Source organism: Alexandromys fortis, unplaced genomic scaffold (assembly GCF_014885135.2).
Source record: "Alexandromys fortis isolate MF-2015 unplaced genomic scaffold, M_Fortis_MF-2015_v1.1 scaffold_50, whole genome shotgun sequence".
NCBI lineage: Eukaryota > Metazoa > Chordata > Mammalia > Rodentia > Cricetidae > Alexandromys > Alexandromys fortis.
In genome coordinates, this window is record NW_026067932.1 from 6782594 (window position 1) to 6854682 (window position 72089).

Genomic DNA, 72089 nt, shown 5'->3' on the forward strand with positions numbered 1-72089 from the left:
GGGAAAAAGAAGAAGTCACTAAACATAAAGCTGCAGTAGGGCGATTGCTATGGTGTGTGTGGAGAGTTTGTAGCACAGCCTTGACTACAAGAGCTTGGTAGGCACTAGTTCTACAGAGCCTACTAAGAGCCAGTGCTAATTTAACTCAGTTCAGATCTGGAGAAGGGTTTGGACTGCCCTGTGTAGAGAACACAACTAGCCTTGTGGAAATAGTTTCTGGGATCCTGAAGGTCTAGATATGAACAGGATATCTCACAGCAATCTTGGGCTTGGAGTCTCAGGCTGCCAAGACAACGCTGTCTCCTCAGGGCAGCTTTAGTCACGGAGACATCATCTTGAAGCCTGTAACGTGGAAGCAGCTGGCTCTTTTCACAAAGGTCCAGCAGGTGCCTAGGTCACAGTCATTATCATCCAGGTCCAGGCAATTTGGTGGCATGGAAAAGGGCCAGCTTGCCCAGTCTAAAGGCTTTGGAGTGATGCCTTCGTGAGACCGGAGCCTCTGGAAGCTGTGGAGATGAAGGGACAAGGAAAACTACCCAGGCAAGGAGTATCTCTTGAGGAAAGTCCCAGAAGCAACAGGGAACTTGCTGAGTTGAGCTAGTGTTGCCGTGGAGAACAGAGGGAAAGGAAACAAGGGGCAGCGTCCCCGGAGAAGTTTCGGGTGCAGCACAGGTGGTAGGAAAAGCTCAGGTGCCCTTGCTTAGTCCTAAAGGTGCCAGGGTGTCATCCCTCCTGGATGCGGTTGCCTGGAGTATGCATTCAACCAAAAGTGCACAACATCCAGGCTTGTGCCCGCTGAAAAACTGCCTCCCTGCTACTCAGAAGGGAATAAAAGGCACGAAGCAGTGGCCAAGCCTGTGCATGGGGCTGGACCTCAGGAAAGGAGAGGGCTTGTAAATGTTTCATAAACTTCCCTCTGGGCTTCTGCCCTGGCTGGGAGCCCATTAATAAGTCCAGTCTGCAGAGGGGCAGGTGCTGTCTTGGTTTCTATAGCATCACCCGGGGAAAAAGCTGCCAGCACCATCACCTGCCAGCTGAGGGAGGCAGGAGGGGCTGGGGCTGGCCTCCAATGCCGCCGCTGCTGCTCTCAGGACCCCCGGTGCACTGGAGCACACTTTAACTTCTCCAGCAGCTGCCAGAGAGACGGGCTGTGCTCAGTCTGAGCGTGGCTGCCAGAGACAGCGGCCACAGGCTGCTTGCTGTTCAGCTGGTAGCCGGTGCAAGGGGCTGGATTCCTAACCAGCAGCCCCTCAGCCTTGTTTATTCTGGAGCAAGAAGAGAGGGGTTTCTCTTCTCAGAACACCTGGACTGGCCTTCGCCTTATTTTTGATTTTTAGGTAGTTTCTCCCTCCATGAGAACTGAATTTCGAGTGTTCCTCAAGGGCAAACACAGTGCCCCCGAGCTGGAGATGAGAAAGGACGAGAGCTCCTGAGGCCACCTGCCAAGGGCTCAGAGGTGCCCCCCACCATTCAAAATGCCGTTTAAAGCATTTGATACCTTCAAAGAAAAAATTCTGAAACCTGGGAAGGAAGGAGTGAAGAATGCCGTGGGAGATTCGCTGGGGATCTTACAAAGGTAAACTCTAAACTCAAACTTGAGCTTTATTTCTGAGTACCAATGCCTAACATATTTTGAATCATGTTGATAAAACCTCGTTTTAATGGGAAGGGGGGTGAGTTAGGTTAGATGGTTTCTGGAGTTTCTTCTAGAACCAAGTCTGTGCCTCGAGACAAAAAGATGTATCGAAAAGCCCCAGGTCTTGCCTAGCATGCGCAAGTCCCGGGGTTCAGTCCTCAACTCCGGGATGCAGGTGGGAGTGTTAACAAGTGAGAGAAAGGCTCTGTTTATCTGCACTCTGTGTGTCCGTTAAGACAAGCACTCACAGCTGGTGGTATTATGCACAGTGTGCATGTCGTCGAACCAAACAGAAACTTTGGAGGCAGTATTTCATGTTGATTCGTAGTAATGAGACAGTTTGCCTGGAGCTGAGATACCCTGAGATGTTCACTATTGTAGTCAAATACTTTCAGTAATGTTTCTCTTTCTTCTAGGCTTAAATACAAATTACACAATACAGAGTCTGTAAAATGGCTCTTTGTCAAAAAAGAGAGGGGTTGAGACGGCAACTTAAAACATTAGGCAGAAAACTGTAGGTAGGGGCAGCGGGAAAATTCAAAGGCTGTCAGTGAATTCAAAGAGGTTTTAGTCTGTGCCCCCAATAAATATTTTAATGTAAGTTATACTCCTAATAGCAGGAGAGTTTGCTGTGTATGAAAGAACGGGTGTCACGTTTTAATCTGTCCAGGCTTCAGACAACAGGGAAAGTCTTCTCAGGTTTATCAGTAGTCCGTGTGTGTGCAGTAAAATTATTTTATTTCCCGATATAGGAAATGGGAATAATAGCCTTGATATACATTGTGTGTGTTTGAATAATTACTTCTAACCCTAGCATGAAAAATGTGATTTGGCTTCTTCCTTGAACATAAATGTTAAAGTTTTAGTGCTTAAAAAGACCGCATCTAGGTAACCTGGGTGAGCTCTCAGATTCTTCCCCTCTCTCGTATGTTATACCGTATCTTCCTCTTGGTGCTGAGTTTGTCGCTCCTGATCAGGGTTCATCCCAGAAGAGGATGGAGTTAGCAACCTTCTTGCTTTTGTAACTAAAAACAGAAAGGCTTCCCTCTGCGATGCCGGGCCACCATGTGCAGATGGAAATGCATCCCCGTGATAGCCCGGGAACCAGCCAAACATGCAAAATGATTATAATATTTTCTAAATGAGTGTTTCATCCCCTTGCTTGCTCTCTCTCCAGGTAGCATCTTATTGGGGTGTCAGTCACTTGATTATAAACATGAAAAGAAAGCCATTACACATTACACATCACACATTACACAGTGTCCTGGGCTTATCCAAGGGACAACAAAGAAATCTGGCAATGTCAGGAACGGAAACCCTGGCTTCGGGCCAGGGCCACCACTGGGGCCACACCCTCTACTGAGTTTGTGAAGACTTGACAAGTACTTAGTCATCAGAAATGGTACCTTTGAACCCCACTGAGGCTGTTATCAGCCTGTTTCTCCCATGGTTCCATTCGTCCTATGAGTGACGTAGAGTCCGATTTTGTGCTCAATTATTATACGTTGGATCTCATCAATAAGAAGAAAGGGTGTTTTTTTTCCATCTTATTATAAGCATATTTAATCTGAAGCAACTTTCCACTGATTGCTTTGTTTTTGAAAATTTATCATTTATTTAGAGATAGGAAATGTCTATCTTTTTTTTTTTTTTGAGACAGGGTTTCTCTGTGGCTTTGGAGCCTATCCTGGAACTACCTCTTGTAGCCCAGGCTGGCCTTGAACTCACAGAGATCCACCTGCCTCTGCCTCCTGAGTGCTGGAATTAAAGGCGTGGCCAGAAATGTCTGTCTTAAGAGCTGTTTCTACCCTTTGGCTGGATGATGCATGTGGGGAGAACTCTGTGTACCAAGTCGGCTGGCCCAGGTTCAGAACTGAGTTAGTAACTCCCAAGTTACACAGCCTTAACTTGAAAAGGAACTGTGCATCCGAGGCTCTTTGGCCAGCGCCTGGAGCAGTGGTTCTCAACCTTCCTAAGGCTGTGACCCGTTAGTGCAGTTCGGTATGTTGTGGTGACCCCCAAGCATAAAATTACTTTTGTTGTAGCTTCACAACTGTAATTTGCTACTGCTATGACTCAAAATGTAAATATCTGATATGCGACCCCCCCAAAGGGTCACGACCCACAGGTTGAGAACTGTTGGTCTAGAGACTGGTACCCTAGAACAGCTAGCACAAGGCTAGGTGGAGAGTCCCTTAGACGTATGCTGGACATTGTCATTGCTGACATAATATGAGATGGCTTTAGAATAGACAAACCAAACCCAAGATTCAGAGTGTTCATCGGTGGGCCTTAGTAGCAGTTGCTGGGGGGTGGGGGTGGACACAGAATACTTGATAATAATAATACTTGAGCAGCAACCTAGCGGACCCTCAGCTTTGTGATCTTTGCATCAGAACTATCCAGACCAGCTCTGCCACAAGACTATAAGATGATTATATGCAAAGTGTCCCGCCGAGAGTTTGCCATACAGGGGACATTTCCCCCTTTCCTCGTGGCTGCTCGCATAAAACCGGGTGCTATCCTCCAAGCTTAGCAATTAAACCCAGTGTGGGCTGTCTTCTGTGTGCAAGGGCATAGGGAAGGTAGAGCCCCGCTGTTCACTCCAAGGGGAAGGGAGTTACGGGCACAGTCTTTCCTAATATTTAAGACCCAGAGTGGAATTCTTGAGATGTTTTTTAAATCATGGATTGTTCCTCCTGGCTAGGGGAGTGGCCGCCAGGCAGGGAAGCCTTTGAGAGTTCACGCACGGGGTTGATTGCAGGCAAGCATCATCAGCCCTTCCTGGAGGAGAAGCGGCAGAACAATTGCTCAGCTGAGGGCACAATGATAGTTCTGAAGTGGGGAGTGAACCAAGAAGCCTGCTCTTAGAGTGGAGCCTTGCACTGATCTAGGGATGTGTGCCCTGAAACAAGCAAGCAAATTTGTTCAGCTTTGAGTAACGATGATTGTTCATCTGTGAAAATACAATGATTATGGCAAGTGCATAGCATGTTCCAGACATTGTAATTTATTTAATACTGTTTAAAAACCCATGAAGAGGAGACTATGACCTTTGGAGTTTCATAGGTGAAGAAATCAAGGTACAGAGAAGTTGAGTAAGCTGTCTGAGGGCACACAGCTTAAAGTGCAGGTTGGGCTTTAAACCAGAAGTTCTATGAGAGAGGAGGGGGGCCTGGTGTGAGTTTTTGAAACCTCAAAACCGGTGATGTACCTCCTCCAACAGGGCCCTACCTCCTCAAACAAGGCCACACCTCCTCTAACAAAAGTACACATCCTCCAACAGGGCCACACCTCCTCCAACAAGGCCCCACCTCCTCAAACAAGGCCACACTACCTCTAACAAGGTCACACCTCCTCTAACAAGGTCACACCTCCTCCAACAAAAGTACACATCCTCCAACAGGGCCACACCTCTTCAAACAAGGCCACACCTCCTCTAACAAGGCCACACCTCCTCTAACAAGGTCACACCTCCTCAAACAAGGCCACACCTCCTCTAACAAGGCCACACCTCCTCTAACAAGGCCACACCTCCTTCAACAAGGTCACAACTCCTCCAACAAGGCCACACCTCCTAATCCTTCCCAAACAGTTCACCAACTGGGGGCTAAGCATGCAAATATTTGAGCTTTTCTCATCCAAATACCACACCATCTCTCCAGCCCTACACATTCTGTTTTCATAGTTTTGATTGTGCCAGCTCCTGAGAAGTATTTTTGGCCACATGATCTATTGATATTCTGTGTTGGGGTGCTCCATCTTCCCCCAGCATGCCAGGAGCTGGGTCTAACCCACTTGGGAGGCATGGCTTCATTCTAGAATGCATGTTGCCTTTCTTTTTAGGAAGCTCATCTGACGCTTCCCTTCACATAGTATTATGGGTATGTTAGATAATGGGCTCTAGCAGTTAGATGGCCCTTCTTGTATCCTGGGTAAGTTGTGGGCCATGTTCTTGCCTTTGGATCTTATTTAAAGTGGGGTTTTCAGTATATTGTTTGTATCATGGAAGAAATATGTCAGAACAATACTTTCTAATGTGGAACACAAAGCTCAAAGAGGGTCGCTAGGCTCTGTATGTCCTTAAATAGTAGCAAATGCCAAGTGAAGTAGTTTTTCCTTTACTTGGGAGGGAATGTTCTGGAATGCTCCAAATCAAGCTTGTGTGTGTGTGTGCGCGCACGTGTGTGTATGTGTGAGTATGTGTGTGTATGTGTGTGAGTATATGTGTGTGTATGTGTGAGTGTATGTGTGTGTGTGTATACAGTGCACCTATAAATCTTAGAAGCATTTATTTGTCATACATGTGTTTTATGAGGCATTCAGAGTAATTGTCATTTTCTGCTAATAAGCTCTAAAAACATGTTATCTATTAGTTGTACTAGATCCCTGCGACACTCCACAGATGTCTCTGACTAGAAATCATCATTCATCTCATAAGATCTCACCACTGAGCTTCCTTCTAAGGATGTGTCTCAGGAAGCAGGGCCCTGATTTGAACCTTTAAGATTTGAACACTCAGGTCTCTTTTCTAACCATAGGCAGAAACCTCTTCCTCCCTCCATTTCTCTCCCTCCTCCTGTCTCTCCCTTCCTCTCTCTCTCATCTGTTTTCCCTCCTCCTGTATTTTTTCTCTTGTCTTCCCCTCCTCCATTTCTTTTTTTCTTTCCTTCCTTTTTCTTTTCTTCCTCCTCCACCCTCCTCTCCTCCTTCCTTTTCCCTCATCTCCCCAACCCTCTCCCATCCCCCCTTCCTCCTCCATTCTTCTCCACTTTTTTCCTCCCCGTACTTCCTCTCTAGCTACCCTCTTTCCTCTCTTTTCCTCCAACTGCCCCCTTTTCCTTCCTCGTTCTTCCCATTGGCTTTCCTTCCTCCTCATTCCTTCCTAGCAAGCAAACTCAGGGCCTTGTTCCTGGGAAACCCGTGCTCTATGCTAGGGCTATGCAACAGTCCTGGAGGTTCGTTGTTACTCTGCTTCTGAGACAAGGTTAACAGCCCAGGCTGGCTTTCAACCCAGCCTTCTGAGTATCTGGGAAACAGGCTCATACGACAGGACCTACACACAGATCCCCCTGTACGTGGCCAAGTCCTAACCTCCTGGGCTCAGTTCTCCTTATCGGTCTTTTGAGCAGCTTCTTATTGGGAGTGTAGGCCACTGTTCCTGGCTTTATTTTCTGGTCTCAGGATTCTCTTTTATATTTTTCCAAATCCCCCAAAACATACATCTAATAGCTAAATCCTGTAAATTCTTTTCCTAAGTGTAATGCCTTCTTCCTTCCCTCCTCCTCCTCCTTCATATCACTCAAGTGTTTCTGATAACAAAGAACTTACCTGGAACTATGCAGGTCGCTCCCGAGACTCTAGAAAAAGCAGTTTCTTTGCAAGATCAGAATCTTAAGAGGCAGTTAAGATACTGGGTGCCTATTTGTTTGCTGAATTTATTTCCTCCTAGATATGATTTTTTTTTTAAAATTTTTGTACTTTTGGTAGGGAAGTGGCTTAAAATCACTAAATATATTTTCTTCTTTTGAGTTTCAGCTGTAGGTATTCTGCAAGTCTATGGAGTGGCAATAGGGATTGGTGGGGACTGTCACAAAAGGGGAGACTCATTTGCAGTCAGGAGAAAGTGTGGACTTCATAATTCTAGGTCTTCAAAATTTGACCAAAACTCCATTTATTTCCAGACCAACTTCAGATTTTTAACCTCTGGAGATTAATCCAGATTGCCCCAAATACCCTCTCCGTGAACATACCACGCCAAGGCCAAATGTGGCCGCAGATCTGCTGGTGTGTTACCAGTGGCCTCGAGGTCTTAGGATGGAAATCAGTGATGACTGCACTGAGACTCAGTTTAAAAAAAAAAAAAAAAAAAAAACTCACTGGAGCAGGAAAGGGGAAACCACAGAACAGCATGGACCTCCAAACCTCTGAAATTGCGGGACGTTATGGTGGATCCTAACTCCAGTAGGACTGGTATCCTTGTAAGGAGACATTTAGAAAGACTTAAGAGACCTCGACCTCGAGGGTGTAGAGGAAAGGCCGTGTGAGGACACCAGGGGTAGCAGTCCATCTGCAAGTCAAGATCAGAGGCTGCAGAAGAGACCAAACTGGCCAAACGCTCAACCTTGAACTTGCAGCTTCAAGACCTGTTACAAGATACACTTGCTTACATTCCTCCCTCTGTGGAATTATGTCATGGACGTCCTACCAAACAGTGTTCTTGCTTGCAGAGTCACATTTACTTCAGAACGGGTGTTGTTTGCTTGTTTGTTTTGCCCGTATGTTCAGTGAGGGCTGGCTGGTCGCTGAAATGGAAGGAAGTTAAAGGCACGGACCACGACTTCACTAGAGGCACCTAAAGAAGCTTCCTTTTCATGTCTTGCTAATTGAATTATTGCTGTAGCCAAATACCTTTTGGCAACAATTCGAACGGAGGTGAGGTCAACGTTGGCTCCTCGCCTGAAGGGACATAGCGGTGAAGGCACGGTGCCTAGAATGGAAGGTGGCTGCGGAGGTCCAAGTGTGAGGCTGGCGGTGGCTCACATCTGGGTAGACCAGGAAGCAGCAGTGGGTCGGGAAGCAGGGCTGGGTTATAGACTGCAAGGCTTAGCCCACTTGGTGAGCCTTCTACTCCACTGGGTCTTCTAAAGGTTCCTCAACTTCCCTAAATGGCACTAACATTCAGGGACAGAGTGTTTGAACATATGAGCCTGTGGAGAACATTTTACATCTAAACAATGTGTGTGTGTGTGTGTGTGTGTGTGTGTGTTCACGCACGCACACTCCTTTAGTTCACAGCACAGTCACGAGACGACTTACCCTCATCTTACTTGGGACCTCACCATACCTGCTTGCTCAAAGCTGGCACGAGAGTGGAATTTAAACACTCATTACGTGATCTCTGTGTTCTGCTCGCAGCGTGTGAGCCATATTGAGCGATTTCCTCCCACGTGAAAACCCTTCTCCGTGGTCCGTGGAGCCCTTGGCGTTACTGACACGTTAACTGCTCTGAATAGAAGGCTGGACGGAGGTTCCTGAGCTTAGATGCTTACTAGACAATCAATCATCCGTGAGAACAAGGGAAGGAGCCTCCCTAGTGTGGAAAGGGTCCCAGCCCAGTCTGCAGTTTTCTATATTTGGAGAAACAACAATGCTGGCTGTCACCCTGGGAAGAAAGAGGATTCTCTCATCAAAAAGAGGAACCGTAGGCAAACATGGCGAGAAACCCCAGGGGTATAAACACCTATTATGGGTAATTAGCGTCCTCTGTTTCTTAAGAAAGGAATTCTTTTTTCTTGACCAAGTGTACCCCTTCTCCTTTTTAGAGAGATTATTTTGAGGCAGGAATGGATAGATTCTCACCCTGTCTCTAAGGGCTGAGAGTGTGGAGTGATATGGGCTAACCCCCAATTCCACTCAGCAAGCACTGGCGATAAAGACAAGGCCATGGCGCTTGTCCTCTGTATGTGCAGAGCCACCAGGTGAGCCGCGCTCCATCCATTCACGCACGCATGATGTGGAACACTTACACTTCACCCCCTATACTGAAGAAGGAAAAAACCCTCTCTAATTCAATGTGATAAGCATCCAGACAGAGGAGTAGAAAATCTTACAGTGGCAGGGGCTACAGAGAACGTGCTTCACACAAAACAAATGAAACAAAAGCCAAAGCAACACATGGCATACCAGAACGGCAGAGTCCCTCACTGAGTCAATGCTCACTCCTGTACTGACCGTGGTGTCTTAATCTTGGTAGCAGAAAATCTTAACAGCGCTGTAACATCTGATATTTATTGTGCAGACAAAGAAATGAGAGATTCTTAATCGTCAAGGTACCTGCCTAAAGTCACAGCCAGTCCCCACATATTGGCTGTCTGGTTATCGGCAGTGTGATTTGTCTCTCGGTCTTCCTCTTTGAGCTTGCCTGTATAAAAACACCAAACCAAACCAACAACAAAACACAGCAAAACCCCAGGAATTTATTTTATTTCTGAGACAGGGTTACGCTATGTAGCCCTTGCTGTCGAGGAACTATGTAGACCCAAGCTGGCTCGAACTCACTAAGACCTACTAGACACGTGGGACGTGTGCTGAGAGACACTGAGGAGGAAGTAGAAGGTGTTTGGGGATCATGCAGACCACAAGGTGTCCATGGGCAGAGAAGGAGGGTAGCCAGGTGAGGGGGAAGACTTTCAGGCCACACTGCAGTGGGTCATCTGGTGACTGTGGCTGCGTATGTGTGTGTCTTTCTTCGCTACCAGCGTAATTGCTGAGGGAAAGCTCCATGTGGGGAACGTGCCACCTTCATTGCCGTTCTTCGCCAGTGGCACAGTGCCTGGCACGCAGTAGGTGCTTAGTAAATGTCTGCTGTGCTTATAGGAGTCCAAGGACTGTTTTTCTTCTGTCTCTGCGCTTCAAATCTTATCAAAAATCGCCATGCAAATCATCTTCCATATACATTAGCGGAGAAAAGGAACTTGTTTTCGAAAGCAGCTGTTTTGTTCATAATTGTGCTACTTATATCAATTTAATATTTATGAAAACCGAAAATCATACTCAGGATTATGGCCTCACAGGCTATAAATGGTTCTTCTTTTGTGTTATACTTGTATACATATTTGTGCGTGTGTGCACATGCATGTGCATGCATGTGTGTATGTGGGCATGCATGCCAGAGTGGAGGTCGGGTTGATTTTGAGTGTACTCTTCAATTTCTATCCACTTTATTCTTTGCTTGTTTGCTTATAAATATCACTGAGAGAGAGAGAGAGAGAGAGAGAGAGAGAGAGAGAGAGAGAGGGAGGGAGAGAGAGAGAGAGAGNGAGAGAGAGAGAGAGAGAGAGAGAGAGAGAGAGAGAGAGAGAGGGAGGGAGAGAGAGAGAGAGAGCGAGCCCACACACGTGTGTGCTTGCCACTGTGTACGTGTGAAGTCAGGAGGGCAATCTTTAGGACTTGGTTCTCTTCTTCCACCATGGGACTTGGGGTTTGAACTCAAGTCTTCAGGCTTGCCTGGCAAGGACTTTTCCCTTCTGAGGCTCCTTGTCTGCCTTATTTTTGAGGCAGAGTCTTCAATGAACCTGGAGCTCACCAATTTGTCTAGGTCGCCTTTACCTCCTACCTCAGCATTGGGTTACAGACATGTACTCCAGGGCTTAGATTTTTATATGGGTGCTGGGAACCCACATTTGTCTCCTCATGCTTGTATGGCAAACACTTTACTGACTGAGCCATCTTGTCAGCTCTCCAAAAACCTCTTTTCATAATTGACAGTGCTGTTTGCTCAATTACTTTTGTTGCTTTAGAACAGTGGTGCTCAGCCTTCCTGATGCTGTGACCCTTTAATACAGTTCCTCATGTTGTGGTGACCCCAACCATAAAATTATCTTCATTGCCGCTTCATATCTATAATTTTGTTACTGTTATGAATCATAATATAAATATAATATTCATGATATCTGATATGCAACCCCATGAGAGGGTCATGACCCACAGGTTGAGAAGGTAATTATGAGGACACACCATCCCTCGAACCTACAAAAGTCAGTGAAAATTATCTGCAGTGGATTTAAAATAAAGGTTTTGTGACCCAAATGATCGGGTCATGCCATGTGGTGGTCCCATTTTTCTTTCAGCAGGAACACAGTACAGCGTATTTATTGTTGAGGACACAGAATCAGAATCTGGGCTTGCAAACCTTCTCATATGAAACTTTCTCCTCTATAAAGGGCATGAGGGCAACATCGTGTTTGTATGAATTTTTTAAAATATTTATTTATTATGTATATAGTGTTTATTTATTTATTACACATACAGTGTCCTGCCTGCACACCAGAAGAGGACACCAGATCTCATTACAGATGGTTGTGAGCCACCATGTAGATGCTGGGAATTGAACTCAGGACCTCTGAAAGAGCAGTCAGTGCTCTTAACCACTGAGCCATCTCTCCAGCACTGTATTTATACTAAATTTAAAGCCTGGCCATGGTGGTACACACCTTTAATCCCAGTACTTGGGAGGCAGAGGCAGACAGATTTCTATGAGTTCGAAGCCAGCCTGGTCTACAAGAGCGAGTTCCAGGACAGGTTCCAAAGCTACAGTGAAACAGTCTCGAAAAAGCACAAAATAAATTTTTTTAAAAAAAAAAAGAGAGAAAGAAAGAAAAAAATTTAAGAGACCTTTCCCCTTTTGCCTATAAGGTCTCACTCTGCAGTCCAGGCTGCAATCACACTTGCTATGTTCATCGGGTTTGCACTTGAGACGATCCTGTCCCCGTGCCCCATGCTGGAGTGACTGACAGGTGTTTACCGCCAACTCCAGAAGGTCTGAATGACTTGGTGCTATGGAAACCCGACACAATATCAGAACCTTAGTCATTTCAGCCACTATTGTCTCCTTTAATAATGATGATGATGATAGTAACTTTTAAAATACAAGATGCGCCCTTCTGTAGGTTTTCTTCCTCTTGTTCCTTGGCAACTTCTTTTTCTTTCTTTTACTTTGTGCATTTTCCCGCACCTTGAATACTGGCTTTTATTCTTCATTTATTCTTTTTTTGATGCAGAAAAATCGATGGGACCAATGAAGAAGAAGAAGATACCATTGAGCTGAATGAAGACGGAAGGCCCGTGCAGACACCAAGGCCACGCCTCCCAGTCTGTGACTGCGGCTGCTGTGGCATCCCCAAGCGGTACATCATCGCCATCATGAGTGGCCTGGGATTCTGTATTTCCTTTGGCATTCGGTGCAACCTTGGAGTGGCCATTGTGGAAATGGTCAACAACAGCACCGTGTACGTGGATGGGAAACCGGAAATTCAGGTTGGTACGGAGCTAAAGCGAAAGGGTATACGTGTGTGCGCGCTTGCGTGCGGGCATGTGTACGTACGTACATGTGTGCGTGCGTACATGCGTGAGTGCATGCATGCGTGTATGTGTGTGACAGTTGTGTAAAGGTGAAGAGGACAATTCATTGGTGTAACAAACACGTGGAGTGACAGCCTCATACTGGGTCCTGGACATGGCAATAGAGATAGAACGCTGAATAACGCCGAGAGGGACCTTGAGCTCCAGGAGATGGACAGTCTAAGTGACAACGTGGTGTGCCAGTTGCTGGGTCAGTATGGCTTCATTAGACTCTTGGGCTCCTGTAGGAGTGAGCATACCACGATTTTGGTGTTGTGACTTTTCAGAGAAAGTGATGGCTGAACCTGACAGAGATTTGGTGGGGTAGAAAGAATATTGGAAGAAGAATGACCACTGTCTGTAAAGGTCTGCAAGGGAGACAGATAAGACAGATCATGGTATGCTGGGAAGCGAGACATGAGGCTTTTCTGTGCTATAAACCCCTTTGAACTCTGTGAACAACCTGGTGAACCATTGATCAAAGCTAATGTCTGAAATTCTTAGCGTAATAGACAAAGGATTCTAAAGACAGGAAATTATATTGAAGTGTAGAAGAACATATTTAAAAATCAAATTTATGGTATAGATGCATGGGCTTCCTTACTAGTACATCAGATAGCAGAACCTAGCAAAGCTCCTGAAGTCGCTATAATTTTAATGGACATATAAGCAACAGTTTATGATCCTGATAACAACTATAATATAATTTGAACATGTTTCTGGCTGTCACTCACGTCACAATAGTAGGACTGATTTTACCATGTTTTTACACCGTGTTTATAGTTGCAGAAACTGAATTGCAGTCAGCAGACAGTGAAGATAAAAACACTAACTTTTCTGTGGTTTATTAGACCCCGTGACTGCGACTTCACCACTGACATGGAATTCCAGGGGAAAGGCCTGTTCTAGAGATGCAAACCAAAGCAACTCACCCCAGAATATTCTATTCCAAAGTTTTACCCTAGATATCATACAAATCAAGAAATTGTTTTGCAAAGTATTTTCATGAATGCAAACTCTTATTAAAAATATTATATATTAAAATAAAAAACCCTCACTTTCCCCCCATCTAAGTTTATAGAAACACTGGATTCTTCCGCATATCCCAGAATCATTTCTGCCTGATGGAAAGAGGCCTGGTGAACACTCTCAGGCTGGTTGTGTCGTGGGAAGCATTGATGTTATTCCATAAACTGTTTTATGCACACTGGAAACATAAACCTAGTTTTATTTAACCTAGGTAGGTAGAAGAGATGGCTCAGTGGTTAAGAGCACTGCCTGCTCTTCTAAAGGTCCTGAGTTCAATTCCCAGCAACCACATGATGGCTCACAACCATCTGTAATGAGATCTGGTGCCCTCTAGAGGAAGAGACCTGATCAGTTGTCCTCATCCACTTAGACCATGAAACCCAATATGGACAAGTTCGAGTTCAACAGAACCACCATATATGGGCTGCCCATGCATGCTTCAGCATTGCCAGGGCATAAATTTCACTTTTGAAAAAAAAAAGACCTCATAAATGATGCTCATAAATTATGTGATGAATAATTGAAAATGTGTCCCTGGAGACAGCCCCATAACTGTCTGCCTCACTGATCTGAATGTGGGTACAAGTGACTGTGGGAGAGAATGGTCCTCCTCAGAGAGGCCCCTGGTGGTTCTCTGGATGTCTGTGTTTGGATTCTATGTTACACCTGAGTTTCCATGTTGGGGTCTGGGAAACCATGATGTTGCTTGGCATCACTGTGTATGCGAAGCCTGGACTGTTTCTGAGTGCTGTGTGACCCCGAGGCAGGGTCATGGAGGTACTATTTCCTTAGCTGACAGCCTGGCAGTCTTATTTTTGATGCCACATCCGTTAGCATCACCTGGAACAGTCTTTTGCTGAGGACTGGCTTGGTTCACGGAAAAGAGGTCTTCAGCCGGCACGCAGGCTTTCCCCTTTCTTCCTAAGAGATTGTTCTGCCGGAGCAGAGCAACACCATGGAGATGTATTAGCTGGATTTATGCCCCGGCTGAGTCTGTCTGAGAAAGATATTCTGTTCACTGGGGGAATGGTGGTCGAGGGGGAGGTGAGACAGAGGGAGAGAAGCCTTCGATGCTTTCAGAAAGGAACACCGGTGGGGCTTCAGATGTGTGTCACTTGTGTCTCCTCAGTCTTTTGTGAGCAAGGCTAGCTGATTAGAACTTGCCTACTGAGGCACAAATCAAAATGAGATGCTGTTAGCGTTTGTCACCTGCAAAGCCAATCGGTCAATAGAGCCCGAGAAATTAGGGCAGAGAAGAGACTCTTTGATAAAAATGAAGGAGCAATGTTCCGTGGGCTCGCCAGTTTCTACGATGTTGCTTAGAAGATCTGATTAGGATATAAACCCTGCTCTGTATCATTCTGCCTGGCATCAAGAGCAGGAGTTGAGGAACTAGGCATGGTGGCTTATGCCTATAATCAGCAGAAGACCAAGGCAGAGGCGCAGGATTGAGTTCAAGGCCATCTTGAGCTAAGTAGTGAGTTCAAAGACCAACTAGGTTACAGAACAAGACCCTGTCTCAAACTAACCAAAGAAGAAGGAGGGGGGGGGGGAGGAAAAATCGAATCCTCCAATAGGACCTCATACAATAATAATCCACTTGATAACAAAAATAAAAGCCTCACCCGAAACAGAACAGTGAATGAACATGCTCTAGTGAGCAAAGCTGATTTATGGCAAGCTGTTCTCCCCACACAGAACAAGTTAGGTATCAGCTGGGTGTGACCAGCACAGTGACAATGCACTGAACGGTTGGCATTGCTGTCTCTGTGTTTTGCTTCATGGGAAAGCATGAGTATTTTGCACAGATATTTTTGGAAACCTCAATTGTGGGGCAGGGTAAATGCCACGGGCAGGTTAAGTCTTTCGAATACCCGTGTGACGTGCTATCTACAAGTGACATAAAGGACGATTTAGCTGACGTGTGGACAGTCACATGTTAGTTAGTTCAGCATCATGAGTTGCTGTTAAGTTGCCGCTCAGTGGAAGAGCATGCACTTAGCGTAGGTGAAGCCCCGGATTCAACCCTTGGAACATCTCCCCGGCAAACTTAGAAGTTAGAGCGTTCATAGCCCTTAGTATCTGGCATATGGTAAGGAAAAAAAAAACAACTGAAGGCTGAGAAATTCTCAGCAACTGTTTCTCAGGACTCACGAGGCTCGCAAGGTTTCAATGATGGACTTCAGGATTGACTGATCCTTAATAAATTGATAAATCAAAGCCGCTTTTATACTTAATTGATTATTAGCTCTTGGGTCTTGGAAAAGATGTCCTGTGTCCTTCCTGGTCAGGGATCGCTGGTTGCAAACAGCAGAAGTTCAGTGAGAACAATTCATATTAACAAGGGGATGACAGACGACTCAAGTGGAATTCCATGAAAGCGAAGTACATTGGCTGGGGAAGTCCCTGTAGACGCGCCACTTTGGGATTAGGAATCTGAGGTCCAGGATGTCCTCTCCCAAGGGAGCAAAGACATCTCAGGTAATTCTTGAGACAAGGATACAGTCACTATGGGACATAGACTATTTTACCCCAAGGGAACTGGAAAGGTCTCCAGCTTGTGGGCCTCAGAGGCTCTCACCTGCTTCTCCCAACCTGCCTCAGTTTCCCATATTTCCCGACAGACTACCTTCTGTCTTTTACCATGGCTTCGCCCTGTCCTCACAACTGAATCCTGTGGTCCCATGGTGTGGTTCTCTTTTTTGGTGTTTATTAGCCGTGATAGACAGAGGGATGTATTCTGTGATGAGGGAGACAGAATGCTCCCGGAAGGAGGGTAACAGGGAGACACAAGGCAGCATTTCTAGCAACCTTTTGCTGACCCTCGTGGACCTTATTAAAATGGGATATATATATGGTTAGAAGTTGCAGTCTGCTTTGGCCTGGTAGCTCTCTCCCAGCTTGCCTGGCAACATGGTTGACTGCCTTCCCCTTCTCCCCCAGAATGCACCCTGCTCTCTACCTGACCTTATTTGGAGACTGTCCTAGGCCCAGATACCTGGCTTATCTCTAGCGTGACTCTGGACGCAGTTCTCTGCAGAAGCTTTTCCCCACTGCTGCCCATATGGTAATTAGACACTGTGCTAGGAACGTTCCAATAGGACCATGCTTCTACAGATGATAGCTAAGACTGTCCTAGGAGCTTTCTGATAGGAGCGTGTTCTTTAATGCAAACCAGCTACCATCCCAATCCTATCTATTTTCTGTACTCCAGACTGAAGCTGAGCAGACTCACTGAAGCTGTCTCCTGGAGGGCTCTCTTAGTCGTACTCACGGACTGCACAAGGCCCTGTTTACCTCTTCTGCCTCCATGGCCTGGTGGCCAGTGGACCATGGGGGAGGAGGGGACTGCTTGGGAATCAAATAAGATGCTTTCAATTAAGCACCCATGTAAGCGTCCTAGGACAGCCATCACCTGCAACTTGACATCTTAAAACAACACACATTCATTCTCTCATAGTTGTGGGGAGACTAGAAGTCTGAAGCCAAAGGGTTGGCAGGACCTCACGTCTCCACATCCCTAGCAGAGAATATCTCCTTGTTTTGTGATCTCTGGTGGTAGCAGGAGCTCTCGGGCTTGTGACCGAATCACCCAACCACTGCCTTCATCTTCAGAGACCCCCCCCTGCCATGTTTCTTTTCTTTTGACTCACATTCCCCTCTGCCTCTCCCCCACAACCCCCTCCTTTTAAGGACTCTTGTCTTTGGATTGAGGGTTAAGCAGGATAATTCTGGATATTTCATTTCAAGACTCTTGGCCTATTCACATTTGCACCTGTTTTCCACCTAAGGGAGCATTTTCAGGTGGCGAATCTTTGATAGTGTTGGCTTTTGGGGTAGAGGAAGTGCCCTACCTCTAAGCTGTATTTCTTGCCTTTATTTTACTCTATACTGGAGACGGGGTCTCACTAAGTTGCCCAGGCTAGCCTTGAGTTCACTCGGTAGTCTAAGTCCTGAGCTTGATTCCCTTGCTTCAGTCTCCTCAGTCACTGTGACTATAGGCCTGTGCCCGCTGGTTCAGCTGAGAGCAACTCTCTTGATAAAAATTGAAGTGTAGGATGCATCGTCATTGAGTGTAGGTGAGTGTTGATCCCCAAAGCTCATTTACTGGCTTGAGGGAAATATTTTATCCATTGATTGATAACCCCCCATTCCCCGCTCCCCCGAGTCTCTGACAAATCGCTGTCCACTCTTTAATTCTATTAATATGCTTATCTCAGACACTTCCTCTAGGTGGAGCCGTACAGGATTTCTCTTTCCGTGACTGGCTTATTCCTGTCTTCCAGGCTGTTGAATATTACATAATGTCTTCTTTCCACTGGAATACATGACACTCTGTTCAAATTCCGGTGTCATCCAGGTTGTTTCCGAATCTCAGATGTCACGAACAGGAGAATACAGATGTCTTTGAGATTCTGATATCTTTTGGAGACACACTTCACCGCACAAATGTTGAGTCACATTTTTAGCATTTTTTAAGTTTGTGGGGAAATTCCATACTATTTTTCATGAGTGACTGCACCTGCCACATTCCCATCAGCAACACAGAACATTTCATCCTTCACGTCTTCACCAATTCTCTTTCACCTCCTCTTTTTACACACACGCATGCACACACACACACGCACACCCCCCACGCACACACACGCACGCACGCACACACACATGCACACACACGCACACACACACACCCCACCCCCCCACACACGCACACACACACGCACACACCCTTGGGGCCTTATACACACCATCCTGACAAATATGATGAGATGATTGTGTTTTCCTGAACGCTAGTGATATTTGCAATTCCCCAGTGGTTATCTGTATGGCTGTTGGCCATTTGATAAAGTTTCTGTTTCAACTGCTTCACCCCTATTATTCAGGGGGGCTCAGGCGATGCTCAGAGTCACTTCTCAGTGCTCTTTGACAGGTCTCAGTTCATTCACAGACCATCTGCTCAGAGAAAAGTGTTGGAAGGAGATGGTGGCTCGGACATTTAACAGCTGGATGGTAGAACTGAGATTCAGCTAGGCATCGTATGCATGCCTATAATCCCTGTACTTGGGAGGTAAGGCTGGGGAATCACAAGTTTGAGGCCAGCCTGGGTTACATAATGAGACCCCATCTCAAAACAATGACAAAACGAAGTATTTGTTTGTTTATTATTTATCCTGGGGATTAAATCTGGGGCCGCAGACAGCAAGGTAGTCACTCTGAGCTACCTCCCCAGCAAATACATTTGGTAATACAGTGCTAACTTCTTTTTCTATTTTCGAGATTGAGTGCTTTAGCCATTAAACTACATCTGCAGCTCTTAAAAATATTAAAAAGAATGAGGAAAGGTAAAAGGACTTGAGAGACCTGAGACTGTAATTATCGGTAGGCTCTCACCACCCTGACATCTGAGCAAAGCCCAGAACTCGTCTCTTGCTTCCTTCACAGCCTGTTTGTTTTCTCCTTAGCACACACGGCTGTTTTACACGTCACATTTTACACATGTGTGAGTGTGTGCTTACATTTGTGCATCTCTTCCCTCTCCCTGGAAGGTAAGTTTGTAAGACCGGGGACCCTTTACTTCACGTTCCCACCACTGTAACCGAAGTAGTCATGGCGTCTTCTAGAAATTTCTGCTGAGAAAGGAAGACATCATGGCGCTGTCACAGGCTGACAAATGGTGTCGGTTGTCCCTTAACAAAACACAACCGCATCTGATTCTTGATTTCAGGTGGCACAGTTTAACTGGGACCCGGAGACAGTGGGCCTTATCCACGGATCTTTCTTCTGGGGTTATATTGTGACACAAATTCCCGGTGGCTTCATTTCAAACAAGTTTGCCGCTAACAGGTAAGAGCAGTGGACACGATAGTACTGCGGAGGCGATAATGGGGTCTTGTGCCTAAATCACACCTGTGTGCTTGTTCTCAGCATAAGGGTGGAGCGTGGAGAACAGGAGCCATGAAGGCAGATGCGATTCAGAGACACTGATCCCAAATGGTGCCTTTTTAACCCCCCCCCCCCCCACACACAGTGTAAATTACCTTGTAGCTCATTAAGTGATTCTGTGGTAAAAAGAAAAATTATTTATGGGTCAGGGGAAGTGGGGCTCACTGAATTGCTCTCCTGAGCCACTTCTACCCTACCGGGGGAGTTTTCTCGTCTGAGAAATGAAACATTAGATTAAGTTGTGTTTTGGAGCAGTGGCATCCTCTACTTCCGGGTGTTTATGTCAACACCACAGTAGGAATTCTGTCATGTGAGCACCGAGGACTCACCTTTACACCATAGGATGCTTGTAACATGTAACACGCTTAAATGATCCCACAGTTGTAGGAGGTATAACTCCCCAGAACAGGGTGAGCCATCTGAGAAGGAAGTGTGTTTTCTGTCCCTAAACTTGTTCCCTGTGAAGAATGTGTGTCCATCTCGGGGAGACGCTGTAGACCGAATCATGTTCCAGAAAAAGAGGGAACTAGGTATCCAGGTCCTCCCAATATGTTTGTTGTGAGACATTGCAGAAGTGAACTTCGTGGAGTATATCAAACTTTGCAAGGCTGTTTTTTCCCCCAATCTCTGAAATCGGCACTTACACTGCTGTGAAATCATGTAGCGGTTTACCAATGGGAATCTTATTTGGAAAAGAGAGTAACAGAAAAGAATGTAGCCAAAGAAAATAGAAACAATGAAATGTCTAAATATATTGTTTATGAGAGTAAGCATCAGTTTCCGAAACTGGCCTCATTTACACGCATGTATGTATATAAGTATAGCCTGGACAGTTGTATGAAATGTATACGTATACCACATAAGTATGTGTGTGCGTGCATGTGTGCGTGCACGCAAGTGCAGGCACATGTGTGTAGGAGCCAGAGGTTAATGCCAGGTGCCTTTCTCGATCACACAACCTTAATTTCTTGAGACAGGGTCTCTCACTGAACCTAGAGTTAACTGACTGAACTAGACTACCTGGCCTGCAAGTCCCAGAAATTGTTCTGTCCTGAGCTCTCTGGTGCTGGAGTCATAGGCTCACACTAGGATTGGCTTTTTATGTGGGTTCCGGGGTGTTTGAACTCGGATCCTCAGGCTTGCATTCAAGCACCTTACTCACTGAGGCCTCATCCCCCAAACTTAATAGGAAATGTATTATTAGGGATCAAGGTCAAAGTGCTTGAAAGCCACGGTCATAGGACGTGTGTGTGGGCGTCTACCTCAAAGAAAATTATGAGAGTTGTCCCCAAGCCACAAGCTGGATTGTCAGTACCCTTTGTCAGTACCCTCTTCTTGTCTATTGAGAGCAGAGAGGGAAGCAGGAGACAGCCCCAAACACACAGTAGGAAAGGTCACTTGGATGAACCCAGGCTGGATGCGAGTCTACATGGAATTCACCTCGGCACAGCCGTCCTGTCGCCTTCTAGGGCTCCGAGTATCTATCTCTGTGCTTCCGTGGATGTGAGCACAGATGGTCCATGGACTGGAAGTTGAGAATCAAAGCAGCCCAGGAGACTCTTGGGGACACAGCCGATTATAGTGTACTCTATTTTTGTGAATGAATTTCTCTTCATGTCCATCATGGTCTTGCATGAACCTTTAAGTCGTCTCTTGATGTTTAACTGAAGGATGTTAGCCATTGTTATCCTGTCCAATAATACAGTGCTTTGGTCCCCTAGGGTCTTCGGAGCCGCCATCTTCTTGACATCAACCCTGAACATATTCATCCCTTCTGCAGCCAGGGTCCACTATGGCTGTGTCATGTGTGTGAGGATATTGCAGGGTCTGGTGGAGGTAGGAGAGACATTTTCTTTACAGTTTCCTGCAAGGCCAGAGAAAGCATGGTGCTTTAGAACATTCAGGTCTCAAAGAAAATCCCCTTTTCTCAGTTTTAAGGCTTCTCTATAGGACCCCGTTTTCACAACTTTGAAATCACAGATTGGGTGGGCTGGTTACATTTTAATGTAAAACATATAGGATATATGCTTGCCGGCAGTAATTAAGAATGTATAGTCGGACTCAGTGGCGCAGGCCGGTAATCTCAGTTATTGAAGGGGCTGAGACAGGAGGATCTCAAGTTCCAAGGTTTCCTAGGGGACTTAGGAGGCCCTGTCGCAGAATAAAACTTGAAAGAGCAAAGAGCATAGTAGGTAGAATTCTTGCCTAGCATTTACAAAGCCCTATGCTCAGTCTCACTTACCCTCTACAAGGAAAAAAGACAGAAAAATTTAGATTGCTGTTGGGTCTCCAGTCCAACCTCAGTCCTGTTGGAAGGACTCGTGCTGAATGAACTTTGGTGACTACTGACGTGGCAGAAAGAATGTGAAAGTCGTAGTTGTGACGCCAATGCTAAAACCAGGGTGGTCTTAACGACTCTGAGCATCAGATCCTGTACCCAGAAATGAGGAGACAGATTGGCTGACTGCGGAAGTCACTTCCTATACCCAAATTCTCCAATAACGTGAAACACAGATACGGCATCCATCTTTCTGACTCTCTTCCATACATTACATTAGAGCTAAAGCTTTAAATGTCAGGAGCAGTGTTATGAGTCAAAACCCGTTAAATTTAAAAAGAATGGAAATAATTAAAACCTGTTAGGGTGTCAGTAACATAGCAACACAGACAACAGGTGCTCATCTCTCGTGGTTCTGTAGTCTAGGCAGTCCAAGACCTCTGTGGTCACCATGTTCAGTGACCGACGAGGGCCTGCTTCCTGGGTCGTAGACTGACGGTCCCCTCTGTGTTCTCATGTCACAGGGAAGGCAGCAGTGCTGCAGGGTCTCTCCTGGAAGGGCACTAATTCTATTCACGAGGCCTCCGCCGCTGTGCCCTTCGGATTCCCAATGCCCACATTCAAGCACCGCCACACCAGGGATTGAATTTCAACATAGAGATTTGAGAAGAACAAAGGCTTTGTGTTTGGCCGTGTACACAAACTGTGCTTTTATATTTTAGCTTGTGGGAATCAGCGGCGTTTGCATCTTAAACACAGAAGGGAACTGGAATAACATTTGGTCATCCCTGTCTCATCTTTCTGCCAGGGTGTGACCTACCCAGCCTGCCACGGGATGTGGAGTAAGTGGGCGCCCCCCCTGGAGAGAAGCCGACTGGCCACAACTTCTTTTTGTGGTAAGCGTGTTAGCATCATAAGTTGGTTCAGGATTGCTTTTTGGTTTCAGGTAGCTGAGAAGTCTACCGAGAATCTTCAAAAGAACCTACTTTCCCACGTGACAGAATCCCTAGAGTAAATAGTTGCTGGGGTTAAATCTAAAGCTCACTGAGCTGTCCCAGGCTCTAGGGCTGTGTGTTAAATCACTGGGACCCACATGGTAGAAGAGAACCAGTTCACAGGTTGTCCTCTGACAACCAACCTTGTGCCATGGCTTGTGTGGGCCCTTCATATGCACATCAAATAAACAGGAATATGATAAAATATTTTTGAAGTAGAAGAGATGGGATTACCAAATTCTGCCCCACCCCCTTCATTTTCACATGGAATAAAAAATACAATGCCTTGTGCAAGATTGCCAAGATCTTCGGACCTGGAGCTGAGCTGAGACTGCTTGGCTCAGAATATGGGACTTTTCTTACTACACATAACTACCATGTTGCTACCATCACTGAGGGACCTATTTGTGAGCATTATATTCCAGATAAAAAATGAAACAGGGAGCTGGGCGGTGGTGGCACACGCCTTTAATCCCAGCACTCGGGAGGCAGAGGCAGGCGGATCTCTGTGAGTTCGAGGCCAGCCTGGTCTACGAGAGCTAGTTCTAGGACAGGCTCCAAAGCTACAGAAAAACCCTGTCTCGAAAAAAAAAAAAAATGAAACAGGGTCCATTCATCTTACCTGAAAGCAGACCATAGGTCCCTAAGTAGGGACATGACTTTAATTTTTGGGTATCTGAACTTTATATTGTCAAGGTTCTCTTCTAAGTACGGCTGGGAGGAGTCAGTGTCCTGACAGGTTTATTGTAGAAGGGACCAGCAGAAGAAATGAGAGCCACCAGCACAGTTACAAAATGCATGTAAAATGTATTTTTATAGAGGAAGGGACCCAGGAGGGCAAAAGTACCTTACTCCACAGAAGTTACAGGATGGCCAGGCAGTTGAGATTAGAACTTAGGGGGCCGGAGAGGTGGGCCAGTGGTTAAGAGCACTGCCTACTCTTCCAGAGGACCCAGGTTCAATTCCCAGCATCCACATGACAGCTAACTTCAGTTCTAGTGGATCTAATGCCTTCTTCTGGCCCCCTATGGCACTGGACATACATGTGGTTCATGCTTGTGTAGTAAGCCCTTTGCCCACTGAGCATCTCCGGGCCCTGCTCGACTTTTTCAAGGCAGAGCTTTTTCGAGGCAGAGTTTCACATAGCCCTGTCTGACCTTGACTTCTCAATCCTTCTGTTTCCATCTGCAGAGTGTGGGGATTACCCCGTGTTTCTCCAAGCCCTCCTCCCTGGCTTTTATTCTAGAAGGATATAAAAATACCCACCCCCCCAACTTGGGGTTCATTTTCAATAAACGAGGGAAGACTGAGTTACTGAATGCCAATTACCGTGGCGGTCTGGGCAATCCTTGGATTTTCCATCCTCACCAAAGGAACTGAAACCCTTTCCTTGGTGGGGCTGGTTTGTGAGATCACCGAATTCTCGCCTCACTCCCTCTGTGAGCCGTTACTTTATCAGCACGACCCCACATATCAGATCTTTTTGTTCATAATTAAAGAACCCTTAAAGCTGCTAATTTCTCTCTTTCCGCCTCCTTAGTATTTCCTTGCATAGCTCAGCTGCTTTCTTCAGTTATGAAGATGGTTTGGCACATAAATAGCTGTTTAAATTGTCTGTGGGAACTTGAACTTTGGAGGCTTTTTTGAGACAGGGTTTGGCTATGTAGCCCTGGCTAGCCTCCCAGTCTCCAACTCATAATCCTCCTGCCTATGGTTTCCTAGTGCCGTGACTGCAAGGTATGCACCACTACACCTAACAATCTGACTTGTTTTTAAAATTATAATTTATGTGTGTGTGTGTGCGCCCGTGCGCGCATGTGCATGTATGCCAGGGAATATGTTAAAGTTCTCTCCTGTGGGGTCAGGGGATTGAACTCAGGCAGTTAGGCTTGGTGGCAGTTGCTTTAGCCTGCCATGTCTACCCAGTTCTTTCAACTGTCATGTCTTTCCTAGGATAAGCTGATCAGAACTTCTTCACCAAGGGGAGAAATCAACCCTTTATTAATATGGGTGTTTTTATTTTTTCTTTTAAAAATTATTTATTTTATGTGTATAGCTGTTTTGTCTGCATATATGTTTACATGCCACATGTATGCATGGTGCCTATGGAGACCAGAAGGTGGCAATGGATTGCCTGAGCCTGGAGTGATAGATGGGCTTCAAGCTGCCATGTAGGCACTAGAAATTGAACCAGGGTTCAATCTCTGAAAGAATAGCTAATACACTTAACCTCAAATCCATCTCTCTAACCCAATTAATTCTCTTTCTTATTGTCTCCGTATCTCCTTTAAATCATCATTAGCGTCATAAACTGTTGCCAGGGAGTTTGGTGGGAGACAGTGCCCGAGCCCCTGTTTGCTTCTAGTTCAAAAGAGTGAGATGTCTTTACCTTCCTGTCTGTCCTCTTGATTGCCAGGCTGCAGCTCCACCCTACAAAAGTTACCACCAACCCTGGAGACGGAAGACTGCCCTCTCACCGTGGGTGGTGTGACCCTTGGCCTTCCTATTCTCCGCCGGTTGATTGGCAAGACCTTTCATTTTGATTTGCCAGCAAAATGAGAGTGACTAGTAGCCGCTCCCATTCTCACAGAGGTTTTATAGCCTTAAAAGGGCTGATTTAAACATGGCTCGCCTCAAGGAAAGACACCTGGTCAAGGCCGCAGGCCTTATTATGTTTCCCAGCTAAGGTGTGGCTTTGTTTCAGAGAACAGTCTAAGGAAAATGGAACTAAAAGGAAACTTAAGTTTGAGGTTCATCCATTCTTAATTTGTAAGATAGTGGAGTTGGAAGAGACTAGAAAACACGGGGTCACAGCCCGTTGCTTTAGAGTTGAAAACAGGGAAAAGAGGTGAAATTAACATGTCTAGAGAGAGAGAGAGAGAAGAGAACTCATGAGGGTTAGGGTCTTCGTCCCCTCTGCAGGACACACCACTCCCTGAGGGCTTCACCTGCTCTCAGAGGTCAGTGCATGGGTGCTCGTTAGTGTCCACTCTGCTCCCCCGGGGAACCTGAGGCCGCATATCTGTCTCACTGGGAACAGGCTGAAGGGGCTGCGAGTGCAGGATGGAGATGATGTTAGAGCTCTGACTGAGAAGACAGGGAGTTCCACAGACAGACATGGAGTTCCACAGACAGGGAGGAGTTCCACAGACAGACAGGGAGTTCCACAGACAAGGAGGAGTTCCACAGACAGGGAGGAGTTCCACAGACAGACAGGGAGGAGTTCCACAGACAGGGAGGAGTTCCACAGACAGACAGGGAGTTCCACAGACAGGGAGGAGTTCCACAGACAGGGAGGAGTTCCACAGACAGGGAGGAGTTCCACAGACAGACAGGGAGTTTCACAGACAGGGAGGAGTTCCACAGACAGGGAGGAGTTCCACAGACAGGGAGGAGTTCCACAGACAGACAGGGAGTTCCACAGACAGGGAGGAGTTCCACAGACAGGCAGGGAGTTCCACAGACAGGGAGGCCGATTGGTGAATGAGGCAGGGTTGAAAAACCACAGAAGCCAAGCAGTGGTGGCGCACACCTTTAATCCCAGAGTTTGGGAGGCAGAGGCAGGAGGATCTCTGTGAGTTAGGGGCCAGCCTGGTCTTCAGAGTGAGTTCCAGCACAGCCAGGGCAACACCAAGAAACCCTGGGTTGGGGGGGTGGAGGAGAAAGAAAGAAAAAAGAAAGGAAGAAAAATAAAAAGAAGAAAACCACAAAGTAAGGTCTTCTCTGTGTTTCTATGCGAGTGTCACCATAGGGAACTCACATTTTCCCAGTTTTTTTCCCTATAAAATGGGGAATAATTTTTTTTTAAATCTCCCTCATCAGGTTGAAAGAAGGCAAATAAAAATGACTAGTTCGGGATGGTTGGCCCACCACTTAGCATACAGCATGCATAGTAGCTGGTCCTTATTCTTTCTGACTCTGTCTCAAGCACACCTTTGCATTATGAGAACTTCACCCTACTGCTCCCTGGGGCAAAAGATCGCTCTACACACACTCACACACATACACATGCACACATGCACATACACAATGTTCTCTCTCACACATGCATGAGCATACACACATATGCACACATACACATGTACGCATGCACACACATGTAGATACACATGCTCTCTCACACAGAGTGACACACACATGCCCCTCTCTCACACAAACATGTACACACATGCTCTCTCTCACACGCATGCACACACATGCACAGATGCTCTTTCTCACACATGTCCTCACATACATGCACACACACATGCACACATACACATATTCTCTCTCCTTCACACACAGAGTGAGTAAAGGAAACAGAAACAGAAAGACAGAGAAAGGGAAAAGGATTTCTTTGCTTATCTCTGCTCTGGAGCTTGTTTTATTTCTGTGAAGAATTTTGAGCTTGAAAATCAGTGTGCCTTAGGGCTGGGGTTGTGGCTCACGTGTGAGAGCACCTACTTTGCAGGAAGACCTGGGTTATAATCCCAGTACCACCTGGGAACAGATGTGGTGACACAGCCTACAAACCTGGTAGGTGGAGGCAGGAAGATCAAAGGTTCAAAGTCACCCGTGTGGAGTTCAAGGCCAACCTAGGCTACCCAATAATAACCTGTCTCCATTCTGTAGATAACAAAGGCAGCTGCAGCCAGCCGTTAGAGACCATTTCCAGCTTACAGAGCATCTGACATCACAGCACAGATAGCACCCCAAGAGCAGAGGCGGCCTTCCTATCTCATCTCTGAATGAGTCTACCTGCTTCCTCAGATCTCACAGCCACAGTCCTGGTCCCAGGCCACACCTGTCTTAGGGACCAGGCCGAGTTTAGGCAGGTGCGATAGTTTCCTATTTCCCTACTTTCTGAAGATCTTTCTTGGTGTTGGATTTGGGAGACAGACTTCCTTTTCTGCCGCTCACTGTTCTTAAGGAGAAGTCATCTCATTCATGGCCTGGGAGGATTCAGTTAGTGTTTACTAGGAGTTGACAGGGCCTCTAGTTTCCCTAGCAGCTGTCCAGGGAGACCAGATTACTGCGTCTAGTGCTTACAGCAAGACAGACGTTCTCACAACCTCACAAAGTTCAGAATTCACAAAACAAGAAACATCAATGGACAAAACCACCCCAAGTCTAAGTCTCAGTTGCCATTATTTCTCTTTTCTAGAACCATCAACAGTTCAATCCATAAAACAGGATTATGGCTGCAAAAGTGACAAGCAGGAGAGGGTGGTTCCTGGGCAGAGAAGGGCGACAAAGGGCAGAAGCTGAGAACAAAGTTTAGTGATTTTCCATGCATGGCTGCAGGGCAAAGACCCAGGACAGCAGAGAAATAACCAGTTCCCAGTTAGCATCAGGTGAATCTTTTAGTGTGAAGATCAGCGTAGAGATCCTCAGAAGTCTCTTGTCACACCCTGGAACCCAGCTTGTTATTTTTCCTGGTTTCTAAAAAAATCTGGTAAATAGCTTAGCTTTGCCTTGGTGGTGTAGGACCCTGGGAGTAGTGACTCCATTTTGATTTTAGTCTGTTCTGTTGGGGCCAGTGTGAGAATTAGCATCATCTAAAGCACTGGTCTCCTGTGATGCCTTGTCTTTTCTTCCTTTTATTTTTTTATTTTATTTTTTTTTTTATTGAGACATGGTTTCTTTCTGTAGTTTTGGAGCCTGTCCAGGAGCTTGCTCTGTAGACCAGTCTGGCCTCGATTTTACAGAGATCGCCTGCCTCTGCCTTCCGAGTGCTGGGATTAAAGGGGTGCGTCACCACAGCCCGACTGGTCTAACCGGTCTCCTGTAATTTGTATTCAATAGAAATGATCTTTAAAATGTATCCATTAAGAAGTGGATGGAGAAAAAAGTCCTCCTGCCAGACTGGAATTTTGCTGAGTGGTGTGTGACCGCGGGCGTGGGCGCGTGCGCGTGTGTGCGCATGCGTGTTCTGTTTTTGAAAAGGTTCTGAAACCATCTGGGTGCGGTCCTCTAAAGTAGGCTCCAGATTTCTGTTCTTTCTGCCTTTAGCACCCAGCGCTGTGCCTGGCTGTACTAACTTTTATCTCATACTTTTCTCATCTCCGGGTTCTGTTTGCGCATGGAATTCTAAACTGTGGTACCCAAGAAAACTTGGTCTAATCCCTGGATGTGTCTCTCAGTGAAGTTGAAGAGCATCAGGAATACTCCCCTCTCCAAGACACTCTGTTTTACAACACGCTTGGGGGCTGAGGTTTAGCTCAGTTGCAAGGTTGGGACTTTAGTCCCCTGTCCACTAACATCAGCAATAATGTTCACTGGGAACCCCTGAATGCTGTCACGGAGACATAGGACTTGGACTTAATCACGCACACAGTGCCTAGGCTGGCAAGGCTCGTATAGTGGTTGGTCAGTGTCCCTCAGTTTTTTTCTGCTTCCAGGTTCCTATGCTGGGGCTGTTGTCGCTATGCCCCTGGCGGGAGTATTGGTGCAGTACATTGGCTGGGCCTCTGTCTTTTACATTTACGGTGAGTGATTTGGTTTCATGAGTTGACACACATAGATATATTTTATAATACAAGGTTATTATATAAGGGTTTGCTATGAGAAAATAGAAATACAAGGGTAAGGTCGCTATACAATTGGGAAGCCTGCTTGTGATCAACTTGATACTTACATTAAACTTGGCATTTTAAGCAAGCAGAATAGGGCCGTCCTTTAAATCTTAACCAAGGAAGATAAAAACCAGCAAGATACTTCTCAATGAACATAAATTATTATAAAAATTAGCAACTGTGGAGATCGAAGCAAGTGAGGTCTTGCCACTGAGCCATCTGGTTTCTCATCTGCAGGTATGCTTGGGATTATCTGGTACATGTTTTGGCTGCTGCAGGCGTATGAGTGCCCAGCAGCTCACCCAACCATATCCAATGCGGAGAAGACCTACATCGAGACAAGCATTGGAGAAGGGGCCAACTTGGCCAGTCCGAGTGTAAGTACAGACGGAAGGTAAAGTCTGGGCACTTTCCCACATGTTTCTCTTTAGGATTGTGTTATCTTCTTGGTGGGGGAGGGTGTCCCTGCAAACACTGCAGCTGGCAGAGGAGTGATCCATGAAAGGCAAGAAGGAAATCCGGTTTGGCACAGTTTAGTTAGTTAGTTCAAACTTCTAATGTCTGACATTGTGCAGCTTATCGTAGACCTGTTAGACAGGACCATTTTGGAAAAAGGTTTTCTGGTAGCAATTATCTTAATACCGTGTGTGCAATAAAGCCAAAGGTGTGACTACGTGGGAACTCTTTTTGCAAAGTACACGTGACCTCTACCATGAAGATGGGTTGTGTGGCTTAAGGGACTAGGATCTGGTGTGGTCTTAGTCATACAGATAGCGCTGAAGTTGCTGGGCTCTAAAGTACAAGTGACATCTTCCTAAAGGATGGGTTCTATTGATTGAGAAGCAACGCTCAAGACAACGGTCTAGGGAGGGAGAGTCTGTGATAAACATAATAGTCTGGGAGATTTGGGTGATGCCTGGCCCTACAGATAGCAAAGGCCACCAGGGTATTAACCACATCCACTCCCGGGCTCCTGGGTGGAAAACAGGTCTACACCATCCTGTCCATGGCAGAGACAAGCCCACATGCTTCATATTCCTGGTTTCCCTGTGTTTACCTGTGCTTACCTGTGAGCACAAGGACCTCGTGCTCTGCGCACCTCCTTACAGAAAGAAGAGGTCAGTGTCTTCACTCAGTAGCTCATGGTCTTTTTCGCCCCCTAGAAATTCAACACCCCGTGGAGACGGTTCTTCACATCGCTGCCTGTCTATGCGATCATTGTGGCAAACTTCTGTAGAAGCTGGACCTTTTATTTGCTCTTAATAAGCCAGCCCGCCTACTTTGAAGAGGTCTTTGGGTTTGCAATAAGTAAGGTAAATATACAGAGGCTTCTGATGCTCTTGAGCTGGCCGAGAATAAGCGTTACATGATAAAATAATTAAAATGGCTGTCACTCACAAAGTTCTGGGATGCCTAGCATCCTAGAGCTCAGACAATAGTCTTACGTTTTAATTTCTTTTTAGTATGGATCAAACATGTATTAATTTAAAGACAATGCCTCTTAATCTGATCTCAGGATACTTCTGAAACTAATGCAAACATTAAATATTAGTTTGAAGGTAAACATATTTGATGGGGTGGGTTTTTCTCTATCTAAACCTCTCATTATGGGCTAGTGAGTTGGCTCAGCAGACAAAAGGCTTACGTCTATAACTGGAGGTTTCTTTCCTACCCACCAATTCCCAAATAACCACTCTGAGGCTTACTTAATATTAATTACAAACTCTTTGGCCTGTTAGCTCAGGCTTATTATTAACTAGCTCTTACAACTTAAATTACCCCATTTCTATTATTTCATATTTGACCATGAGGCTCGTGGATTGTTACCTCATGTCTTGCTTTTCCAGTGGCTGCTGGCATCTCCCTGTCTCTGCCTTTTTGTTTCACTCTGTATCTCTTTTTGGATTTCCTGCCTGGCTCTATTCTGCCTGGCTATTGGCCAAATCAGCTTCTTTACTAACCAATGGTAATAAAACATATTCACAGCGCACAGAGGGGCATCCCCTATCAATGGTCAAGTGAGATTACTTAGGTTTGGTCCCCAAGACTCAGATGGTAGAAGGAATGAATCAGTTCTTGTAAACTGTCCTCTGACCTCAGCAATGTATGCTATGACCAAACCCCTTACCCCAAAATAAATAAATGTAATAAACTATTCATTATGTAGCAGAAAGAACACTGAGACTAATGTTTCAGACCAGCCTCCCCATTTTTTTCGTTATGGTGCATGTAGCAGTAACAATAGTTGTTTTGGCTAGTTTAGAATCTTCTTGTCTCCAGTCATTGTCATGGGGTTGCCTGTGTTTTAGGGAGGAAACAACGTAATCAACATGAAACATGAAAGCATCCTTTCCTCAAGAGAAAGAGCTGCAGCCAGGCACAGGTAGATGTCCAACTCGCTGCAAGCATTATTAAGCAGAGACGGGAAGAACCAGCACAGTAGTGTGATCATGGAAACCAAGTCCGATTTCCCTCCGCTAGGCCTTATTCTGGATACCGGGGCCTTGTGATGAGTCAGAGTTGTCTGTGGGCCGATGAGTCGGGTAGAGAGGACAGCTGGTCCATACACAGAATCATTCTCTGCGTTCATTGCTTAATGGCCATGAAGTTCAGACCTCCTGAGGTTCCGCATTAGATAATTGAACTTGGTAATGGCTGTGGGGCTGTGCAATGGGGGTGAGCAGGGACTTGTAAAGACCTCTCAGTAGAAGTTAAGTTGGGATTTTGCTTCTTTGTCTCCCAGGTGGGTCTGCTGTCAGCCGTTCCACACATGGTGATGACAATTGTGGTACCTATCGGAGGACAGCTGGCTGATTACTTAAGAAGCAGGAAGATTTTAACCACAACCGCCGTCCGAAAGATCATGAACTGCGGAGGTAGTGTGCACTCCAAAGACACGCCAATGGTTCCTTTAGGATTAGAGCTAACAGAATAACAGAGCCTACATTAGAGCCAGCCCAGACGTTGTCTCCCATCTAAGTTCTAACTCAGCTGGGCCCTGCTTAGCTTCTGAGATTGGGCTTGTCAGGCTCAGTCAGGCTGAGTCTAGGCATTGGAATGGATCTTGAAGACCTGAGTCCATCTCCTTGTAGATAGTTGAGGGTTGCCCGCCATATACCTGCCACGTGGTAGGACAACTTAGTTGATGGATGATGGATCAGGACACACTTAAAACCCAAGAAACACTTCTTCCTTCTATTCTCAAGCCAAAGTAATATAACTTCTGGTAATGTATTTGCCTGTTACTTGTCTTTTCCATAATTCTTCCACTTACTATTTGCTCACAAGGCTTATTTCCTCCTTCTCCTCTTCCTCTTCCACTTCCTCCTCCTCCTCCTCTTCTTCTCCTTCTTCTCCCTCTCCTCTCCTCCTCCTCCTTCTCCTTCTTCTTCAACTTATGTGTACATACATGTTTGGGTAACACACAAAGGACAAGTGATTATTAATGAGGTACATGAATACCATCCCCTCAAGTGAACTCAGGCTCTTATGCTGTGCAGAAAGTACCGGACCCACAAGCAATCTCTCTACCTCACAAATCTACAATTTTAAAGGCATGATGCTTTACCCTTTGGTGGTACCCATAAGATATCAATCTAAAATAAATATTAATGCTTTGACCGTCTCTTTAGTAGTTTTGAAAAAAACATGAATTTAGAAAATCAATTAACAAGATTTCATTCTTTCTATACAAATATTTTTTTTTTTCGAGACAGCGTTTCTTTGTAGCTTTGGAGCCTGTCCTGGAAATAGCTCTTGTAGACCAGACTGATATCTCAAACTCACAGAGATCCGCCTGCCTCTGCCTCCTGAGTGCTGGGATTAAAGGTGTGTGCCACCACTGCCTGGCCAAAAAAAATTCATTTTAAAAGTTATTTTTGGACAATTTCACACAAATGTATAATGTATTTTGATCAAACTCATCCTAATTCCCTCTTTTATTCATGCCTCACGTCTCAGAAATCCTTCTGCTTTCTAACATGCCTTCTTTTTCACATCTTTTTCAAAGATTCTGCTGAGTGTGATTATGGTTGCTTACATGTGTATGGGTGTGAGTTGTTTGCTGGACCATGGACAACTTGCTAGCAGCTAGAGTCCTGAAGAAAAACGACCCCCCTCTCTCAGAAGTCATGAATTGCCTGTAGCTTTTCAGTCAGGACCACCCCTCCCCACCTACGTTGGAATGTTGACTGGCTTGAGCTTGTGAATACATTGTGCATGTAGCTTGAGCTGGGCCCAGTTTATCCGTGCAATGGCCACAGCACGTCCAGAAGACAGTGTTTCCCAGTCCTCGTCCTGCTCCTCCAGCTCTTGGGTTGTTTTTATTTTTTGTTTGTTTGTTTTGTGTGCCCTCTTTTCTGTTACGTTCTTTGAGACTTGTGTTGGGGTAGGTGGGGTGTGACATACTGAAAAGCAAAAAGCTTTTCTGACAAAACCCAGCACTAACCTGTGGCTATAAGCATGAAACAATACAGCCTGGTAAAATGTCCATTTTGCAACGCCCCTGTAATAAGGCCTATGAACTTCTTAGTGAAGTGCTTTGACTAGATTTATAGAATCAGATATAAATTTCCTCCTATGGAAGAGTCCTCAGATCTAATCAGGGAGTGCTTTGTTATCTCTATAGCATTAATGGCACTTTGCACCAGTAGGTGGGTTTTACCTGGCAGGCCTTATTGCAGTGTGTGGGCTCCACTGCTGGATAAGACCATTGATGGCTCCCCCCTCCCCAATTGGCCCAGAATACAACTTTGTATTTTTAATGTTTATCTCATTATCTTTCCTTGGCACCAATTAATTGTTACTTATTCAGTACCTGTTACGTGCTAGCTTGATTCTGTCTTAAGAGTGTAGTTTTAGGATGGGGAGATGGGTTAGTGGGTAAAGTTCTTGTCATACAAGTGTGAGGAGCAGAGTTCAGATCCCTCTCACATAAAAAAAAAATTAGCTGGGCAGGCATGTCTGTTTGGCAGAGGATCCCTGAGGCAAGCTGGCAAGCTAGAGTAACTGAACTGTGGACTCTCACTGTCCAGTGAGACAGCCTGCCTCGGTCAGTGGAAAGTGATCTAGGAATACACCCAGCATCAGCCTCTGGGCTCCACATACCTGTGCACGTGTGTGTGCCCACAGTCATGTGAATACACACGGATGTGTGTGCATGCCTTGTGCAAATCATATACACACATGCCAAAAAGAATACAGTCTTGTAAGCTGGGTGCTGTGAAACACACCCGTAGTCCTAGCACCCAGGTGTTGCAGGCAGGAGACCATCAGCTCATCTTAGGCTACCTTTTAAGACCTAGTCCCACCTAGCTTGTCTAGCATGTGCAAAAATGTACAAATTTGTAGCAGAGATAAAATGCAAATGAAATATTTATAAAGCATTATTGATAAGTTCTAGAAAATAGGAGAGAAGGAATAGGAGAAGGGAGGAAGCTGGCTTTAGGGGTTAAGGATGCAGTGGGTTGGGAAGCAGCCAGAGTGCTGTGTTGCCTCTACACAGAAGGCTGCCTTTAGGATTGGGGGGAGAAGAGAGGTGAGGCTGGCAGAGAGGGAGCTAGAGGAGCAAGAAGCGCCATCACTAGACAGCGCTACCAGTGCAGGGCCGTTGGCAAACGCACAGAGTCCTACGGTTTAGGAAAACTTTGTGGCAAATGCATCAGATGAAGTCAAAGAGCGAAGGTTACCAATCAGGTTAATTGATGCAGGTGACAGGGGATGGAGCCCAGAATAGAGACGAAGGCAGAGATGGAGAAAGCAGAAGTAAGATTAGATAGTGACTTCTAAGGCTGGAGACACCTACTTGTATGTGAAAACTGAAGATTGAAGCCTGCAGTGGTTCTGAAGTCTCTGCTGGGCTGTCTGATGACCACAGAGGCACCCATGTGCAGCTTCAATGTCTTGTATTCCTTTCCTTTTCCAGTGTTCCTTGAGGCTGTCTGACTAGCTCTGCTTTTTAACATGAGGAGTTGAAGCGCTAGGATAAACTATTCCAGGGTGACACGAGGCATGGTTTTGAGGCAGACTCTGAAGTCAGGCTTTCTGACTCCATAGTCTAAGCCCTAAATGCGGCTAGGCTGGAGACTAATCAGAGACAGGGAGAAAGAAGTGGGAGGGGTGGTGTGCTTTGGGTTCTTAGGCGTGAAAACAAGAGGAATGGACACTCGGTTGGTCATGTTGCCCTGAGAGTAACTGTAGGACCATCGCGTGGAGATGTGTGGACTGAGCAGCTCGTCTTCAGAAGTCTCCAGAATGAAGCCTCCTCTCTAATTATCCCTCACCCTTGGTGGGCTGCAAGTGGTATTTATGTCATCTGTCTGTCTGCTGTTAGATGAACAATCTAATCCTCTCTCTCTCTCTCTCTCTCTCTCTCTCTCTCTCTCTCTCTCTCTCTGTCTATCTCCCCACCTGACTGAGGATCTTTTATTTCAGGCGATTATTACAGTTTCTGTTTTTAGAAGAAAAATATCAGATGAGTGTTGTCCTGTTATTTTATGTAGAAGGCCACAACTTACGTAGACACAAGGGGTCACTGGCTGTCTAGACAGCATTCAGACTGGCAGGAGCAACTTCCCAAGGATTATCTACTCTTTTCTCTCATCCTGGGGTTGTTTGTTCTCGAAGGTACCTCAGGGTATGGTAGAAATTTCACAGAACACTGAGGTAATAGCATAGTCATGCAGTCATGAGTATTGGGGAATACCGTAGATTATCGAGCTAGGATGTGTGCACTGAAAACTGCGCTTTATGATATGTGGGTTCATGTGCCAGGTCAATAGCTTTGGCAGACTGACGGGCATATGACGCTTCTTCTGTTTCTATTTGCAGGTTTTGGCATGGAGGCAACCCTGCTTCTGGTGGTCGGCTTTTCCCACACCAAAGGAGTGGCTATCTCCTTCCTGGTACTGGCTGTAGGCTTTAGTGGCTTTGCTATTTCAGGTAAAACATCTTCCGGGTTTCTGAATTGAGTATGGAGATTCACTAAGTCTTAGGAGGGAGGAAGGACAAAGAAATTGTCCTTCATTTAGTAGCCCAGGGATTCCCAAGGGACAGGAGGGCCACGGCACAGTTTCACCAAGTGGGGTGACATAAAATCCACCAGGGATGTGCTTAGACCCCATTAGAGCTGGGGTTGTCCCTCTTAACTCCACCAGAGGAAAATATGTAAGTGCAGCTGATTTCCCTGAGGCAAAAGCAGAGGCCAGGCATGTGTCCCAGGCTAGTCCCCAGTTCACCCTACCTGGCAGACTCACTTCCTTTTAAGGGACTGCTCATTCTAGCTCAATGGCCAGGTTATTTGACTCTTGGTCACAAACATAGTGAGCATTTAGAGTGATTTCTATAGCTTTCAAGGAGTTCTTGTCTACTTCATTGCTTTAATTTTCCAAACAAGAAGGTACAGGTCTGGAGTGGAGTTGAAGTTCCTCAGAACAAGTAGGAGTGATGATGATGATGACGATGATGATCATGATGGTGATGATGATGATGGTGATGATGGTGATAGTGATGAAGATGATGATGATGGAGATGATGATGTTGGTGATGATGATGATGGTGATGATGATGATGATGATGGAGATGATGATGATGGTGATGATGATGGTGATGATGATGAAGATGATGGTCACGATGGTGATAATGATGATGATAGTGATGATGATGATGATGATGATGAGGGCTTACTGTGATCAAGCATAGATTCAATTCTGAGGACACTCAAAACCCTTTGTGTATTATTCACACAACTACCCCGGGGTAGGGACATGGGCAGGGACAGCCTGGCAATGTCGAGCCAGGCCTTTTTGGTAGAATGTCCATTAAACATATCCTAGAGAAGATCAAACTGATCCATGTGCCGTGGGGCAAGTCACACAAGGGGTATTAGGAATTCTGTTCTCAACTCTGATACTGGGGTTCTGGCTTTACCATAGGTTTTAATGTCAACCACCTGGACATTGCTCCACGCTATGCCAGTATTCTCATGGGGATTTCGAACGGAGTGGGGACCCTGTCTGGAATGGTTTGCCCCCTCATTGTCGGAGCCATGACCAAGCATAAGGTAACAATCTGCTCTGTGGCTGTGAGCTACACTATTAGGGTAGAAGCACTGCCCAAACTTGAGATCTCAGTGACGTTCTCCAGAGTGTAAGTGTGTGGCCTTGTCCTTGGAGCCTGAGATCTCAGTGACTTACCCCAGTGTGTAAGTGTGTGACCTTGTCCTTGGCTGAGTCTTGGACAACTGCCTTCTTCTCTTCTTTCTTCTTCCTCCTTCCCTTCCTTCGCTTCTTCTGCTAGATCCTTTATTGATGGCACCGGAGCTGATGGTAATCTAGTTCCACATCTTCTTAGCTGAGAAATAAATGTCTGGAGGAGAGAAGTAAAGGCTGTGGCGATTGTTTAGAGATACAAAGAAACTCAGGCAGCCAGCCCAGAATGAACACTTTATTTCAGATTACTGTATGATTTTAAGGGCTAGACCTGGATAGCCCACTTCCACCCATTACTAGACTGTCACACATAAAGTAGTAGTGCTGTGTGCCTCCTTGTTTAGGAGAAAATAAACGAGGCATTAGTGACCTTTCTTAAGAACCACCTCGGCCAGCCTTGATGCAAGGGGAGGAGCTTGGTCCTGACTCAACTTGATGTAAAGCCTGCCCCTTTCTGAATAAAGATGAGGAGGAGTGGGGAGGGGGGGCAGAAGGAGAGGAGGGAGGGAAAACTGCAGTCTGTATGTTAAATAAGTGAAAAAATGTAATTTAAATAAATGAAAAAGGACCCACAAGAGAGCAGAGAGCAAGGGAGATGATTCAGAGGCTCAGAGCGCTTGCGGCTCTTTGAGAGGCCCAGGGTTCTGTTCCCTGCTCCCACATGGCTCACAATCATTAGTAACCCCTGGATTACATCCAGATCCCCTGGAGCTAGTGGTACAGATGGTTGTGAGCTACCTGTGCATGCTGGGAATTGAAGTTGGGCCCTCTACAAGAACGTCCAAACACACTTAGCCACTATACCCGCTTCTGGTCTCCATGGTTACCAGGCACACATGTGTTACACAGACAAAACACCCATAAACAGAGTATACAAAGCCCTGAATCTTCAAGGATGTGGTACTTAGTTTTCACTGGACCTTTGTGGCTTTTAAACTTATTTTTATCTTTAAAATTGTATTTATATTTGGCCTATGTGAGTGAATGTTTTGCCTGCTTGTGTATATGCATGCCACATACATATCATGGAAGCCAGTGGGGGGCATCGGATGCCCTGGAACTGGAGTTAAAGATACTTATGAGCTACCGTGTGAGTGCTAGGAACTGAACCTGGGTCTTCTGTAAGGACATTCAGGGCACTTAACCCCCCCTGAGCCATCTCCTCAAGCACTTGTGACCTGTATTTTTTACATATTTATTTTGATATGTAGTTTATATTAAAAGGGCATTCATGGTCGTCTTTCGTTTTCAAGTACTCAAATTAAGAGGAGATTCTGGATGTTGAGTCTATCATATGTCTACCCAGAAGCCCAATGTAGCCTTTGAGATGTTTTTATCTCAGTGGAGGACTTTAGGGCTCTCTGTCAACCTCTGTTTTCGCTTAAAATAGTAACTGAATAGTAACCGGATATATCCTTTGTTAGACCCGCGAGGAGTGGCAGAACGTGTTCCTCATAGCCGCCCTGGTCCACTACAGCGGTGTCATCTTCTACGGGGTCTTCGCTTCTGGGGAGAAACAGGACTGGGCTGACCCAGAGAGTCTCTCTGAGGAGAAATGTGGAATCATTGACCAAGACGAATTAGCCGAGGAGACAGAACTCAACCACGAGGCTAGCGCTAGTCCCAGAAAGAAGATGTCGTACGGCGCCACCACTCAGAATTGTGAGGTCCAGAGGAGCGGATGGAGGCAGCAGAGGGAAGCGGCCTTCGATGCCTTCGAGGGGGAAGAGGCATTGTCCTACCAGAACGAGGAAGGCAGCTTCTCAGAATCATCTTAACGCCCACTTTCTCTTCAGCTTACCACCGGAGATAACCCATTCCCATTGCCTTTCCCATACCTCGGCTTGCCAGGGGGCCAAATCATGGGACACTGGAGGTAGCGGGAGGAGGAGATTAAGTCAACAGCAGAGAACAGAGAAACACCTTCTTCCAGAGATAGGAACGTAACTATTGCTCTCAGTTGATAAAACAATTGATTGTATTTTTTGCAGGGTTGGGTAATTGAGGTGGATGTTGGCTGTTGTGCCTTCTCTCGAAGAACTAGTTACTCAGAAATTGCTAGAAGTCTAAAGAGTAGTTTGCTGCTCAAATAAACATTGAAATAAATCCCTCTTTGGCCTAGGGAAGAGTACATGGTAGGTGTCACCCTGTCTCCTAAGATACCCGTCAGAGGAAAGTTTCCTCAACCCAACGAAGGGAACCACTCACGGAGGCCCTCTGTTGTGCCAGGTGCTTTATGGACATGAACATACTTATTTGACCCCCCCATCCTATTACATATAGATATTGCACCCATTTTACAGCTAGGGACACTGAAGAAACAGAGTGACCCACCCAAGGTCATCTTCTTGGGGCCAAGACTGACACTGGCAGATGACAGGGAGTTTTAGGAAGAGGGGTCCAGCTCAGTGTGGGGACTTTTTCCGTGACAAAACCTGGGTCAGCTGTTATCTGGGTAATTCCATATTTGGTCAAGGGTGTGTGTGTGTGTGTGTGTGTGTGTGTGTATAGACTAATGTGGCAGCGTGAACTCAAATAAATAAAGCTAAGCAAGCTAGCTCAATTTCCAGAAATGATTTAAAAGAAGTATACTAAGAGTTGGCTATTAAATTAAAAACCCTCTACAGTATCAGAAATGTGGTTCAATAGTGTCCCGAGTTAAATTTAACCCCATAAAACATTTAATAATCTAAGAACTAGACTCAGGAGAGTTTTAGCCACTCGGCTCTTGAAAAAAGTCTTATTTAAACAAAAGTGTGTCACCAGCTTTCCCTGCCTGTGGGTATAATAGGAAGTGTGGCCAGATGATAGGAAATTATGCTCAAAATATTCAGAATGTCTGTACTTAGAATGTTCATTAAAAATAAAAAGATACAGTAGTTTCGTCGAGAAATGCTACAGTCAGAATGTCCAAGACAAGCAGGCCTGTAACTGGTGTTGAAAAAATTCACCTGCAGTCGTGTTAGGCAATGGAATGGGTACTTCCACACATAATTAAAACTGCAGTGTTGGCATGTAAGAGGCTATTAGAAAATAAAATGATTTTTCTGCTCCTTGGTTTCAAAAATTGTTGATATTTTCAGAAGGAAACTTAACATGATAAAATACAGATTTACTTGTATATTAGTGTATAATATTTGTTCTCTAGTTTTTCCCATTTCATTTCTGGTCCCTTGTTAGACTTATGGAACTATAATGTACCTTCTAGAAAGTCTAATGTTAGATATTAAAAGAGAGTGGCTGACTTCCCGTTAAATAATATTCTTTCTGTTATTTGTACATAATTTGTGTTATCAGATGTTGTTAAATCTCCTTATTGTGTGAATCCATGTAAGTCTCCTAGAGGAGTCCCAGGCATGAAGGAGTTCTCAAGAAATAGCTGTCCCATCCTCATCACCTTAAACTCTTGTGTGACCATGTCACTTGTAAAGAAAGAAGTTGTGTTATTTTATTCATTGGCCACAGAGTGTATAATGAAAATTGCACTGTTTTCTAAGTAAAAAAAGAAAAGAATAACTAGTGTTTATTTCTCTATGTGTTAATAAAGCATAGTAATTCCATGTATGAAAAAGCCTCATGATGATCATGAAGGCAATGTGGTAGATTATGACGCAATCCACAGTTAGTGTTGACATCATGCAGAGACACTACATTTTGCGTATAACTTGCACGTGCAGTAAATTTTTTAATGGTGGGCTGGATCATGCCATTAAACATTATAAAACATGTTGCCTTGTAGTGATCTTCTTTCCACTCACATGTTGCACGGGGTCATTAATTTCCCTTAAACAGCATCGACAAGCTACGGCCATGGGTTTCTGTGCATTTTGCCCTTGGAGTGTATTTGTGAAGTTACCCTTTGGAGGCGGAGTGTTGATTCCAGTAGGAGGGGTCCTGAGGATGCTGGATTACTGAAATAAAGTCTGGATCGCACTTTTTCAAACAATCACAGTTTGGGCTATTCTTCAAAGTGAGAATAAGAATTAATAATGTTTTAAACTCAATGGGCTCTTGTTATATTTCCTTGGTTGCTAAATCCAATATGGAGCCCAGTATTTCTGTTTCATACTGCGGGCTCTCAAACTCAACAAACTTGCTTTCTTTTTGTCTTTTCTCTGTTAAAAATGTCATTATTCAAGCTAGAACTCTCAGAGCTGTCCTTGACTTTAGAAAATTTCCAGAGTTTTCTCTTTTCTCTACCAAATTTCTCTGGTTTATTTTTCCATCTATACTTCCATGTCTGACACAGTTTTGGAAAATCGTCTCTCAAGATACTGCTTTATTTTTAAAAATTATTTGCGTATATTAATTATTTATAACAATGGGTTTCATTGTGTCAGTTTCAGTAACACACACATACAGGGCCTTTTACTCATCTTCACCCCCATTACTTTGATTATACCCCCTTTTCAAATGATATTTATAGTGTATTAGTGGAAAACACCAGAACTTATTTATTTTATATCCATATATCAATTTTTTCTCATTAATTATGACACTTTCTACTCATGTTTGTGTAAAATGCCAATTTCCCTTTTATGAACATAAATAAAATTACTAAAGTGACAGATAATTAAACATAAAAATTTACCGATATAGATGCCACCATATAAAATACATTATGAAAATACAGAAATCACTTTGGAAAATTCTTTTGAAAATGATGTCTTGAATATTTTATTTTTTAGGGTACCTTGAGCTCCTTCCCAATGCCGATTTGCTGCTGACAAGTTCACTCTAGTGCAGGCTCCATGGGTAAGCACAGTGATTGAATTCCTGATTGGGACAGCTGGTCTGCCCATCAGACAGCATTCCATAGCCCCTTCTCCCATCATCTGGACCTTACAATCTTCCTGCCCCTCTTGTACAGTGCCTCGTGTGTTTTGGAAGAGGTGGTCTAGATCTCTTCATGGTTGAGCTCTCCATCTTCGCTTCCTCTCTGTACCTTGCACAGCAAGGTGTCTTCGTGTTCACTGCAGAGATGAGCCTTTTTGATTAAGGTTTACAGCAGCATTTGCCTATGAGTATAAACTAAATAAAGATCTTTTTGAATATCGTACTTAGAGCCAATTCACGTTGCCAAGAAGATGTTTGTACTGGTGCGGTAGTGGCATCAGTATTTAGGGAGTAACCAACTGCTTTCTGATTGGTTTTGAGAGCAGCTCTATAGTCAATATATTATTAATATCTAGGATATACAAGCAACTAAGAACAAAAGCATCACGAAACAACTCATTACAAAAATGAGCCATAGCTCTGAGGAGGGTTCTGAAGAGAAGAAATGCAAATGGCTAGTAAACATTTCACCAGCCAGCCGGGCAATGAGAACCCAAACAAACCACCTTGTCCTCAAGAAATGAAAAGGAGCAACTGTTAGTGAGGATGTCTGCAGAAGGAACCCTTCTCGCTGCCCGTGGGAATAATGCTCTATGACCTTGGGAGTCTTAATATTCACTCTGTAGTCAACACTAATCTTCAACACATAGCAATCCTCCTGCCTCAGTTTCCTAAACGCCAGGATAAGAAACATTCCCCATCACCTCTAGCTCCTTAATTTACAAATGAGATTAATTCATTTTGGGTTGGAAATGTGGCTCAGTGTTAGGAACGTTTACTACTCTTGCATCACTTGATTCCAGTGTGTACCCAAGCAAGATGACCAACATTCCAGGGTAGTGATGCTCAACCTGTGGGTATCCATCTCTTTTGGAGCAGGGGGTCGCATATCCGATGTCTTGCATATCAGATATTTTTCATTACAGTTCATAATGGTAGCAAAATTACAGTTACGAAGTATCAGTGAAATAATTATGTGGTTGGGGGCCACCCCAACACCAGGAACTGTATTAAAGGTCACAGCATTAGGAAGATTGAGAACCACTGCTCTAGGGAGATAATGTTAATGTCTTTGAGAAATTAATGCAAAATCCCCTGAGGGACTGGGGATAAATAGCCATAAAGACGGGATAAACGCTACTACTTAAATAATTGCTCGAAATAGGCCTATTTATATAATCAAAGCGAATCTTGATTCTCTCTGGATTAAATGATTACGCCCAGCACGAGTACACTTTTTACTAATTACATGACTTTTGTGTTTTTTTTTTTTTTTAAACAAAATAGCTTTTTGTGTTTTAAGAGTTCCACTTGTTCAAAGTTGTTTCCAAGAGTTCATGGCCAAAGATCATCAGTGAATCTGCATTTTTAAGGATGATGCAATGCTTCCTTGGTTATTTCACCCTCGTGGGATCAGAGAACTGCGGTGTTCACGGATGCTTCCTTTTAAAACTCTTCTTTGGGAGTCAATTTCATAGCAATCCTGATATAAATATTACTCTGATTGTTATCAGAATTTTAAAATCCTTTGTAGGAATGGGGCCGAGACAAATGACTCTTTTTTTTTTTTTTCTAGCTTTTGTAGTGGTTTGACTATGCTCGAGAGGAGAGCTTGCTCTGAGCAGGAGAGTTTCTAAGGTCCATTGTTTCAACACAGCCACGTGAGCTGCTCTTTCTCTCTGATATATATATGTATATACATATATATAATTTTAGAGCTGCTGAAGACTATGCGTCTTAAAGATGAATTCATCAGCGTATTTGAGACAGCAGCGCTGAGGAGCTGTATGTTATGTACCAGTGCATGGTGAACTGGCTCTAAGTCTCTCTGTTTTCAGTGTGCAAACCTATTTACTTGCTCACAGTTCTCTGGGTTGGAAATCTGGGCTGTGTTCAGCGAGATGGTTCCTCCACTGGCCTGCCCTGGACCCAGTCCTGTGACTGTAGCCAAGTGCTGGGATTAAAGGCGTGTGCTCCGCTGCCCGGCTCACTCACATTATTTCAGTGTGAGCAATGTGAGTTGATAGGAGTTTGGTTTGTTTCTACTTTTTAGACATTTTATATAAACAGTGCTTAAACCCTGCCTCTTTAAGAAAGCCTTTGACAACTGTTTCATGGACCCTTTTCAATACCTTAAGGATGTGTTAGAAATATCTCCCTGGGTCCCCACAGTTATTAGAAGGATGTTATTAAAAGAGAAGATTATGGGGGCTTGGGAGGTGACTCCGTGGTTAAGGGTACTTGCTTTGCAAGTACAATGAGTTTGAATTTCCAGAACTCATGTAAAAAGCTGTGCGTAGCTGTGCTTGCTTGTAACCTCAGCTCTGGCTGGGCAGGGGCTGAGGCAGGTAGATACTGAGGACAGAACTACCGAGAGCTGGATCCTGAGAGCTTGTCCACCGGTTAGCCCCAAAGAGCTCTTGGTTCAGTTAAAGACCCTGCCTCGAGGCAATGAGGCAGAACAATAGATGAAGACAGGGGGGTCCTGCTCTGGTCTTTGCATGGCATGTGCACACAAGGGTACATGCAAGCATGATTGTACAGACCACACACACACACACACACACACACACACACACACACACACGAAGGTCGGGTTATGCTTTATTTTTTTTTTTTTATTTTCCTTAAAAACCTCCCAATGGTTTTCTTTTCATCCAGAGTAAAAGCTGGTCCTCACCACATCCTCAGACCCTTCCCAGTTGATTCTGACTCCATTTCTTTGGGTTTCTCCGGCACATTATTTTCCTTGGGCTTCTATTTGATGCTCAAACATATGCCTGTGCTCCCCTTAGGGCCTTCCAGTACATATCCCATCTTCTTCTCGAGAACGCAGAGCACGTGGAGGGGAGCGATCCCTTGTGTGTTGCCTTTACTACTACATCTATGGCACATAGAATTGTGCCCAGCAGAATATGCAAAATGACTGAGTGATCATGTTTCTAAACCGACTGGCTGGCTGGGACTATATAAAACTCCAGCTTTGTTTGTGCTTGGCTGGAAGTGTGGCTGATCAAGAGTCCTAACGAGTATAGGTCTTTGACCAGGCCCATCAATTAGACCTATTAAAAAAAAAAAAACAGAAATGATTTTGTAACACATCAATGCATTTGGTAGGGAGAAAAGGGTTGGAAGCCTGGGATTTCTGTGGGGGAGATGGCGGGGAAACAAAGGGGTGCCTGGTGATGAGAAGTTTCGGGTCAGCTGCTCTGCATTTCCAGCTAAGAGGGTCTTGGGTAATTACTGAGAAGTTCCAGGAAAAGACACTTCATTCTAGATAAGCGTTCATCAGCACATACCATTTGCTGGGCTGTTCAAAGGTTCTTGTCGCAATTCATTTTGGCAGCTCTTGTCCTAAACTGAGGCAGCAGAGAGTGGCAAAGGTTTTATTTATCTCCCGTTATTATCTGTTGACTTTTGAAGGGCTGAGTGATGGACAGCTATAGATTAGCTAACCTATCAGGAAGGGTGAAGCAATGACTTGGGAGGCCCAAGGTCCTGTCAGCCCCCTTTTCATGAAACAGCTGTCTGAACAGTGACCAGGGAGCAGAAGAACAGACTCAAGACCTCTATAAAGTAGAGTTTGGCTGAGGTAAACAGGAATTGCTGGTTTGAGAGACTGAATGCTAACTGTTCTCAGTTCAAAGCAGACCTTTGGCACTTTCGTGTCAGTACAGCCAGCGATGAAACCTGATGAGACAGGTTTGATCATTCCCATGTAACAGTCAAGAGATGACGACACATGGTGGTTAAACCATTTGCCCAAGGTTTCAAGTACACGGCAGACCCAGCATCTTAGTCATGTTCGACTATGACAATCTTTGGCCTTTTTAAAAATGATGATGTGTCTATGTGCGACACTGTGTCCCAGTACCTGGTCATTTCAGTCCCTTGACTGTAGTGTACATCACCTGTCTGTGCGCTATGCGCTGCCATATAGTTTCCAAGCTTCGGGCAAGGGGTTGGAGGTTGAAACACACAGATACAGAGACAGACAGAGAGACAGAGAGACGGAGACACGGACCTCTAGTCACTGGTAAGAAGCCCCTTACTCAATAGCCCCACGGAGGCTTATCTACCCTACAGTCAGGTGGGCCAACAGGTGAAGACCTTATCCTCTGATCCTCAAGGCCAAGGCAACACGTGCTCGTGAACACGTGCTCGTGAAGCAGAGCTGGTAAACAACTTCGACACAGCTTTCAGTAACTCAAATCAGAAGGAAAGTAAAGATCTCTAGCAGGGAAGAGCAGCTGGAGGCCAGGACTCCAAATGGTCCCCACGCTTGACAATCACCAACAACTGATGATGTCAGGAGGGTGACAACGTCTATTTAATGGGCGCTGTCTAGCAATAGCAGGCGTCATACTCTAACTTCTGGGAATGTATAAATATTTAAAAGAAGAAAAATTCCTGCATTTGTGGACAAGTAGAGATAATAAATGCACTGTTCATTTTTTAAGGGGGATAAATGTGGTGGCAAAAATGTCGAGCAAGTGAAGAGGCTTTCGAAGCACCCCGTGGCCGAAGATCAAGAGCCGTGGTCACGGAAGGCAGCCTTGGAGGAGATGCAGACATCCTGGATGAAAACCGTGAGGTAGAAAAGAGAGAAGCCAGGGCTGTGGGGCAGAGAAATCTCTTTACATGTGAGGGGCACCAAGCGGAGATGCATACTAGAAACACGGGCACAAAGGGGAACCTCGTGGGTGGGCGGGGAGGCGAAATGGGTGTGAGGTAGTGTGAGGCCTTCAAGACCGCTGTCCAGACAGACATTGCTTCCTCCGGTGAAGAGCGAGCCTTGGGAGGTGTCTGGAGGATAAATTACAGAATCCAGACTTATTAAAAGGATCCGCAGGCGCTGGCTGAGTGGACGGTAAGAAAGGAGGGCGGGGCAGGTCAGAGTCGTCAGTAGTGCCGAGGAGAGCTCTTGCAGCTGAAACCAAGCCGTAGCAATGGTGGTAGAGGGTAGAGGCACGTTTTTGGATAAGTTTTGCTAAGAGACTGGAGGGAAAGAGAGGACTCAAGGATGCCTATCCCACTCCTGACAGATCCACCTCTCTCCCTGGACTGGATCCCCCAAGCACAACGCCACAGGGGATGGAGGCTTCCAGAACCTTCACAAAGTTTGTGACGCATTAACAAGTAGTTTGTAGTCAGAGAAGAAATTAAAATACTATAAAGTGGTTTATCAAGACTCTCCATTATAAGGTATAACCTTGAAAGTAGCAAGAGTCAGAACCTAATTCCTTATCTCTCTGCTTGGGCATTCTTGAGGCTGTGGTCAAGCAGAGCCCTCAGCCTCTCTGGGTCTTAATTTCTGGCACGGTGAAATATTGGTTACTCTTCTGCCTTGATGACCAGCCGATAGGACTTCCATGAGAACAGTGGCTTTGTTGGGAATACCACTGGCTGGGACACTTAGCGAAGGTGCTGGCACATAGTAAGTTCTTAATAAGTTTTGGGGTGACTAAATGAAAGAGAATGTTCTCAAAGACATTTGAGAAAAATATATAGATGTATGTCAGGTTAATTATGGTGAATCAGGATGCTGCTGAGGTAAGCAGCTTGCGGCATGGCCTGGATTCACCAGGTAATTACTTTGCTTCAGCTCAGCCTGTCATTCTGGTTGTTCATGTAATAGAATAACCAGAGATGCCTTCTGGGGGTTTCTAGCCCATGGTGCCCCCCCCATCCTTTTCATTAGCCAACAGCATCTGGACAGCAGACGTAAGAGCGGTTTGATGAATGTAATTTTTAAACATTAAGAACATCTGTCTTCTTACCAGCCTTGTTAGAGAGCCTCTTGACACTAGGCCTATGCTCGGAGACAGACAGCAAGGACACAGCGGGGCTCAGAAGCTAGGGAGCTCCAGGCCTGACATCAGGCAGGTGTGTCAATGCAGTAGAACACTTAGACTAGGGACAGCCAAACCCCGGCAAGCACCAGCCATCCCTCCTACCACTAAAAATTCTCCCCCTCTCTCCCTGACCACTTACCTCCTAAATGACCTCTGACACCTGTTTGGTGGCAGAGGCTAGGTTACCTGTAGAGGACAAGGAATGAGAGACCGCTCCTGCTCACATGATCATCACCTGACGGCAAGTTAGAAAACAATGCGGTAGTCTGGGGCCATGGTTCAGTGACAAACCCCTTGCCTAGCAGATGTGAGCCTCTGGTTTCAATCCTTAACACTGAATAAAACGGTGACGTTGGCAGCTTTCACCCTTTGCCTTGACATTATATTTCTAAATGAATGTAAATAAAAAGCTTGAGGGACTGTCCTTAAGTTCCCTAGATTTTCAAGTCCTCCCCCCGAACTACTTCTAAAATGTATTTAATACAATATTTAAATATCTGGGCTAATAATACATGTTTTTACGTGTAAAAATGTCAAATGTATTCTTTGGAAATTTCACGCATGTCATATCCATACTCCACTTCCCCTTCTAACTTCTCCTTGGTCCTCCCCCACCATGCCTGCTCCCCACTTCATCTCTTCTGTCTCCTTCTCCTTCCGCTCCTCCTCTTCCTCCTCCTCCTAGACTTCCTTCTTAAACAACCCACTGGGGCCAATGGGTGCTACCCAAACGTGCAGGGTACAGAGCCATCCACTGGGGCTTGCGCAGCCTACCAGGGGCAACACGCCTGAAGAAACGGACCCTCTCTCCCTCGGCAGTCAGCTAGGGGTAGAGTCGTGTTGAGCCCCATCCCCTCCATGCTGACACACCGGCTGGCTTGATCTTACGCAAGCCTTGTTCAGTGAATCCAATGATATTCTCATGACAAACTGCTAAATGTGAAATACCTGGTTGATATTTGTCGTGGTTTGAGAGAAAATGGTCCCCATAGGGAGTGGCACTATTAGGAGGTGTGGCCTTGTTGGAGGAAGTGTGTCACTGTGGGGGCGGGCTTTGAGGTCTCCTTTGCTCATGCCCCTCTCACTGTGACACAGTTTCTTCTGCTGCCTGCGGATCAAGGTCTAGGACTCTCACTTCTTTCTCCATCACCATGTCCTCCCACCATGATGATAATGGACTAAACCTTTGAAACTGTGAGTGAGCCCTAATTAAATATTTTCCTTTATAAGAGTTGCCACGGTCATGGTGTCTCTTCATATCAATAGAAACCCTAACTAAGACAATATTCTCTAAATGAAAAAAAAATTTTTGATTACTGATCATTTTTCTATATGGTGACTGTCATGGCTATTCTTGGTTATCAACTTGACTACATCTTGAATTAACTAAAACCCAAGTGTCTGGGTATACTTGTGAAGGATTTTTTTTTTTCGTAACTAAATCTTTTGAAGTGTGAAGACCCAGTTGAATCTGAATCTTTTGAGATGAGAAGAGCCACCTGTAATCTGGGTCACATCTTCTGCTGGCAGCCTCTATCTTATAAGGACATGGAAGACGGGAGCTTGCTGTCTTTGCCTGCTTGCTCTGGCTCTCACTGGCAAATCCATGCCTTCACTGACATTGGAACCGACTTCTTCTGGATTCCAGCATATACTGAAGACTACTTGAGACGCCCAGCCTTATGGACTGAGCAGCTACTGGATTATTGGCCCTTCTGTTGGTAGACAGCCATTGTTGGGCTAGCTGGACCAAGCCTGTAAACTATTTAGCAATGGGCGTGCTAGGCAGTGGGCTAGCTCTTGAGAGGCACAATCTTAGTTCACCGAGCAGTTCTCTGGAGCTGATATTTTAATTCTCATCTGACTGATGGAGAGCAGACTTAGGAAAATGAGAGACTTACTTAATTTCAGCTTTTAAGTGGGGTCAAAATTCAACACCAAACCCTGTCTATCTTCCTTCCCATGCCCTTTCTTCCCCCTTGTGCTAAGTTAGTTTACCTCAGGCATTTCCAGAAGTCCACAACTATCTTGTGTAAAGCGAACCCTGACCTCATTTGCTGTTCCCCCTTCCAGCAAGAGCATGGCTCCTTGAAGACACCACGGAGCCACAGAAGAGGAGACGTGTTACACGTACAGTGCAATGTCAGAGAGCTTACAAATATTTAATTCTAAGTGACGGAAGAGGGCTAGCTTATCGTTTCCCTGCACAATTAAAGACTTGGCAAGAGCAGGAGCTAGAAGAGGGACGCAAAGCTGGCCAGTTCACTAATTCGGCGTGTGACGTTGTCACACTTATTCATCAGCCTAGCCGGAGGCTGACAAGCAATTACAATTCTAGTGCCAAGCGAATTCCATGAGCGTGGATGCTAAAGATGCTCGTTCTACCCAAATGACTTCAAGCGGATTCTTGACTAGAACAATGTGATGGTGGTGGGGAAGTAAGTATGATGGTAGTTTCCAGAAATTTAAAGAAAAATACACATTTTCAAAAACCTGTGGGCTCGATGTTTTGCCCCTCCAGTGTCTTTAGCTAAATATTGGAACAGAGTTGCGACTGAAAAGTTAAATCGGTACATTTCAAGCTGTATTTCCTTTAAATGACTTTACGGTTTGGGGCAGTTTGGGCATCGCAGTGACGGTGAGAGCAGGCTGTAGAAGCTCGCCGCATATGCCTTCCTTCCTTGATGTGGCAGCCTCCTCCGTCATCGGTGTCCCCCACCAGATGCCACCTTGGTTATACCTGAGGAGCCCACACAACATCACCGCCTGAATTCTGTAGGGTTTACGCCTGGAAATGCAGTGTCTGTGAGTTGGGATGTGTGCACGAGGCTTCGTGTCTTCTCGCGCCACCACAGGGTGTTTTCAAAGCCCCGTTTCTTCTCGCTCTTTCCTTTACAGTGCTCTCAGGACCCGCGGTGCTGTGGAGTGCTGGTATCCCCTGGGCGAATCTTTGTCATAGCCCTTGCCAGATTCTTCTCTGCCTTTAACGTTGGCATTTTTTTTCCTGACTTCTTCAAAAATATTGAGTTCGGTGCCACAAGGGTCAGGTTTTGATGAAGTAGCAGGTTTTTATGAATGAGCTCGCAGATCAGTTTCTTGCCTCCTTGAGGAGTAGCAATTCCACACACTCACCAGTAGCTGTCCCACATCAGTGAGCAAGCACTGGTACTCAGTATCCTCCGTCATGGAATTTTAGTTTAAGACGTATTCCCTTCATTTACGTGGTGGGATATTTGTCTAATGATACAAAGATGTGCTGCATTCTTTTAGGGCACATTTGTCTAACACTGCGAAACTGTTGTTATTATCTTGCCTGTCTTGGTTAAACCACCTGATTGGTCTAATAAAGAGCTGAATGGCCAATAGCAAGGCAGGTGAGGGATTGGCAGGGCTGCCGGGCAAGGAAAGAAGGACATCAGGGGCCAATCACCCAGCCACACGGTCACAGAGTAAGAATAAAGAAGATATAGAAGAAGGAAGGGCAAAAAGTCCCGGGGCAAATATAGTTAAAGAGAAACAGGATAATTTAAGTTAGAAAAACCGGCTAGAAATAAACTGAGCTAGGGCCAGGCAGTCATAAATAAAGAACAAGTCTCCACATATTTATTTTAGAGCTGGGTGGGGGATCCCAAAGAGTTAAAACAAACAAACAACTACACTCACCCTCTTGCTCTTTATAGTGACAGTTCATTTGGACAAAAACGATCGGCTTGGAGACAGTCTCCATGGGTTTGTCACAGTCAGCCTTTGCTCCATGCCCAGACCTTATCTCTGAGGAGAGAAAATTGGAGGCAGTAGGATATGAGGCGATGGTGGCAGTGTCTGGGACACAAGCCATCTCTGTAACTGCTGCTACTGGGCAGAGAGGCAAACAGCCAAGGCCGGAGAACCCATGAGGGCGGACGGATCTTCAGCAGGGCATGGAGTGATTTTAACACACGCACCAAACATCAGTCAGGTCACGGGAAGAGTGGGGATCCTAAGGGGCTTAAAATTTGATGTAAGGAAAAGTCATACTAGAGAGAGAGAGAGAGAGAGAGAGAGAGAGAGAGAGAGAGAGAGAGAAACAGACATATATAGAGAGAAAGACACACACAGAGAAACACACACAGAAAGACACACAGACACATACAAATACACACAGAGAAAGATAAACACAGAAAAAGACACACAGGCACACAACATACACACAGAGGACAAAATTCCAAGTTATGTTTGGTTTCTGTTTTCTTCCGTCATTCCTACTGTTTCAAAAATTTATCATTAGTTTCTTTTAGTTCCTCAAAATGCCATCATCTGGTGTACTTAGAATTAGAACTTTTACATTTAAAATTTTCATTTATTTCCCCTCAAATCAAATCCCTGTATTTGAAAAGTAAAAGTTTAAAATGATTGACTTAAAATAAGAAAGAATGTTCTCATAAAGGAGGATTTCTTAATCAGAAGACAGAACCATAACTCAGAAAGGAAAAAAAATTAACACGGACATTAAAATTAAAAGACTAGAGAGATGATGGTATCAGTTCACACAGCCAAAAAGAGATATAAAGAATAACTATACATCAGCCAAGAGTCAAACAACCCAGTGATAAAATAGGCAAAAATCAGAGGAAAATAATAGAATAAAAACCTGAACAGCAAAGACACCTAAAAAATAATCAAAGAAGTGCAAATTAACATGAGATATGTTATTCTGAACCTATTACACTGAGAAAAATAATTTAAAACTTGACAATACCATATGCTAGAGAAGATGCAGTGAAATGGGAGTATAAACTGATGGAGGAAATATGAAGAGTCACTTAAGTTTAAAGTTAGAAATGTGTGTACACACAACACTACAACTTCACAATGTGTGTACACAGAACACTAAAACTTCACAATGTGTGTACACAGAACACTAAAACTTCACAATGTGTGTACACAGAACACTACAACTTCACAATGTGTGTACATACAACACTACAACTTCACAATGTGTGTACACACAACACTACAACTTCACAATGTGTACAACACTACAACTTCAAATGTGTGTATACAACTCTACAACTTCACAATGTGTGTACACACAACACTACAACTTCACAATGTGTGTACACAGCACTCCTCTACAGTGTGTACACACAACATTACAACTTCACAATGTGTGTACACACGACACTACAACTTCACAGTGTGTACACACGACACTACAACTTCACAATGTGTGTACACACAACACTACAACTTCACAATGTGTACACACAACACTACAACTTCAAATGTGTGTATACAACTCTACAACTTCACAATGTGTGTACACACAACTCTACAACTTCACAATGTGTGTACAACACAACACTGCAACTTCACAGTGTGTACAACACAATACTACAACTTCACAGTGTGTGTACAACACAACACCACAACTTCACAGTGTATGTACACACAACTCTACAACTCCGCTTACCAGATACAATCATAAAGGATATCGAAACCGAGGCACCTAAGGTTGAATGTAAGAACCTTCCTACAGCACCGACTGAATCTGTGTAAAGGAAACACAACCTTTATGAGATCTTACTAACCAAAACTTTGAAAACACCATAAAGAATGAGATAAGTGGTTTATGAGTAGACACGCTACAAAGATGTAAAAATGTGTAAAGCAATAGTCACAGACAAAGCTTGCCATGGTCTGTGTGTGTGTTTGTGAGTTTGTATGTGTGTGTATGTATCCATGTATGTATAGGTGCACATGCCCTTATGTATGTTTGGCGGCCAAAGGAAGACATTAAGCATCTCTCCGTATTGCTGTTGGCCTCATTTCTTTGAGATAGGATCTCTTCGTGAACCTGAACAACACCCTCTGGACTAGGCTGGCTGATCATCGAGGACCCAGAATCTACCTGTTTGTGCCTCCAAGCACCGGGTTACAGGCACATACAGCCACAATTTGTTTTTATGTGGGTGCTGTTAAATTTGAATTCAGGTTTTTGTGGAAACCGTCTTACCCTTGAAGTCATTTCCCCAGCCCCTTGGCTTTTGACTTCTTGAGGTTCAAAAATACATATTTGTTCCTGAATATTTGAAGACATTTAATTATTTTTAAAAAGATGAAAGTCTTGAGGGAGTAGAACTTGTAAACTTGCTGAAATCTAAATAGAAAATTTAAATGGTACCAAAATGTAAGCTAAAGTTAAATTTAGAAGCGTGCTACATTAATTAGAGTTAGTTGATAAATAGCTCGGTGCATGTAGAATGCAAAATTTCTTATTTGTAACAAAAACAGCCAAGGTCTGTTGACTTGATAAAAAGCCTGTGGGGTGATTTTTCATAGAGAGTGAGACAAAAAAGAGGAAGGAAATAAATGAGCAGAATTTATGCTTAAGTAATCCAGTTAGAATGCTTGTCATGACAGCCACAGGGGCTGCTGATGTTTGCCAGTGTTTGAGTCAAATGTGTATCAGGTAGGGTATTGTTCTAGTGCCTGCCACCGGGAACTAATAAGACAGCTCAAACAAGGGAAAGCATCTCCCCTGCCCTCCCTCCTTAAGTGATGCTGGCAAAGGTGCTCGGAAGCGTTCCTTGGGCTTTTTGTTCTGTTGCAGTGTGTGTGTGTGTGTGTGTGTGTGTGTCTCCTTCCGTCCGTCTGTCTGTCCTTCTGTCTGTCCATGCACATCGCCCGGCGGCCCAGGAGGGTGGTGCTGGGGCTCAGGTCCAAGCGTTTGCAAGGCAAGCACTTTCTGTACTGCGTTATCTCTCCAGATCGGTTTTATTATTCTCAACTTGTACTGTCCTTGATGGTGCAGCTCTGGCTATCATCATCCCTTCAACCGACACACAGGAGGAAGAGGAAGACAAAGGCACATACTCCATGCAAGTCATTTACATCAGTTCTGCGTTTATTCCACGATTGCAACCTAGCTGCAAGGGAGGCTGAGACAGTTTTTATTATGAGTGTCTATGTGCCCCGCTAAAATACAGTTGCCCTCAGTAGAAAGGCAAGTATAGACAACAATTTGAAATTTCTGCTCGAATCACAAAAGAAACTCTTCACCAGTTGATATGAGAATCTTCTAAGTGAAAGAAATGCCTTTCTTTAGTAATGAAAGCTTTATGGGTTATTAGGGTGTGCAGACAGAAGAAGCAGGACAACAGAAAAGAGAAGGCAGAGTAAAGGATATCTGGATGTATCTCTCTAAAGTTAAATTAATATGCGAGGATTATTTTTATTTGTGAGGAGGGGATACAGAAGAGTGTAAAGTTCCATTATCCAAGCCCAAACACCTCAAATTTATTTAGGTCTGTCACACAAGGAAAGGCTCTGTGAGACTGAATTTTATATATGGGTCCAGGAGGAGAATTGATTACCCGTGGGATCAAATATTGTGCATGAATGGACCAGTTCACAAGGGGCAGCATAGTGGTACACTTGATACATCAGTTCTACACCCTTGGATACAACCAACCATGACACAAAATGTTTTTGTCTGAACTGAACAGACACAGATAATTTTTCTTGTGATTATGCCATAGACAATACAATATAGCAACATTTATGTTGTAGTAGGTACTTCAAGTAACCTCAAACTGATTGAAAGTATACAGGAAAGTGTGGGCAGGTTTTATGCTAATGCTATACCATTTTACATGAGGGCCTTGTGCACCTGCAGATTTGGGTATCTGTGAGAATGCCAGAACGAATCTTCCCAAACCAGTGTACTCACCACCACCCTCAGCATCATGCTCACCCGTCACTGTGAATCTAGTTTTATTGGGAAGCATTATTTCCCAAGACTCACTTCAGGGTGTCCTCTTCAGTCATGCTGCTATGCCTCGGCGCTAGAAAGAACACCACAGCCTTCACTTATGAGACGTACAAAGCCCAGGCTCTCATCACTAGAGAAACAGCACAGAACCAGGACTCCACGCCGGAACACTGTCTGAGTTCAATACACTTATGTTAGTAATACTGGTTTAGAATTTGGGTGAAAATCATCACCAAAACAGTCATGAATAAAATTGTCAATGCCTTGGATGCAGGTGGCTTCTGTGATTTAAAAAGCTTTTGTTGTGTAGCTTAAGGTTAAAAATAATGTTGAAGTCAATAATGCTTTGAATGTTCTATATATCCCAAGTATATCTAGTAAGAGTCATTCATTTAAAGCTTTTAGTTGACTGTTATTAATTCAACAAGTTTATTAACGTTTGTGTCACATATATTCATTGCACATGGTGTTGTGTTATGTGAGGGCCTTTTATAAGGATTTATTATAAAAGTTATGTGTTTTACACTGAGCACATTCCCCATATGCCCCTTATCTTTCTCATCCCCTTCCCATCGGTCCCCCTTCCTCCCACTTTCATGTCACACACACACATGTGATTTCATGTGTCTGAATGGAACCTAAGAGCTACATAGAAAAGAAAGCATCGTATTTGTCTTCCTGAGGCTGACTTAATTCCCTTCTTATGATTATCTCCAGCCGTCTCCATCAATCTGCAAGCGACATAAATTTGTTCTTTCTTTGTGGCTGGAAAGTTTGCCATTGTGTGTATACATATCTTCTCTATCCATTCCTTCACGGATAAACACCTAGGTCGGTTTAATGACTTCGTTCATGTGACTAGCTCTTTGGTGAACGCTCTATCGAGTCTCCCTGTGACAGTAACATGTATTTGTGAGCATCTATTATCCACATCTGCCACTGAGCCAGGAGCAGTCTGTGAATGAGTAGCAAGATGTCTGTCAACTTCCAAAGACTCTGCCAGAGGCCAGGCAGCCAAGGAGAACAATCCAAGACAGAGCAAGGTTGCTACAGAGTGAAAAAACTTAATGGGCTATGCCTGTTGATGCCAAACACACAAGTTTTAAAGCTGCAGTAATTTGTGGTGTCTTTCAGATTAAAGAAGAAAAAAAAAAAAACCAAGAAAGCATAACCGCAGACCGGGAGAGCCCTTCTGGTTTCCAAAGCATCTGGGATTTCTTGGTATTGTTTATAGGACAGAGCCTGAGAAAAAATCTCTGCTGCTAACGAGCCAAATTTTAGTTTATAATTAGACAAGAGGCCCGACAGCAAGGCAATGAGGGGAGATGGAACGTGGCTAAGAATCTGAGAGAAAACGGAAAGGAAGCAGTTTGAAATTAATTTAAAATTCAGCTTTTAAAAATGTCTTTTGGGCCAGGCAGTGGTGGCACACGCCTTTAATCCCAGCATTCAGGAGGCAAAGGCAGGTGGATCTCTGAGGTTTGGAGGCCAGCCTGGTCTACAAGAGCTAGTTCCAGGACAGGTACTAAAGCTACAGAGAAACCCTGTCTCAAAAGGAAAAAAAAAAAGAAAGCTTTTTGATTTTCATTGAACCAAGCTCAACCCATCTCAGGAACTAGACAGAAGATCCCATTGTGTAACTAGTTGCCTTTCAAAATACAAGTAGTAACTATCAAAGGTTGTGTGCCAGACAATGCCAGACTTTTTATACACAGTCTCAGTTTTGTTAAACATGCTGCCTGGGGGTTCTTGGTCTCATTTTACAGAGTGGAAACTGAGGCTCGGAAAGCAGAGTTTGTTCACTTTCTGCTGCTGGAGGTGCAGGGATGAGCTTCATTCTGAGCCTCAGCTCCTGTAATCTTTACAGTAAGATTATTTAGCTGTCCATTGTGTATATTTATATGCTTCTTCCAAAAATGTGTACAGTAAAACGTACTTTAATAAATGCATATAGACAACAGCTATGATAAAGGGGAGCCGAAAGCTCTTTGAAGAAGGAGCAATGCCATCAGACTGATAATTTCCCACACAAATAGTTACTGAGCAAACAGATTAATGAGCTAAGCTAAAATTAGCCAGATTAAATTTAGTAGCAAAGAGGGAAACATGCGAGTTCTATACCTGGCATAAAAAGGCATATAAACAAACTTAGTAAAGCAATTTGTCATGTGGACATTAACGATAGGATAACATAAATGATGTCTGGGAAGACATCATTTCGGAAGAAACTGAGATTATTCATGCCTGAAATCCATTTTCATGACGTGTAAAAATGCCTGGAAAATCCCCATGAAACATTTTTATGAAGAAATAAACTAACTCTCGGTATCCCTGTCTCCTGTTGTTCTAGTTCATGCAATAACGGATCTCAGACATTGTAGAATTCTAACAGACTCGGGCTGATAAGACATCACAGCCTCCCCTAGACCTGATGAAGTGTAATGGAGCCAGGTGAGAGAGTCGGTAGATAGGATATTAAATGACCAAGGTCCAGTCTAGTCCTCTTTCACATCATTTTGGTCTTTTCTCTCCTTTTACCTTCTCAGTTGTATTTACGGACAAACGCTGAGATCAGTTAAGAATGGCCTCATGGGCTATTGTGTGTTGTGTTGTGTTTTCTGATATCTGATCAGGAAAGAACCATCCTTGCCTTCTCCCAACCCAGCCACCACTAAGCAGGAGGGGCAGAAGGGAGCATTCTTAGGTGGGCACCTAGATAACTTTGGCCAATGATAAGGAGTGTGACAAAGCAGACGAGGGACACTGTCTTGTGGGGGTTTTCTGCTTAGATTGACGGGTCATTCTACAGTCTCTGGTTCATAGTGGGGGACAAACTCCTTCCCGGAGATTCCTCTAGAGAGAGAGAGTGCCATGTCAGGAGACTGGTGTGGCCTCTGTTCAAATGCCACTAGATGGGTTTGCTAACCTTTGGCTTTTGACAAGCTCTGACCTGGTGTCAACTGTGAAGAAAGGGAGCTGGATCCACGTCGGAAAGTTTGCGTAGGGGTTAAAATAGTTACGTGAAAGTGGTAGTCGGTACAGGACATAGAGGATGACGTGGTGATTCATCTTCACTGTCAACTGGGCGGAAGTTAATCACCATGGAGAGACATCCATGAGTGTGTTTACGCAAGGGCCCAGCGAGAGGGGAAGACTCACTTTGCCTGTGGGTGCCGCCATCCCTGTGAACTGGGGTCCCAGACTCAATAGAAAGGAGGAATTAAGTTGAACCCCAGTGCTCCTCTCTCTCTCTCTCTCTCTCTCTCTCTCTCTCTCTCTCTCTCTCTCTCTCTCTCTCTCCTTTCTCATTGTGGACTCAATGCTCACCTTATACTCTGGCTGCCATGACTTCCCCACCATGAATGATTAGAGCCTTGAACTGGGAGCCAGAAGAGATCCTCCCATACGTGAGTTACTTTTATCAGGGATTTTGCTGCGACTACGAGAAAAGTAACCAACACAGACGCTTATCCGATTTTCTTTGAGTCTCATATGTGAAGCCATGGAGGTTTAAATTAATATTTACCTCTGTTTTTTTCAGCTGTTTTGCAATTTTATATTTTTTTCCCACTTCAGTCTTTTTTACATGATAGGATGCATTTAGACAGGAAATACACCAGACTTCTGCACAGTTGAATGGCCAGGGGACTCCCACAGAGCAGAGCCCCTCCCCCCCAACATGTGTACCAAATGAGCGGACGAGTTAGTGCAGGAATGACAGAGTGAAGAAGGGAGCGTTTGTGTCCACAGCTACCCTCTTCCTCATCACACAACGCATTGAGGCTCCCGAGTTCACAAATCAAGGTCCATTAAATGCAGGGTACAGGATATCTTGTGCTTTTGAAGGAGCTGAGGGAAATGACTTCTCCTGACCTGTTTACTAGCCGAATATTTATCTATTCCTCCTCCACTGTTGCCCACGGACTCGCTCGGTTTTTCCAGTCCTCCTGTCCTCTTCCAAATCCACTTCCAGAGGAGAAATGGCTCCCGTTTCTGAGGACAACTTTACAGTTTATGTACGGTCACAGGAAACACAGTTGCTTATTTATTAAACAGATAGAAACTTCGGTTTTTGATAAAATATGCTCAACATTTAAGTACAGAGAAGTCCCTATTTGCTGATAGGTGCCTAATATTTTAAAGGTAGTATGTTAATAAATTAGTCATTCATTTTTAAAAAGCCCATAGTAGTTGTAGCTGATCGTTGGCTATGACTTCCCAAAGACAAAGCTTTTTGATACTACCAAAATGATTAATAGAGACTGATGTTAGGACTGAATTAAAAATCAGTTTAAAGTGTTAATAAACTAAGTATCTAATTTTCATAGATGGGTAATAAAATCAGAATAACGGGAGTACCTTCCAAGAATTTTCATCAGAGGAAGAAAATTAAAGGCGGCATCCATGAACAAATTAGACTAGGTAATTAAAATCCAATGAGTAATGATCCAGTTGTTTTTTTTAATAAAACAATGCTGCGCCTTGTTCTAATGATGATCTTATTACCTTTGTCAAAAACAGTATCGGGGAAAGATAACAATTTCAAAATGAGCTTTGATAAAATAACAGGCCATTCGGTCTTTTTAGCTTTATCTCTGCTAGATAGCAGATTGTCAAGCCTGATACAGATACGCTCACATCCTCTGCCTAGGGACAGGAAATAGCGGGCTGGGCCCACACAGATCTTCAGTGATTCATCACTCTGCAGCAGGTGCCTCCCCAGAGCGCCGCCTTTTCTTATATCTTCCCAGTATGATGGAATGATGATAAATGGCAGCCGTAAGAGCTTGAGTTTGTTTCTGAAACGCAAAACCCCACAGATTAGTGCAGATAGCCAGCTGATCTTCTGCCTATTGTCCAGGCCCCACATGGTGGAAGAAGCAGAGCGTGGCTCAGGAAGGAAGAACGAAGCCACAACCGCACAATTACGACCCCCACTTCCCCACCAGGTGTTGGAGGCATGAGTAATCCGGTTGACATCTACCGAAGACTCAAGACTGGCAGAATGGCTAGCACCAGAAAAATAAATGTTAGCAAGGATATGGTGTGTGTGTGTATGTGTGTGTGTGTATACATATGTGCGCTCGCGTGCATACATATGCAGTGCATGTACCTGTGTGTGTGTGTGGAAGTAAAACGTTGAAGTCAGGAGTCTTCACCAACTACCCTTTGCTTTATTTATTACTAAGGTAGGGTCTCTCACGGAACCTGAAGAGATTAGCCTAGCTAGACAATTGCCCAATGGATTCTTGTCTTTGCTTCCTAGGGGCTTGGATTCCAGCCAGGCAGGCTGCTATACCGGCCTGGAGGCTCCAGACTCCCACACCCATGCTTGTGTGGCAAGCGCGCTTTATCCGTGGAACCATTTCTCTAGTCACCAAATTTCTCCAGGGTTGTGACAAGATCTTACTTGCAGCCAAAGCCTTTCCAACTGTAAGGTATCTCACTATCCCTCCTTGGCTCTCCTTTGTCCCAGCCTGGGCTCCTGTGACTCAGCGATTTCTCACACTGGGCTTGGGGTACCAAACTCCTTTCTTTTCTTTCTTTCTTTTTTTTTTTTTTTAAAGATTTTATTTATTTATTATGTATAGAAAGTCTGCCTCCNGGAAGAAAAAAGTGAACTAAGCACTATTCAAAGGTTAAGTTACAGGACCCAGGCTATCCCATGATAAAGCTGATGAAATATATGCCTTTTTTAAAAGATTTTATTCATTTATTATGTATAGCAAGTCTGCCTCCATGTATGCCTGCAGGCCAGAGGGCGCCAGATCTCATTACAGATGGTTGTGAGCCACCATGTGGTTGCTGGGAATTGAACTCAGGTCCTCTTGGAAGAACAGGCAGTGCTCTTAACCGCTGAGCCATCTCTCCAGCCCCCAAACTCCTTTCTAAGATTTAGGAACTTTGTATCTACAAGCGCAACTTTCTAGAAGTCCCTTGTAGCTATCCCCTTGGAAATATTCCCGTCACTACAGGTTGGGCAGGGCATGCATTCTCTTTAACTCTTTTCTACTTCCCAGTCGTGGGACTCTGAAGACAAAGTCGGAATAAACACAGTTAAGGGCAGCAGGAAAGGCGAGGACTTGCAAGCATGCGCAGAACTTTCTGAAGAATTCGGCAGTGCAAAGATTTTGGTTAAATGAAAAACAAAGTGTGATTAGATTTCCTATTATGGCTGCTATATATGAGTACTGTTTCTGTCTCCAGCTGCGTTTGGAGCATGGTGACTGTCCTGGTTAGTCTTTGTCAACTTGACACAAACAGCTTCCATTGGCCAATGGGCTTGTCTGTGGGCATTCTCTTGATTAGTGAGTGAAGTGGAAGGCTTGGCCCGCTTTGGGTGATGCTACCCAGAGGGGGTGGTCCTGGGCTGTCTGAGAAAGCACACTGAGTGAGCCAAGAGGAGCAAGCCAGTAACTCATAGTTGCTGCATCTGCTCCTGCTTAAGTTCCTGCCCTCAATCCCCTTAGTGAGAACCTGTGATGGGGATGCATAAGCCAAATAACCCCCTTCCTCCCAAGTTGCTTTCGATCGTTGTGTTTATCGTAGCAACAGAAACCAACCTGCAACAGTGGTCTTGGCATCCTAGACCTTTTGGTACTGGGTTCTTTAAAAGTCGTAATTTGACCTCCATATTTACTGCTCCTTCAGCTTCCAGAGGTCTGTCTTCCAGTTCACTTGTTTTCTTCCCAATTCCAATTAGTCTTTGTGTCTCTCCGCCTCGCTCTATGTGTGTGTTCATGTGAAACAAATGCACACACTCTTCCTCCCTGTGCTGTGGCATGACTTTCACGGAGGACGGGCAACACCCACAGCGACCGTGCACGGGTTATCCCGCCTGATTTGTCAAGGTTAGACATTATACACATGATCCTGAACAAAATTTGCAGACTTTGGTTTCTTTGGGACCAAGACTCATAACGCCAAGTGTCAAGTCAAGTCTAAGGAGCCCCTAGGCTGCATGCGGGTGGATAGGGTGAAATGCCCAAGCAGTTTTTCTGGAGTAATTTATTTTGAATAATAATCATGTGTCTTTCATTTGGTGGGAAAGAGTTATTGGCTTTAATTTTTCAGCATCCAACACTTATTTATTCTTTAAGAAACAAAATATTTAACCTACTTTTCTTTAGTAGCTTTGCCTCTTGGAACAAAAGATTTCCCCCAAACACATCCTGTTCTATTCTGCCTTCGTGTTGAAGGGTACACAGAGTTGTTTCCTTCCCTCTGTCGCCCCTTCTCAAAAAGGTTTTAAACTGAGTTCAGTCTAGGGTCAGCTGTGGGGGTCTCGGACTCTTCCACAGCTGTTCCCTTTTACATTGCTCCTAAGTTCTCATCAGGACTCTGAAATTCCACCTGAGAAGACAACTTAGTGCACAAGCAAGAAGGTCTCCTGACTGTCAGCTGAGCTCAGCTTAGGCCAGGACTGGGCCCAGCTATTCTAATCTATTGAGAGGCTCTGTCCCAGGAGGACCTGTGACACAAGGGTTAGGCCCAGCTTATTTTGTGTCCTGACCTGAACTCTGTGAGATGCTGAGATAAAAACCGTTTAATTATCCTTTAACTGATGAATAAGTAGATCCTTGGAGCAATTAAGGAAGTTGTTCTTGGCTGAGGATGTAGGAAGCACAAAATTTTTCTCAGTGCCATTAAACCTACTCCCCTTTTCATAGGAGATTAAGATGTTTTAAAAAACAAAGAATTAAAAATAAAACAGAAGAAACAAAAATAGATCATAAATAGACATTGTGTTTTCCTGTAGGTTCCCATTTCAGTTATTATATGAACGTGCATTTGTACCATGTTGTAATATGAAATTTGCTTATCACCGTGAGCTTCAGTCCAAACCATTAGAAAACAAAAGAAAACAACAACAAAAGGTTGCTTTTTCTACTTCAGTGTTACAAAGGGTTGAGTTGTTGGAGACGTAAATTTTGGGAGAATGGCGAACCTTGAACTTCTTAGCACCAAATAGAAGAGGCGAAGAGTCTAACATCATTTCAGAAAGGTTAAGCCTTCATTGTGGTGCAGGGTATATCCATGCTATGGATGTGGTTCAGTGGGTAGAGAGCTTCCCTAGCAAGCACAAGGCCCTGGGTTCTATTCCCAACATCACCTAAATTGGGTGTGGTAGTGTGCGTGCCTATTTGGGAGGTGAAGGCAAGAGGATCAGGAGTTCAGGTTCATCCCTGGCAACCTGGGAAGTCCCAGACTAACTTGGAAGACACGAGACCCTATCTGGGCACAGAATAATTATGGGAGTTCTTTGCTTAACTTTATGAGGCACTCAGAATATTTTCTCGAGTTAAGGACACCTTCAGGGAACATTTTACATAACTGGGGAGAGAACTTGGGACACTTGTGAATAAACACCTTCTCTGTCACACAGGGCAGCAGATATTCTTTATTGAGAATCTGCTGAATTTGTTACATGCTAGGTCCCATTCTGAACACAGTGCCCACAGGAGATCTTTTGTAATCCTTATGACAACCTTCCTCAACACACGGTCTTGCTACATGCAGGTCCAGTGTTATCCTACTGTTTTGGAGAAAGAAGCTCCCGTAGAAAGGTGGAACAGCTTGCCTTGGAATGCAAGTTGAGTTCTACATCCTTAGGAGAGAGAACAACAGAGCCACATCTTCTGCCAGAATCTATTCCCTCGGCGCTTAACAAGTTTTCACTGCATTTTTTTTCCCTGACAAAGATTTTTCAGAGCTCGGTTTAAATCGCTCACGCTGCATTGAAGGCCTTTTCCCTCTTTGTCCTCTTTGTGGTCCCACAGAACAGCTGGTCATCATTCCCCCCTGACAATGAATGGTGAGACCGTCATCAAAAAGAGGACAGCCATTGTCCTTCTTCAGAAGCAACAATCTCAGCTCCTTGAGCCATTTTTTTTTTCTTGGTCCTATTTTCTCCCAAACCTTCAATTACTTCTTTGTTTCTTGCCTAGTCTCTCTTGGGGATAGTGCCACAGCTTATCCTTATCAGCCCTGGCTGGCTGTGGGGGTGGGATGGGGTGTGGGTATTTCTGGTTTATATTTATGGTCCTCTGTGGATGGGGACTCATGGCCTGGCTTCTCGTGAGCACCCTGCCAGCCCCTCTGGACCCTGAATCTTTCTTTACACTGGTGCAGGACATATGCACCTCTAGTGCCCTTCGAGTCATGTGTGACTTCTTGTTAGTTGTCACAGCCTCTTACCTGTTTCTCCCTCGGGGTGCCCCTCCCCTGCTCCCTCAAGCTCCTCCCATGCGTCCTTGTCTAAGAGGGTTGGATGTTCCGCAGCACTTGGCTTGTGTATTGTTTCTCTTTCTTGCTAAGCCCTTTTTTAAACTTTCTGCCTCAGAGTGTTAATGTACTTGTCATAACCCTTTAAAATATGGTTAATTTGTTGCTTAATTTATGAAACTTGGACATGCTATAAAATTCAAAAGGTATAGAAGACACACACAGAAAGCCCACGCTTGTCCTCTAGAGGTGGGCGATGAGTGTGAGCAGTTTCATAGTTATCATTCTAGACATGTCCTAGACATCCAGTTTGTGATCTTTACATACACACATGCATGCACTTGTATGTAATTCGTATGCACTTTGTGATAGACACATGTATGTGCATACGTGCTAGGCACAAACTGGATAGCATATTATTATATATTATATGCTCTTTATCAGTACAGCTTCCTTAGTATTCCATTATGCATCATAAAGAACTCCAGCTTGTTCATGACATTCCATGCCAGGGATAAATCCTAATTTATTTCATTAAACCACTTCTATCACACATTTGATTTTAAGAGCACAGTCTTAGGCATGACGTTATCTGACAGAATCTTTCTCTGTCACTTGCTAGCTCTCAGTAGATGGTCACCCGCTTCTTTGTGTGTGAGCTGTGTCACCGTAGAACGGAAACTGCAACAGTAACTCCACTTTGGGTGATGGTGAGGATTAAGTATGCTAATTGGTGTCAGCCACCCCAGCAGTGTGTGGCACAGAGCAGGCTCCTGTCAGCTTTGTCTACTGATTAGACTGCTCCCTAGGTTTGCCTCACACCCCGTGTGTTGCAGTGAACAGCCTTGAACATAGAAGTGATATCCAAATATTTAACACCTCTTACACTGTGGACACTGGTTAATCAGAGAGATGCTGGCCGCAGTGCTGAAGTGTGGTCCCACAGGACCCTGGCCGGAATAGATGACTGCCTCTTGGCTTGATGCATTGTGCAAGTCTGGAGGTTTTTGGGAAAGGCCTGGATCTCAGACAACAGTGTTTGCTGTGAAGCGAGTGTCCCAGGGCTTTGACAAGCAGACACAGCACACACCAGAGTGAAACTAGCCGTATGGTCAAATCTACGTTAATACCTGTTAGGTATATTTAAGACGAGCCTCTCCCTGGGGAGAGGTCAGCGCTTGGCAGGCTTTCCCGGAGGTGGAGGTCGAGTCCAGACCAAGGCAACTCCCAGGGGAAGGGGGCTTCCAAAGATGGGTGCCGGGTATTACAATACCCAGGCGTACATATCTTTCAGAAAACATTGCAAGATGAGGAACTGCTGGGGAAAGGTTTTGTACACTTGCGGTTTGTTCTCTGGAGAATTACATCCGCATCAGTGTAATATGAAAGTGTTGATCCTTGCCACATGCTGTTAGTGAACTCTTTAATGTCTTTGCTCATCTAATCATCGAAAAATGACCCCTCAGAGTGGTCTTAATTTGCACTCCTCTTATTATGATTGAGTTTGGTTGTCCTTTAATCTAGAAGACATTTAGAATCTTTCTATCTGTCAATATTATTCCAGCTATGATAGAATGTCTTTATATGATTAGTGGACAATTTTACTTACTTTTCTGCCTGCTGTCTTCATTTACCTTGCTCAGTTTTCTTTTTGTTGTTGTTTTGTGGATCCCTTATTGATTTGTGGGAGCTGTTTATATATTACATACAATTTATTATCTTGTCCATAGAGATCCATTGAGTAGCTAAGGGCTGGAGTGTGCTATTTTAAGACTAGGGGCCAGATGAAAAACAGTAGCAGCCATGACACACAGTACCCAGCTTCAAGATGTCAGAGGAGACAGATAAGGAAATAAATAGTGGTGATAAAAACTTAGACATGTTCGGAGTAGGGTGGCATGCTTTGGGAGCACAGAGGAGAGCGGGCATCCACGTGGGCTGTGTCTAACTAGGGAATTCTACAAGCGGTGCTCCAAAGCCTTGAATAAGTAGATGCCCTCAGGGTATAGGCTGGTGGGCTCCTCCACTGCAGAGCCGTTTCTACACAGGGGAGCACCACAGTTTTCCTCCTATCAGATACTGCTTTGTCCTCAGGCTTAGTCCCAGCTCCGAGACACAGAAAGAATGATGTGGAGATACTGCATACTGCAGCTGGAAGGTCTGAGCCCTTGCTTTCTGATGAAAAGTAGCTTTATTGATCTCAAAGGGCTGTCAGCTGTATTTCCCAAAGAGTTAAGGACCTTTCTAAGTATCCCCGGCGTATTCATTTGTCCTGCCTATTAATAACCTTTCAGCCACTTACGTGTTTTCAATGCATATTAGACACAATATAACACTCAGACCTACAATGGCCTTCATCTTTCTATTATGTCTTTTCCTGAGTGCTTGCTAGAATATTTCCCAGCCAATTAACCTACATAGCCACATGGCATAAAGCGGGTCATCCTGCCCCTTAAAACAAGAGTGAATGCAGCTTGGGCAATTGATTCTACCGAGGGCTGGAACAATAGCCATGAGTAGAACAAAAGTTCTAGCAGCTAGCCATCCCTTTGTGTGCGCCTCTGGAGTTCTCGAGCACACGAGTCTATGAATAGTGGGTGCCTCTGAAGAGCAGCCCTGGCACTACCCACCGGGGTGAGTTTCTGCTTTAGTTCCTGAAAGTCCCAAACAAAAGGAAGACTGTGTTGTTTGAGTTGATGGATGAGACTGGCCGCACAGTTTACTAGACTCCATACACACCAGTTGCTGGATCAGGTCAGAGCTGATGAGTTCAGCAAGTGTTAGCACAGTGCTTCTCCAAACACAGGATGATTGACAGAGTCAGAAGGGTGTGCTGTGGGACATTAGGAAGACACTTAAGTGGGGGAGGGGGTCGGTGTGCAGAAGAGAAGCGTGTTGTAACATTTCTAATAGATTTTCATGTAGATCTCCCATTAAACAGACTTCACACCAGGACGCACACACACACATACACAGACAGAAACAAACGTACAAGTACACACACACACAGACATAAGTATATACACACACAGACACAAGTACACACACACACACACACACTCACACACAAACAAAGCCATCCCACTTTGAAAAGTTAGTTTCTCAGCTCGTTCATCGATTACATTCCTCGTGGTGATGCCATACTTCCCTGGGAGACATCATGGCTGAGCAAAGCTCGAGAGCCATCGTCCGCCACCTCGCCTGCCCTCTTGAGACTTTGCTTCTTTAGAAGAATCGAGTGGAAATGTAAAGCACAAATAAAGCTGGAAGCATTCAGGGTGGGGGGGTTGGTGGACTGGGTAGGAGCGGACAAAGAATGGGGCGAGACAATCTGTGGCTAGGAAAAGAGGGTAATTTAAAGATCGTCCGGGAAAAGCTTGGTTGGACATGTGGAGACCGGAGCACAATGTCAGGGAGCAGAAGTTGCAATCCCTGAGACACAAGATATGAGAAAGTCCAGATTCGGAACGACTGGAGGTCAAGGGGTTCCCAAATGCCTGATATTTTATGCTTACTTTTCAGGCGATGAGACCCCACCTGGGAGTTCTGATTAGGTCACCTAGTGTGTTGCTGGGCACAGAGTCGATAGAGAATGCATTTTTTTTTAAGGAATAAAGAAGAGAAAAAATAATGGTGTCAAGTGATCAAGAAGCAGCCATGTGCTAGGCACACACGGCAAACCTTTTAACTGCTAGTACCAGTTGATTGTCCACACAGCCCTCAGTTTCTCTAGGGGCACCAGTTCGCAGATGATGAAACCAAATCTCAGAAAAGCCAAGTGTCACACTCAGTGCTAAAGCTAATGTGTGTGCACATCCGAACAAAGCTCATTCTCAATGCAAACGAAGACCCAAAAAAGATGAGAGAAAAGGTAGTGGTGGGTTCCCGTGGTTCTTCAGAAAGGAAGCTGTGGTGGGCCCAACCAACCTAGCAGAGGAGCCGGGTAGCTTGGAAGAGGCCGCATTCCAAAGTCGGAATCAGAAGGGGTCTCTTACAGCTTGATGTGGGAACCCTGGGAGGAGAAGGCTCAAGGAGCCTCATCCTTTCTAGTTTTCATTTCTAGGAAGCAGCAGAACCATGAAAAGAAACTGCCAAGTGGGGGAGGGGATATGGCAGAAATCTGGGCTCCCAGACCCTGAGAAAGCAGGCAGCAGACTGTTAGGAAAGGTGACCTGTGGGGCTCCTATCTCTGGACTGTGCCGGGCATTTCGAGGCTCTCTGAGGTTCCTCTCTGTGTTTATATCGTTTAGCAGGGGAGGACTGTTAATGACTAATCTGGGTCCACGAGGCCCGGAGCCAAGGGAGAGATGCTGCAGCTTATGCCGGAAGGCCGCCTGTGGTCACTGGGGCTTTTACTCCCGTCTCTCCTCTTCCGACCCATCCCACTGTCTTCTTATCTCTCCCAAGAGCAGAACTGAGTTCGGAGCATCTGCAGCGAGATTGCTGGGCTTTGGAAAGGAGGACTGGGCTCCCAACCCTCCTGGGGCCTTGGACATCTCTGATCCAAAACAACCCAAGTAAGTACCTAGTCCTATGGGAAGTGGGAGTGTGTGTCTCAAGGGAGCGGAGAAAGTGCATGGCTTATGGGCTTCTCTCAGATACCTGGGGTTTTGGTCAACAAAACTCTAGGGTTCACAGGGTTTGATGTCAGGATGCTGAAGCGCCTAAAGAGGAAAGCTGAGGTTTCTTTCTTATTGAACGATACTGTTAAGTGATAAACTTTCCACGTTCTGGTCTCCCCGAGGGCAGTGCTGTAGATAGTAAGTTTCTAAAATGGTTCACGTCTAGTTCCACAGAAAATCTGATCTGTGTGGTGTTACCTTTTGGTGATTTGCCTTTCTGGGAGTATTGTCAGGTGACCACGGGTTGAAGAGCAGAACACTGAGTCTAGACTTCAGTGGCAGGAGTATTCTCCTTAGCTGAGGAGCTTCGGAGAGTTTTCTCGTTAAACTTCAGTCACACACCCCTCCACCGCCTTCCACTTCTAACACTGATATCAGATAGAAATATTAAAAACATAGGGAAAAAAGTGATGAAGAACTTCATTATTAAAGCGCCCCTGGACGGTAGATAAGGCCCGCTTGTCTGCTCCCTGGCAGGGCGGCACAGGCTGAGGCGCTCAGAGAAGTCCTCCTAATTGGACTTTGATTGAGAAAGGAGAGGCTGGGGGATAACAGACAACGTGCATGGATTTCTAGTCTGAGCAACTCACGCCTGCGTTCTGAAGAGCTCCAACGTCGTCCCGGGTGCTCGCTTAGGGCCACGGCTGCAGTGCCGCATGGGGATCCTTACGTTCACGCGATTAAGAAGACAATGAGGAAGAGACCTTAGGGGATGATGAGAAGGTTTATGGCATAGATTACGGTGATGATTTTACGTCTTTTTTATGTCAGCCACACCTTAATAAAGTGGCGTGTGTGTGTCCTTTTCCCTTAAAAATGGGCGTGAGAGGTAGGAACAGATAGCTGGGCCACTGCCGTTGTGTTCCTGGCTTTGATTTTCTAAAAAGCGATACTTTCATCTTTGAGTCATGTCACGCCTTCCCCCTACCAAAGGCTGGACCTGTGCCCATTGCACCCTGGACCCTTCTGTTTTGCTGACAGTGTCGCAACATGACTGATGTAACTCCCAGCTCATAGCCGAAGTGCTGGGCAGGACAGAGCTCAGTTGTCCAGAAACCCTGTTGCAGTATCTCTAGCAGGGTCCCACGGCTCACAGCTCTCCTGCAGAGGGATGGGGAACGTGGGACCATCCTTGGCTTGACTCCAAGATCAGGGCAAAGTGTACGGAACACACAGTGGCTGTGAGGCCTGAGGACCCTGTCAGAGAGAGAGACGGAGAGACAGAGAAACAGAGAAACACACACACATACACACACACACACAGAGAGAGAGAGAGAGGGGGGGGGGGGGGAGAGGGGGAGAGGGAGAGGGAGAGAGGGAGAGGGAGAGAGAGAGAGAGAGAGAGAGAGAGAGAGAGAGAGAGAGAGAGGCAAACAGACAGACAGAGGGAGAGACTGAGGGAGAAAGACAGACAGACTCAGGGTGGGGGAGAGAGGGGATGAAGCTAACTTTAAGTCCATGTCTGCTAAATGTCCCAGGCCTCACCTAAACTGCCTGTTCCCTTCTCACAAGAGCCCTGTGTGGTGTGGAAGTCTTGTGAGTGCCCATTTTATAGATCAGGGAAACATGACTCAAAAAAGGATGGGTAACCCCTCCAAGGACAGACGGCTAAGAAGAGTAGCGTTTGAACTGGAGCGTCGCTCTGTCTTTGCTCCCCTGATCTTGTTACGGCCTGGGAAAAACCTGATTCTGACAGCTGGCAGTCGTTTCGGCTTGACAGGGCCGGTTGTTAAAACCCACAAATATGTCTGAGGATTCCTAAACCCTCACGCACGCACGGGGCGTTCTCCAGTGACTGCGCTATCAGCAGAGGAAGGAGAAAGTGCAGCACTGTGCACAGCAACCCGCAGGCCGCAAGAGCTGATTGGACCCTTTAGTTATCAGCATCTTAATTAGAGCCTGGAACGCTTGCAGCTTGGTGCTGTGATTTAGGGACATTCTGGAAGGCGTCCGAGCTCTGCGATTGGCAGAGGTCGTGGCGGGCGACGGATGCTGCAGCAAGGCTTATCTTGGTATGATAGAGTGCTAACGTTTTTCTCTCGGTAAAAAGGAAGAAAATAAGGTTTTCTTGATGGGTCAAGCTTTCCCCACTTTGCCTGCAGCCTCTTTTCCCCTTTAGTTCTGGTGACATGAATTGGTTCATGAAGCAAAAGAACAAGCTTCTCCCAGTATTGGGGAGTGGTGGTAGGGCAAGGATTCGAACACTACATACACACTTTATCAGTAAGATATGCCCCTAGTGTCCCCCTGGCTA

The 72089-nt window shown here is 45.0% G+C and overlaps 2 protein-coding genes across 3 annotated transcripts in view; both read left to right on the forward strand.

Annotated features, from left to right (window-relative positions):
- The first annotated feature begins 974 nt into the window (after window positions 1-974).
- Window positions 975-41421, forward strand: Slc17a8 (solute carrier family 17 member 8). Its single transcript, XM_050145695.1, has 12 exons — window positions 975-1576; window positions 12199-12454; window positions 19293-19411; window positions 21232-21346; window positions 22597-22684; window positions 29164-29250; window positions 29575-29714; window positions 30501-30650; window positions 32081-32213; window positions 36166-36276; window positions 37269-37396; window positions 38969-41421. The coding sequence occupies exons 1-12, from the start codon at window positions 1476-1478 to the stop codon at window positions 39320-39322; spliced, it is 1782 nt and encodes a 593-aa protein (XP_050001652.1). The 5' UTR covers window positions 975-1475; the 3' UTR covers window positions 39323-41421.
- Window positions 41422-69499: 28078 nt separating this feature from the next.
- Nr1h4 (nuclear receptor subfamily 1 group H member 4) overlaps window positions 69500-72089 on the forward strand; it is a 63805-nt gene continuing 61215 nt past the window's right edge. The window contains exon 1 of one of the 2 annotated variants that reach the window (XM_050145650.1): window positions 69500-69730. The gene's annotated coding sequence lies outside the window, so the exon portion shown is untranslated. The remainder of the gene's footprint in view (window positions 69731-72089) is intronic. The other variant, XM_050145651.1, reaches the window with a different exon arrangement.

Coding starts and splice junctions, on each gene's coding strand:
- Slc17a8 (XM_050145695.1), top strand. CDS start 1,476: ATGCCGTTTAAAGCATTTGATACCTTCAAAGAAAAAATTCTGAAACCT. Junction 30,651..32,080: donor TTGGGTTTGCAATAAGTAAG/GTAAATATACAG, acceptor TTTGTCTCCCAG/GTGGGTCTGCTGTCAGCCGT. Junction 32,214..36,165: donor AAAGATCATGAACTGCGGAG/GTAGTGTGCACT, acceptor TTCTATTTGCAG/GTTTTGGCATGGAGGCAACC.